The sequence below is a fragment of the Triturus cristatus genome, chromosome 6 (assembly GCF_964204655.1).
Source record: "Triturus cristatus chromosome 6, aTriCri1.1, whole genome shotgun sequence".
In the NCBI taxonomy this organism is placed as follows: Eukaryota; Metazoa; Chordata; class Amphibia; order Caudata; family Salamandridae; genus Triturus; species Triturus cristatus.
Window position 1 is genome coordinate 793699264 of NC_140589.1, and position 72089 is coordinate 793771352.

Genomic DNA, 72089 nt, shown 5'->3' on the forward strand with positions numbered 1-72089 from the left:
TTTATGTAACTGTTGGTATCTGGAGGTGGTAGACTGGGACAAAGTCACAAGTTCAGTTCGAACACAATGGAGTGGGGGCTGGATATAGGGACCAGGTTAGTCCTGCTGAAAGAGTTACCTTTTCAAATTCTGGCACGTAGTGTTCAAAACTTCAGGATTTCACAGGAGGAGCTCAGCTGATGCCAGCCTGGTTCTGAGTCAGAACCTGGGGAAGTACCTCTTGGGCATCTGAAACCCACTCCCGCAGAGGCCAGCGGACCTCAGTCAGGTCCAGTTACAGTTCCTGACAGGGCCAGTTACAGCAGGTGAGCTGGGCATTTGCTAGGAGGCGCCTGGAACCTGTTATGTCCCTATAGCTCGGAAGAGATCAGCCAACTGACCTTTCGAGTCACTCAGGTTAGCCTGGGATGAAGGGAGCATGTCCTGTCTTCCTTTTCAGAGAGCAGGACAGGCCTTGAGCAGCAGGGCAGTCCTCTGGCGAACAAGGCAGTCCTTTGTCTGTAATGCCTACTGGTCCAGGAGTATATCGATGAGTGGTGCAGGATGTACAATATTTATACCCGGTGCCACCCTTTAAAGAGGAGGAAACTTCTAGTCCACCCAACATCTGGTTCTGAGAAGTTCCTTCCTTCTGCTTTCTTTCCCTGCCCAGACTCCAAGACGTCTAGGGCAAGAAAAGGCTGATTTCAAGTTCCATTGAGTGTGCCAGAGGCAACCCTTGGAAATGTAAGTGTTGCAGGGAACAGCTCTGCTCCTCCTGTCCTGGCAGAATGGTCATCTCCCATCTACACTCAGGTGCTCTTTTTCACTGTCTGCTCCCAAAACGCATTCCTGATGGGGGAGCCATTAACAGGCCCAGGCAGCTGGAACTTCTAGAAAGCCTCACAAGGTTTAGGGCAGGGCAATGCCAACTTTCTAAAAGTCAAGAGGGGCGACAGAGTGCACACCGTAATGAATTTGTGGCATTTGAATATGCTACGAGGGAGCTGTGCGTCCGTCACTGGGGCCTACCAGGCTCCAGTTTACAAAGGATTATGTTATACAACACGTGGCTTAGGGCAGACCACGCATACGGGCTTGCACGCAAATTAAAGTAATGAAAAAAAAAGATAAAACAGAACAACAAGTGAAAATAACGGTGCGCCCCTCTTGACTTGGAATATTTCACGGACTGCCCACTAGACGAGTTGCACCCATGGATTGTAAGAAACAATTCAACAAGCATCAATGGCCATATGAGAGACATTCAAAACATCGTTCTCTAAAAGTGGATTTTACGCACAAATTTTAAGCACTTGATGGACTATGAAATTATAATCGTGTTTAATTACATGTCTTAAAGGTTGAGAGTGTGAACATGCATTTTTATTGCAATTATCAACTCACGTTTATGCATGAAATTCGTATACACATGAAATGCGGGTTATTACATAATTGACATCATTTATGACATTTATGGGAGGGCCGGGCAATTAAGTACATACTGTAATAGTTTGCAGGCATAAAGTTTGGGAGAGAGGCACACAGATGAGTCTTATTGATCACAACGGAACATGAAGGTAATTAGAAGCAGTGAATCATGGGACTTGTAGGCTGATAGAGGAAGACAGAGATCGTGATTGGTTGCATGAGGTGCAATAGGATCTGTACAGAGGGTGGAACCAAAGGGCGGGCAAAGATCACAGGTGTTTAAGTAGCAACGTGTAACTTGGGTTCAGGATTATGGAGACAGAGAAAACGTTGGAAAGTTGACGATCAGGATTGATGTTGCAGGTACGATCTTGTGCAGACTATCACTTGCTATAGGCTAACACATCAGTAGGAAGATAGTTTGTTCGTTCTTTTACAAATTCATAAATCGAAGAGTGTAGATTTAGGAGGTTAAAGTAAAAAATGAACGCAGTTGAGTATGTGGGGGAAAGGCAGAGACTTAATCTACTTAGTAGTAGCGTTTGGCTATGATATTTGCGGGAAGATGTTGATTATGGGGAGAAGTGTATAAACTTTCCAATATCGAGAGTTGTATTGAACACGCTTTAGAGGTTTCGTATACACATCTAATATAATGCTTTTAATTTACAGAGTACCCCTGACGAAGGGCCAAAAATAAAGGCCCGAAATGCATTGGGTTAACAAAGATCAATCACTTGAGAACAACTTACATACAATCCATGCTGTAAAATAAGGCCCGGATTGGCATGTTTGCAGCATTAAGGTTATAAAGAAAATGTAAGCGTCCTTCATGTGGCAAAAGAACAACATTACCGAAAAGTTATGGATGAAAAGAAAAAAATGAGAATAAAAATTATTTGTGAAATCTAATGAATTTGTGGCATTTGAATATGCAACGAGGGAGCTGTGCGTCCGTCACTGGGGCCTACCAGGCTCCAGTTTACAAAGCACTTTCTAAAAGTGGCATTTTCAAAACTGTAATATGAAAATCAAAATTAACCATTAAAGAGGATTTTAAATTAAAATTAATTTGAATCCAGACATAAAATTTCTAACTGTTCTGAATCGAAAGTTAGCACTTATTAAATGTAATAATGTAACCCAATGTTATCCTTAGGCGTATTTTACTACTAGGACATGTAAAACTTAAAAGTACATGTCCAGTCTTTCAAAAAGACTGCCCCCCTGGGCTGTTCAGGACCTACCTGAGTGAGTCTTATATATATTTAAAAGAAAGATTTGGGCCTGGCAAAAAAGGTTTACTTTGCCAGGTCGAAATGGTAGTTTAAATCTGCACACACAGGCTGCAATGTCAGGCCGGAGACATGTTTAAAGGGCTACTCAAGTGGGTGCCACAATAACTGCTGCAGGTCCACTAGTCGCATTTAATTTACAGGCCATGTGCACATGTAGTACCTCTTCACTATGGACATACAAGTAAATTAGATATGGCAATTTGGTGTGAGCCAATTCCACCATGTTTAAAGGAGAGAGCATAAGCTCTTCAGCTCTGGATAGCAGTGGTAAAGTGTGCAGAGTCCTAAAGGTCAACAAAAAACTGGGTTCAGAAAACAATAAGGTGAAGGCAAAGTGTTCAGGGAGGCCCCTCAAAAAGGGCCAATTTCAGCAATGATATTACTTTCTGATATTCAACCTGCATTAAAACATTGTTGATTACAGTATGCAGTATATTAGGGGGCTCCCGCTGATTCCACTGACATCATGTTTTATCAAAGAGGACAAGCTCTGGAGTGGGTGCTCCTAGCGTATGTTTGATTTTGAAAGGAAACACATTATGTTTAAAGTAAGGCCCTCACTCACCAACCTTGTTGGTGACATGCTTCATCATCGGGCCCCACCCAAGGCACCGAGTGCACCTTGGGTGTGCTACGACGCCTGGATACAGCAGAGCTGGTATTGTGCCGTGAGAGTGCAGTGAAAGGAAGTGAGTGAATGTTAAAAAAGCTGTCCTAAGGGTCCCTTGGATAAAAAATGACTACGTTAATGAGTGGGCCCTTGACAGTTAATAAAAACGAGAGTCAGATATTTAAGGAGATCTTAAGGTAACTCCAATATCCTAGTCGGTCAACATGTTTCAGCCATGCTCTCTTAGTGGTATGGCTTTCTTCAGGACTATGTGTAGTGCAAAGTGAGTGGTCTAAAAACGTGTTATTAATAGACCATATATGTGACACAACCGATAAGGTGTGATATGTGGTAGAGGAGAATTTCCTCTAGTGGTGCTTTCCTGTGGGGAAGGAAAAGACAAACAAACAAACAGAGAAACATTTAACATACTGGTATAGTTGTTTCAGGAGCGGAGTGTCCGTGTTCTTATGCGGTTAATGGCACAGTGAGGACGGGGTGTGGCGTAATTAGTTATAATAGACGACTGGTCATTTATGCGGTACAGAGTGGTAATCAAGATGCGCATAACATGGTGCATCGTGTAACTTAAAATCGAAAAGTGAAAAAAGCAAAGTATCTTACTCAGACAGGATCCGCAAAGTGCCCCATGAGTTCCATGTGGGGGCCCGACCTGTAGTCACACTCTATATGACAAAAATTAAAAGAGGAGACAAAAGCGATTTAAAATTTACCCGCATGCTTGGCTGTGAGAGAATGCCAGTAGCGGGGTGGAGAGGCAGTGTTACAGCATACCCCCCTTAGGATGTTTCCACTTACTTCATCAAAGTCTAGGACCCTTCTCAGTACTTGCTTCAGCCGCCATGGAGTTCCGTGGTATAATGAGTGGAGCTGGGCGGTGGTTTAAATACTCTGCTGGTTCCAACAGGTGTCAGCGAGTTCGGTTAATTGGGAACAGCTGTGACTGGTTCAATGGGTTTCAGGTGCTGGTTTAGGCTGTCTTCTGATGAGTCCACAGGAGAGAATAGGCATAGAGAAAAGACACGCCCCTGTGGGATTATAGAATACATAGAGAAAAGACACGCCCCTGTGGGAGTGTCGAGTGCTTGTGTGTGCAGAAAAAATAAAATAAAATAAAGTTTAACTCATAAAAGACCCAGAGGCACTGCTAAATTCAGCAGGTGATGTTATTCTTAATTCAAGTGTGCCTACTAAATGTGTCTTGAAAAAAATTGGAGAATGTCATGTGTTAATTTGGAACATGTCACAAAAGAGAAGAAAGATTGAGTGTAGTGTAGACATACACTTGGATTCGCACTGTAGTGTGAAAAAAGGATGTTTTTTTTATTAGGTCAAGTGGTGCTCTTGACACTAAGGTGGTTATGTAATTTCTCATTTTGGGGTCGCCTGTTTGGAAGTTAAAACAGGGAGTGTTGCTCACACTGAGGTGATTATATGATGTCCAGGATAGCCCTTTTGTAAGGCAGGAAGATTTTACGAGTGGTGCTGTGGTTCAGGTTGGATTCAGGCTATTTGAGGATATGTTGTCTTTAATCCTGTGACGTTCATGGAAAGGCTATAGACCCAACGTTGCTCCTTAAGTAGTAGGATCCTTTCATTTGAAAGGGTCTGGCTGTTGATATGTAATATTACAGTCCAGTTTAGGTCATTTGGGGTGTGGTTTGCTTGGATGAAGTAGTCTGTCAGTACATAACTTATGTTTTTTCTACACCGTATGGTGCTGCGATGTTCCACAATTCGGGTTCTGACTTTGAGACTCGTCATGCCTACATAACGTAGGCCGCATGTGCAGGTGATCAAATAGATGACATTATTGGAGTTGCAGTTAGTGTGGTGAAGCTGTAGCCACGTTTTTCCTGTCTCCAGACTCAAGTTTTTAGTTGCTTTTGTAAGGTGGCAGACACTGCAGTCACCGCAGGGGTAGTGACCTTTAATGCCGGGAACCCCCATGCATTAAGTACAGTGTTAGGTGCTGGAGTTCTGGGTATGGGTGGTCTGGTGGAGACCAGGCGATCTCGAAGGCTACCTGCTTTTTTGTCTGCCAATAGTGAGCGTTCCCATTTCATAGTGCCACTGTTTATTATGTGCCAGTTCCTGTTAAGTATCTTGGCTACTTGATTAGAGGCCACATTGTAGGTGGTGACACAGGTCAAACGTGTCATGGTGTTATCCCGTATGGTGTCCTCTAGGAGGTCGTCCCTCTGTTGGCTGCGGGCCCTCTCTTGGTGGTATTGATTATCTTCTCTGGGTACCCGCATGCTCGTAGTTTATCTGCTAGTTCAGAGGATTGCTGCTTCAAGTCTCTGGTGAGACTGCAGTTACGGCGTATCCGTAGAAATTGGCCGTATGGCAGGTTTTCTTTGAGGGGCCTCGGGTGGAAGCTACCGAACTGCAGTAAGGAATTACGTGATGTAGGTTTGTGATATGTGGTAGTCTGTAGTTTGCACTCTGTTGCCTCGATGTTTAGGTCCAGGAAGCCTATCTTGGAGTTGCTAGCACTACTTGTGAACCGTAGGAAGGGATCCCGCTGGTTAAGGCACGTCAGAAAATTGTCGAGGGTGTTGATCGGTCCTGTCCATATCATGAGGATATCGTCATTGTAGCATCGCCAAAATTGGATGTTGGTGCTGTATGGGTTGGTAGCTGCCAGGATGTGTTGTTTCTCAAACTGATATGAGTAGAGGCCATTTGTGCTGGGGGCGAAAACACTGCCCATAGACGTCCCGTTCGTCTGCAAGTAGAACTCTACTTCGAATTCAAAATAATTTTGTTTAAGTGCTAGGGTGGCGCACTTCAGAATAAATTCCCTCCGTGTCGTATGCTTCCAGGTGGTTTCATGGAGCATATTCCTGAGCATTTGTAAGGTATCGTCCTTTGGAAAGCTCGTATATAAACTCTTGATATCCAAACCTACTAGGAGTTGGAGAGTGGGGTCAAATTCAATATCCTTGATGAGGTTCAGGAGATGTTTTGTGTCCTTTATGTAGGTGTAGGACGCTTGGACCATTGGGTTTAAGAATAAAATCACAGGTGGTGGTCTTGTCTTTTTATGGATTTTAGGGACCGTATAAAAATACGGTACCTTCGCCTTCTTAGCACAGAGGTAATCAGCCTCTGAGGGGGTTTTCTTGGAGGTTACGTATGGCCTCTCTTTCTTTGGTAGTAGGATCTTCACCATACTACACGGTGTGATCCTATCCGAATATCTCCGCATGAACACCTCACCCAAGGGCGTTTTAGTGACCAATGCGCCCAGGATCTTCCTGGAGGATGCTTCCTTCAGGAAGGACTGGGCTCAAATTGCATGGCACTGCACCAGGGACTGGTTGGTGCTCATTATCAAAACCGCCAAGCGCCTCTCCGCTGCAACGATCATAGACATCCAGACCACTGAGAGCCACTTTAAGACAACAATCCCATCCTTTAAGAAAAAACTGGATGGATCAAACAAAGACCTAGCTGAATATAAGGAATATTTGACCCAGCCCAAAATCAACAAATTTCAAAAAGACCTAAAAAGATTTGCCTGCAACAAAGTGTACCCATATGAGGATGACAACTATACCATATACCACTATATTGCGATCAGGCAAGACACTTCTTCTGACACAAGTGGGGTTGACAGCTCACACTCAAGCGTCTCCACATCTGGCAGCACATACAAACAAAAAGACAGGGGTAGAGCACCTAAATGGCAGTAGCAACCCCGGGCCAATTACCAACACCCGGGCCTCAACTATGGTCCACCAGTGTTCAATCACCCCCCCACAAAATCCCATCTTTGGATGGCCACAGTTGTACCCCCCCCGGACAACAATCCTTTTTCAGACCCAACCAGAGGCCACCTTTTTTAGGACGAGGCCGCCCTGCACGAGGAAGGAGATGGAACAAACAACAGGTGCATTGGTCAGACGACGAGAGACCAGTAGGCACCCACATGAGGAGCAAAACCAAGGAACCTTTACCGGGAACGAGCAGAATGAGATAACCAGTAACAACCAAAATGCACAATCACTGGTCTTCAACCTATCCAACATCACTTTGTCCCCCACAGAGGAAGATGTCCTCAACAAAGGCATTTCCTTTGTATCAACCACATGCCTGGACAAATTCCAACTTCATGTGGAATTAGCTGAATTCTTTCGTAAACTGAAACTAAAGGCGTTTTCTGAAAAACAACCACTAATGGAATCCAATGCACAAACCAATGAGACAGGAATGAAAGTTAAATCCTCATTTTGCCCACATCCTTACTGCATCCCTGTGGAAATCACCACCTTCGAGCAGGCAGTCTATCACCAAATTGAAAATCTTGATCCACCTAAGCCCTTGAACAACCTGACTACCAAAGAAAGAGAGGCCATACGTAACCTCCAAGAAAACCCCCTCATTGTTATAAAGCCAGCTGACAAGGGTGGAGGGATAGTCATTAAGAATAAGATAAACTACACCACTGAGTGTAGGAGGCTACTAAACAACCCTCAGAACTACAATCGCCTGACAGAAGACCCCACCACCACCTTGAAGGACACTATCATCTCTCTGGTAGAAAATGCGAAGAACAACAACCAGATTTCCAAACAAGAGGCTGATTACCTCTGTGCTAAGAAGGCGAAGGTACCGTATTTTTATACGGTCTCTAAAATTCATAAAGAGACAAGGTCACCACCTGGACGCCCGATAGTATCAGGGATCAATTCCTTCCTACAAGCGCTATCTAGGTTTTGTACTTTTTTCTTAAACCCAATGGTCCAAGCGTCCTCCACCTACATAAAGGACACAAAACATCTTCTGAACCTCATCAAGGATACTGATTTTGACCCCACTGTCCGACTCCTAGTAGGTTTGGATATCGAGAGTTTATATACGAACCTTCCACAGGACGATACCTTACAAATGCTCAGGAATATGCTCTATGAAACCACCTGGGAGCATACGACACCAAGGGAATTTATGCTGCAGTGTGCCACCCTAGCACTTAAACAAATTTATTTTGAATTCGAAGGAGAGTTCTACTTGCAGATGAACGGGACGTCTATGGCAGGGTTATCGCCCCCATCGTAGCTGGCCTCTACGTATACCAGTTTTAGAAACAACACATCCTGGCAGCTACCAACCCATACAGCACCAACATCCAATTTTGGTGATGCTACATTGACGATATCCTCACGATATGGACAGGGCCGATCGAACCCTCGACTATTTCCTGACGTGGAAATGAGATCCTGTGCACACGTATGGATGGTTATCAGGTTCTGTATGTATTCAACATGAGCCAGAAGGTGTGAGAAAAATTCTTATTAATGGATAAACACTGGTCGACATCAGGCGTGTTGCGTGCAAGATTTCTTTTAATGAAAAGTTTCAATTCAATATACAAAAGAAATTAATCAGCCGACACGTGTTTCGTCACAACGTGTAGCTGTTGTGACTCATCAGGGCTAAGGAAGGAAAAGGAATAGGGAAAAATAAATGAAAATGAAAGAAAACGCAAGGTAAAGTGACCACAAAAGGATTAAAAATGAATAAATAATAATAAATGGAGCCATGGCAACAGTCAAAATGATGAAAGCCAAGAAAAAGGATGATGTCATAAAGACCGGCTCGACGTATGGTGTTGGTGAAGGAGATATAGGATTCTACGGTGTGCTAGGAAGGGGGAGCCAATTATAACAAATGGTCAAGCAAGCTCGTGGTCAACGCAAAACAGAGAGTCGAAACAAGTGAGGCAGGCAAAATGTTGCAAAACATTAGAATAACGTGTAATGACTAAGTCTTACAAGAGAGAGTGAGCGAGTGCCTATGATGCAAAACATTAAAATAACCGTGGAATGATTAAGTTTTACAAGAAAGAATTAGTGAGTGCCTATTGTAGGCAAGGTGGAAGGTAGAAGTAAAAGTAAGAGGTCGTGTAACGTGTATACTACAGACTAGTAATCCAAAGTGGAGAAGTGCGAGGGCAGTAATGATCTAAGCTAAATATAGTGAGTCATGCCAGTGAGAGGATATAGAAAGGCATGAGGAAGGATTCATAGCAAATGGCGATCAAATCATGAAAGAGAATTCATAGAGTAAACACATTAATGGTGGAAACAATCAAGGACGGAAAACAGTCATTGGAGAACACATGTTGAACTGGAAACGACCTGAAGGTCACATGGGGTCAAAACCCAACATAAACTAGAAGAGTGAAACCTTTTGAAAAAGGTAACGGTACTAAATGATGATATTCATAGTAAAAACAAAATTGCGAACTAGCGTATAAACTGAAAAAACAGGAAACATTAATGAAGTCAAAAAATGACAGTAACAGACATAAGTGCACACAATGCAACAGTAAGTAGATCGTGTCTGTCAGTGACAGGAGTTAAATGGAAAAAATGCATGGCAGGTACAGGGCACAAGTTTGTAAGCAATACAAGGTAAAATGCTAATGAGAAAAAATGAGAAAAAACATCCCGGGTAGAAAAACAATAGAGAAACGTGACAGGAGCACAGAATAAGTCGTGAATAAAAAGAAAAAGAGTAAGGGAAGTGGCAGCTACCTGTACGGAAGGTATTGAATATGTCAATAAAGACCTCAGTACGAAGTCACGCGAGGAGAAGGACCCGCTGAGCGAGATGATCACATACCCGAGACCGCTCTTCAACCGGTAAGGCCCTGCACTACACACCCCTTCCCCTTCCCTATATTTTTTTGTAGTTCTACCTGTACTGATCCACATTCCCTGTCTCTTCATGGTTACAGATCCTGCTATTATAGCTTTATCCGTGCGATCCCAGTTCCCACCGTTTCCTCAGCGGGTCCTTCTCCTCGCGTGACTTCGTACTGAGGTAACAGAGGGCAAACTACAGACTATCACATATCACAAACCTACATCACGTAATTCCTTAATGCAGTTCGGTAGCTTCCACCCGAGGCCCCTTAGAGAAAACATGCCATACAGCCAATTTCTACGGATATGCCGTAACTGCAGTCTCACCAGAGACTACAAACAGCAATCCTCTGAACTAGCGGATAAACTACGAACATGTGGGTACCCGGAGAAGATAATCAATACCACCAAGAAGAGGGCCCACAACCAACAGACGGACGCCCTCCTAGAGGACACCACACGGGACAACACCATGACACGTTTGACCTGCGTCATCACCTACAATGTGGCCTCTAATCAAGTAGCCAAGATACTTAACAAGAATTGGCACATAATAAACAGTGGCACCATGAAATGGGAACGCCCACTATTGGCATACAAAAAAGCGGGTAGCAATCGAGATCGCCTGGTCTCCACCAGACCACCTATACCCATAACTCTACTTTATGCTTGGGGGTTCCCCGTCATTAACGGTCACTACCCTTGCGGTGACTTCAGTGTCTGTCACCGTACAAAAGTAATTAAAAACTTGAGTCTGGAGACAGGAAAAACATGGCTACAGCTCCACCACACTAACTGCAACTCCAATAATGTCATCTATTTGATCACCTGCACATGCAGCCTACGTTATGTAGGCATGACGAGTCTCAAAGTCAGAACCCGAATTGTGGAACATCGCAGCACCATACGGTGTAGAAAAAACATAAGTAAACTGACAGACCACTTCATCCAAGCAAACCACACCCCAAATGACCTAAACTGGACTGTAATAGAACATATCAAGAGCCAGACCCTTTCAAATGACAGGATCCTACTACTTAAGGAGCAACGTTGGATCTATCACCTTTCCATGAACGTCACAGGGTTAAATGACAACTTACCCTGGAATAGCCTGAATCCAACCTGAACCACAACACCATGCGTAAAATCTTCCTGCCTTACAAAAGGGCTATCCTGGACATCATATAATCACCTCAGTGTGAGCAACACTCCCTGTTTTAACTTCCAAATAGGCCATCCCAAAATGAGAAATTACATAACCACCTTAGTGTCAAGAGCACCACTTGAACTAATAAAAGAAACATCCTTTTTTCACACAACAGTGCAAATCAAAGTGTATGTCTACACTACACTCAACCTTTCTTCTCTTTAGTGACATGTTCCAAATTAACACAAGACATTCTCTAATTTTTTTCAAGCCATAATTAGTAGGCACACTTGAATTGAGAATAACAACAGTGCCTCTTGGTCTTTTATGAGTTAAACTTTATTTTATTTTATTTTATTTTTTCTGCACAAACAAGCACTCAACACTCCCACAGGGGCGTGTCTTTTCTCTATGTCTCCACTCCCACAGGGGCGTGTCTTTTCTCTATGTCTATTCTCTCCTGCGGACTCATCAGAAGACAGCCTAAACCAGCACCTGAAACCCATTGAACCAGTCACAGCTGTTCCCAATTAACCGAACTCGCTGACACCTGTTGGAACCAGCAGAGTATTTAAACCACCGCCCAGCTCCACTCATTCTACCACGGAACTCCATGGCGGCTGAAGCAGGTACTGAGAAGGGTCCTAGACTTTGATGAAGTAAGTGGAAACATCCTAAGGGGGGTATGCTGTAACACTGCCTCTCCACCCCGCTGCTGGCATTCTCTCACAGCCAAGCATGCGGGTAAATTTTAAATCGCTTTTGTCTCCGCTTTTAATTTTTGTCAATTTTTGTCACATGGAGTGTGACCACATATCAGGTCCCCACATGGAACTCATGGGGCACTTTCTGGATATTGCCTGGGTAAGATACTTTGCTTTTTGTTTTTAAGTTACACGATGCACCACGTTATGCGCATCTTGATTACCACACAGTACCACATAAATTACCAGGCGTCTATTATAACTAATAATGCCACTCCCCATCCTCACTGTGCCTTTGGCCGCATAAGAGCACGGACACTCCGCTCCTGAAACAACTATACCAGTATGTTAAATGTTTCTTTGTATGTTTGTTTGTATTTTCCTTCCCCACAGGAAAGCGCCACTAGAGGAAATTCTCCTCTACTACATATCACACCTTAGCGCGTGTGTCACACATATGGTCTTTTAATAACACATTTTTAGACCACTCACTTTGCACTACACATAGGTCCTGAAGAAAACCATACCACTAAGAGAGCATGGCTGAAACATGTTGACCGACTAGGATATTGGAGTTACCTTAAGATCTCCTTAAATATCCGACTCTCGTTTTTATTAACTGCCAAGGGCCCACTCATTAAAATAGTCATTTTTTATCACAGGGACCCTTAGGACAGCTTTTTTAACATTCACTCACTTCCTTTCACTGCACTCTCACAGCACAATACCAGCTCCGCTGTATCCAGGTGTCGTAGCACTCAGTGCCTTGGGTGGGGTCCGATGATTAAGCATGTCACCAATTAGGTTGGTGAGTGAAGGCCTTACTATAAACATAATGTGTTTCCTTTCAAAAACAAACATACGCTAGGAGCACCCACTTCAGAGCTAGTTCTCTTTGATAAAACATATATACCTTGGGAAGTGAACTGGCTCCAGTACCTTTCCTCCCTATCCTTTTGATTCTTATTATTGCCACTGACATCACATGCGTAATGTTCCTCCAATTTTCAAAAGTTTAGGCTTGATCCCAAGTGGCAACATTGGCACAATCTGTTACTTCTAAATGTAGATATTGTCCCCAGTTCCACCTCCACTCAGTGTATGTGCTCCTCCACCAGCAGCATTTTTAACACTATCCCTCTAACTGTATACTCTTTTATGTCCCTTTGCTATCCTCCTGGTTCAAGCAGGCCTTCCCCAGCACCAACATTTTCTCCAGCAGAAATAGAAAATTGTTCAGTACGGCTATCACTGCACTTTGATACTCCATCCAGTTTCCACCACCGTATACACATCCTAATCATCAGCAGAAGCTCCCATCTCCTTATGCTTGCCCCTCCAGATTTGCACCTGCCAGAGTCTCTCTCAGTCAGAAAGCTTCTGAAAACTCATCTTTTCTGATTCCAATAGGTCTGGCAACTGCACTCCGTCCTAAGCGCGGAGATACACCTTTGGGGTGATTCAGCGCTATATAAACTAATAATAATAATAATAATGCTAAATAGGTAGGAAAATCATATTTTTCCCCCCACAGACTTCTGTTGCATACTTTCAGGTGCTTGTTGCCCCATGTTGCGTTCACAGTGTAGCTGGAGCCAACAGCAGTAACATTGGTGATTTCTGCACCTCTGTGAGATGTTTTCCAACGTGCAACTGCCTGGGGGAGCCAGGACTAACCAGGCTGACTGTGAACATGCCAATCTTCATTGAGCCAGCGCCCAACACTTGTTGAAGGGACAGGCTCCATTCCGCGTAGGGAAAAAGAGGCTTGCCAGGATTTGGATACTTTCAGAGCACATTTCACTTAGTAGTGGAGCTGGCTACAACTTTGCCTCTGGCCTCCATCAACTGTGCAGGGAAGAGTTCTTCCAACACCAGTTAGTCTGCAGCATGAGCTTGCCGTTTTCCAAAGCAACTTCACATTTTACCTCATTGGTCTCTGACACCAGTTCTCAGCCTGTGACCGAAAAGGCCTAATACTTGGGTCTACAGGCTAGAATATGGGAGCGATGGTCGCAGCCCAAGAAGAAGCTACCATCATGCACACCAGCAGACTCCTTCTTAGGTCGAGTCTACCAAACTGCAGAAGTTGCCTGCTGGTTGCAAAAGAAATATTGTCAGCTGACAAACATCTTACAGTGGGCTTAAATCCTGTCCATCACTTACCACTGGTTGGCTTTATTGTCATCTATTGGCCTACTTTGAATTCAATGGTTTGCTCTGTCCATCTTCTGTTATTCCCTCTTTTACAACATAGCCTCTTTACTTGTGTCCTTCCACTGATTAATTTTAGGTAGTTACTTTTTTCTTTTTGCTTTTTAGCTGAAGTACTACACAAGGGACACGTGTTTTCCAGCTGTCTCAGTTAGGTGCTTCTCGCTTCCCACTCCTTATTGCTCTCCCTTGTCTAACTACTCTTACTCGTCTTTTCCATCTGTCTGCGTTGTGTGCTTCTCTCACTCACTCACTCACTCACTCACTCTTTCACTCACTCACTCACTCACTCACTCACTCACTCCATGTTGTTCTCTCCCTCTTGTGCTTCTCCATGGTATGCCACCCTTTGCTACTTTTCTCTCTTCCACTCCCTACCCACTCATCTTTAAACCCCCACCTTCCCAGTTTATTACTTTCTTTTAGAATTTGAGCCTATGCACTAAAAATCTTTTTTTATTTACTGATCCAAGTGGCATCCACCATCTTGGATCAGTAAATAAAAAATTACAGCAAGTGCTGCGTGCGTCATTCCATTGGCACACAGATGCATTCTGACACATACATGCAGCAGTGGAATGATGCGCCTACAATTACTCCTTTTTTTTTAACAAAACAAGTACACAGTGCTGCACAGCATCGCCACAAGCAACTGGCAAGCCGGTAGGTCCCAAAGGCAAAACTATTTGCTTTGCTACTGCTTGTTTATATTAAAGCCACTGCTGTCTCTACTGACCTCACTTGACCAACAGACTAAATTCAGGAGAGGCCCAACACCTCAATAATCACAATAAAATATTTATCAAAACAATGAAGTCATAGAACCCCCACACAGTTTGCTCCTCAAATTACAGAGCTTCAAGACTTATTCTATTTGTATAAGGACTTTAGAGAGAAGTGCTCAACAGTTTAGTATTCAGCGTCTACTTCATTCCAAAGCATTGGAGGACATTGTCCCTTGAGTCCTTATCACTCCAAAATCTTGGGGTACAGGGGGAAAATCTCTCCATCCCCCACGGTTCTTACACCCATGGCAGAGGCAGAACATTTGCTGGTAGTCTAAATTATTTTTCATCACTTAAGCACTAGTTTTGATCATGTGCTTAATTTGAGCCAGGAGCTGCTAGTGAGGGCCAATTGCACTCATTTTTTAGGACGAGCACTTATTTTTCTGTTTCAGTTTTTTCCAGAGAGAAAGGGCGGGAAAGCACACAACGGTGAAAAAAGGAGGACAGAGAAAGATGGAAACAACGCCTCAAAAGGAGAGAGTAGGGATATGCATGAGTGAGATTAAAAGTCAGGAAGTAACTGGATGTGTATTATAGAGGCATGAGGTGCCTTGATAATCAGCACACTGGCATTTAATAACACCAGCTGCAGGTTTCTGAACCCAGCTTTGGGCACGGCACTCATTCATTTTAGGTCAAGCCTAGTTAATGCATGCGCTGACTGGAAGACATGCTGTATTCAGTATGTGAGGTTGAATTGTGCCCCTGCTGGCGACTGGTTTAAGTGTCCGTTGCTCGTAAAGATTGCATATCTTTTGTTTATTTTCCTTATTTATCCCACCTGCCTGTGCATTGCTCCTACCCATGAGTATTGGCCTATTACGCCTATCCTTCCTTTTAAATAATTTTTCCTTGTGTTGGTGCCCTCTTTGTTAATTTGCAGCCCTCATGTATTGTTTCAGAATGTTCTTCTTTTCGTCAGGGCTGCACTTATTTGATAAGCATGTCACACTGGGACCCATTCCTAGGGTTTGTCATACCCCGACTTCAAGGACGAAGTTTAAAACTCTGTGTACCCCTTGAAAGCATATTTGCAATCGAATCAGGGTTGGCATGCTAGTGACTGGCATATGTGCTTCATTATATGACCCATCCCTCTTAGAACAGGAAGGATAGTTTTTTTTTCCAGGTTGGCAAGGCGTGGCGCCTGTCTTTATAGCAAACTCCAGCCCTCCATCCAGTGGTGGGAACCGTTCCCTGAATGTCTCACTGAATTTATCTCTCATCTTTAACGAGCTGGTGTGACTCAAAGGATACAATTGTACTCCCTGGGCCGATATCAGGTGCACTGTTTATCAGAACATTACCTCAGCCTAAAAATACCTGCTGCATGCAGGGCTGGGCTGTCCTCGAGTGACCTTCATCCGCCCCGTGGATAGGCCGATCACAGAACTCTTGTGCAGGTGGCTCTAGGCAGAGAACAATTATCCCCTTTATTCAGTTATTTCACTGCTTAGGTTTGACTGGGAGTGCACAGGCAGGAATCTTTAGCCCACCTTCACAACAAAAATCGCCAAATACAACCTACACGTTTTAGTTTTTTCTGTCTTGTGTGACCCTCCTCTGCGGGTGTGGCCCTGATCCTTAAATTGTGGGCACCGAGGGAGTTACAACAGCACCTCCTTCTGAGACCAGGGGGCAGATTTACGTTTCCTGGCGCATCCCTGCAAATCAGCAGGGATGCGCCAGGAAAGATGTGTGACGCAAGTTTACCCTTGCGCCACCACAGATGCGCCGCATTTACAATTCGGCGCATCATGGCGCAAGGATAAACAGCTGCGTGTCGCATCTGCCGGCGTAAGGTTGGCGCAGTGCTGGAGTTGTGTCGGGGGTGCAACGCAACTCCAACACTGTTCCAACCTGGCCTATCACGCCTTACGCCTGCGTCACGCCTTACGCCTGCTTCAAGCAGGCGGAAGGTTTTGACGCAGCGGTGTAAGGAAAGTTACTGAGTGAAATCTTGTAGATTTCACTCAGGCACTTTTCCGAGGCGTTCCTGCGACGGAACACCCACATAAAACTTGACGCAGGTTTCATGTGGCACAGGGCTTTACAACGTGACGCATCTCCCTAGATGCGTCACGTTATATAGGCGCAATGTGGCGCATGGTTTACGCCGTCGTTGCATCACAGAAGTTGCGCAACAGCGGCGCAAATGTGGCGCACAGGGCTCGTAAATCTGCCCCCTGGTCTTGTGCGCTCCGCTGGTACATACAAGGAACCAGACCCTAGAGACATTTAAAACACATATTACATGCACATTGAAGCAGGCCTTATATTGGTGAAGCGCTATTCTCTAACCCAATGGCGAGCGGACTTTAAATGGCAGACTGTGGAAAACACATGAGAGACAATTAGACAGCTCAGACAGTATTTCAAGACAGATTTTTGTTTAAAGGTCAAAAACAGTATACATTGACGACATCACGAGGCCATAAGAGTGACTGCTGGGCGCTATACAATCACAATGCCAACAGTTTTGTCATCTGCACGCTGCACTACACCCCTCCTCCACCAAACAGTATATCTGTTCTTACCCCCATGCATCTCTAACCCCCCCCCCCCCCCCCCCCCAGACAAGAACGTGCGTAGGAGGGTTCCGCCCCACCCCTCTCCTTGCATAAATAGCTCTAACTTTCACACATGCGAGACCAATTGCATTGCAAATGCTTGTTTAAATTAAGTACTGTTCAGGTCAAACTGTTTAAGCACGCACACTATAAACTACAATCACTGTCTGCAACAGTCTGATAGGCAGTTCAGCAAATCCATCCTGAGAGGAGGATTTCGCTCCCATGCGAAGAGCACATGAATAAAATAAAAGAAATAAACCAGTGGACGATTTCAGTATGAAAGCAGGATATTTGACGATTCACATGCCCCTAGGCCTAGTATACAAAACATTACGTGAACAATTTTTGTACTGCAATATGCCAGCTCGTTGCCTGCCCGTGGGAAAGGGCCGGCGCCATCTTGAGTGCGGCCGCGGTTTGCTTAAGCGGTTTTGCATCACGCGGACAGATTGTGATTTGTCGAAATAAGGGCGGCTAATTTACGTTTGCATCATTGATGGAAATGAATATCAGAGTGAACAAATCAGCCGAAATTGAAAATTCAAAGGCAGAAACAGTGAGTTGCAACAATAAAACCAGCAGGGAGAGATACCTGCGAATGAGTCTGCCATTTGCCTCCAGCCTGATAGATACAGCTGCCGCTTTTGTGCTATGTTTCTATCGAGATGCCAGGCGTCATCTGATGAAAAGGAATAAGGTACAAAGAATTCTCAATGTTTTACCGCCGGCTACCTAAACTAGCGCTCAGCTTCAAAGCGTGTGATGTATTCTACCGGAGACAAAGCGCTGTAGCTCATAGGCCCTGTTGTAGGTTTCCATTACCTATGTCCCAAGACACCGGCAGCGCTTCCGGAACCTTTCTGCATTTATGAATCTTTTCGGAATTCATGTTATAAGCCAACCAGCATCTGGCATATTACCTGGAATAGAAAAATTGTAACAGTGAACATTTCTTTTTGTCAACTTTCATATGACAGTGAAGCAGAGGGATCTCAATTTCATCTTTAATATTAAATACGTGAGAGTGGAGAGGCAAACTAGATGGCAGATAGTTTGGTTTTAAGACTGTTACAATGCAATACATACACATTCCAGATATATTCTCGTTTCTGTTACTGACATTTGTACGCATATGTTGGAGTCTCAGTACAACAGACAATTCGGTGATGGGACTGACACAAGTGATGGGTTCCTTACATTTGCTGAACATTTAGAAAGCATGTTTGTATAATTGCACATCTATATTGGAGTTACATGAGGCTAATGCTATGGCATTTAGGTTCTATAAAAAAAATGTGTTGATGATTGACTGGGGTGTGATCCCGGATTCAGCAGCAACCACATGCCTTGTCAGGGAGAGGTACAAGTCAACCCTAAATTAATCTGTGCTGAACCCTCTGGTAGCTTGCAGAGAGCAGCCAAGCTTAACTTAGAGGCAATGTGTAAAGTATTTGTGCAACTCTTCAAAGAGCTGTGATGTGAGGTCCTGTGTTATCGTCAGGGATGCCGCCGACGAGGGCTTGCAATGTGAAGTCCGGCGTCGAGGTTGTTGGAGCTTCTGTCTCTGAGGCTTAAGTCAGGACGTCAGCCAACAAGCCCACACAGCGTCACTCTGGGGTCCTGGGTTCAACAAATGCAGGTTGTCATGATCAGGAAATGAGATGACTATTTCATGTATATTCCCATGGACAAGGCGAATAAACAAGGAAATGAAAACCTTGAGTTTACTGGACTTCGAGGACGATGATCCTTTGCCTTGACCTGGCTGGGCGTCTCCTGTGTTTAAGGTAGTCACACCAAGTTACCATTGCATACTGTTCTAACTCACTCTCGCAGGACAGAGAGGAGGAATGCTTTCTTTGGCATGTAGTTGTCATATGTCCTGAAACCCTGGAAGGAGAGTTGTAAGCGTGAAGCATTCAGAATCCTCATGGAGCCTAGTTGCTCGTAATTCTGCCGAGTGTATGCGGCCTCTGTGGCCCATTTGTCATATGCGGTAAGCAGCGCTGTTGAACATTAGTTTTGGATAAAATCAAAGTTTCTTCTTAGAAATATCTGTTATCATTTTCTGGTTGAGTACGACAGGAATGCATTTTTCTCTCTTGGCAGTATGTGTTGTTAACTGCATTCAGTTTCAAAAGTTAAACAATACTTTGTGCAAACAATTTACTCTTCCAAGAAAACCAAGGGGCATATCAGCAAGGCGAGGCGATAAAATGATCGCCGCTTTTGCGGCCGTTTTCGGCCGAAAAGCGGCGATAATTTTATCGCCTAATTAGCAAACTCACGCTAACGCGTGAAAACTTGCGTTAGCGTAGGAATTCCTAACACCCAGCTTTGCATCTCTAATGAGATGCAAAGTGGGCGTTCCTGACCTGACATGACAGGAGAAATGTCGCTTAATTCTCCTACCATCCAGCCCCACGCTATGAAGCATAGCGGCAAGAAAAGTAGCGATAACCCCTGTTATCGCTACTTTCCTTATGCCTGCTTCAGGACTGACTTAGCCATGATATCCTATGGAAGGTGGATATCATGGCTAAGTTTGTGAGTCCCTATCATCAAGCTAACGCCACATTGCGTGAGATTACCGCTGGGTTTCCAGCGATAATCTCATGTTAAGCAGTTAGCGTGAGGATTTTTATCGCTTTTGAGATAAGCGTTGCTAATAGCACGCTATCTCAGCGATAAAAATCCACGCTAGCCGGCGATAATTATCCTAGCGCTAAGTGCGCTTATCAATAATTATCGCCGGTTGTTGCTGATATGTCCCTAAGACTCTCTGTATTATCAAGAAGCTCGAGGAAAGTGCATTCGGCGTGTTTGGTAGTGAACACAGTTAATTGATTCAACTTCAAAAAGTAAGTCTTTTTCTTTCAAATTAACTCATTTGAGAATAAATAATATTCCACTGGAAGAATGTGAATTTTTCATGCCCTACAGTGAACTCTATTCACTGATTTCAGTTTCAAATGTGTAAAAGACTTTGCAACAAAAATTAACTACTTCAAGGAATCTAAGACTTGCTTGTTCAGAGGCTTCCTGAGTTTCTTAGTTTGTGCCAGAAGATTATATAAGAGCCTTGCGTTGCCAAAAGTTGTTTGGTTAGGCTGAACCCTAACTGGATCTGGGATGGTCAGGCGTCAGTTGGAATGTTAAACAAGACTCTGTAGGCCCTGGCCATTGTGGTATCCAAATTTTTTGTTTGAGTCTCTACCCCTCTATGCTTCGCAGCCATAAGTGATGGTAGGTAGAATTTTAGCTTGTGCTACCCGGAGAAAGGGGAGAAGCGATAGGGCCTGTTAGTTTTGTTTTTAACAGCCTTAATGTTGTTGCTATTGCCATCCCCTTCCTTACGATTGTTTCGAGTTGACTGGCAAATTGACCACCTTTGTCGATACATACCCCCTAAGAATTTGTAAGTCGGGGTGTTCTTGATTGGTGTTTTTTGCTGGTATCAAGTGCGGGGCCGTCGATTGCCATTTTTAATTGTTAGGGTGTTTGTTTTTTCAAGGCTCACTTCTAGGTGGTTTTCTGCTGCATACTCTTGTGTTTTGTCGAGTAGGCATTGCAGCATTGCATCCCCACCTGGGTATGGCTTGCCAGGACCACATCGTCGGCATATAAGATGCAGGAGATAGCTTTGCCGCCGAGTCGGGGGGCATGGGCATTGCAGGTGGTTAAAATTGATGTCATGTCTGACATGTACAGGTTGAACAGGGTTGGTGCTAGCACACAACCCTGTTTGGGCCCCTTGATAGTTGGTATGCACCTCAAAAGATGTGTGCCATTGCCTAGTTTGACCTGTACCCATGTGTCAGTGTGGAGGTGTATTAGAAGGTTCAAGAGTGCTAACGAAATGCCCCAATTCGCCAGTTTCCTACTTAGTCTTCGTAGGTCAAGATTGTCAAAGGCTGCCTTAAAATCGATGAAACAGAAATGGATTGCCTGTTTTGTTGATTTTATCTTGTCGATGAGCAGTGACATAGTTAATATGTTAGTTGAGGTAGCTGAGTCTTTGCAAAACCCAATTTGATTTGGGGGGATCATTTCCTTCTCCTTAGCCCAGTCCTGGAGATCTATCAGTAGAGTACCAGCAAAGTATTTTGCCTCAATGTCTAGTAGTGCAATCAACCAATAGTTGTTTGCAAAGGTTTTGTCACCCGACTTGTAAATCGTGGAGATTATAGAACCCTTCTAGGAGGCTGGTAGATGCCCGAACTGTCTGATGATTTAGAAGAAGTGGACCAAGATGCCTGACTAGAACTCTGGATCTTGTTTAAAAAGGGCTGGTGGAATCCAGTTTGACCCCCGGGCCCCTTCCATCCTTCCTTTCGAGATTTACTTCTTAATAGTTGTTGCGCAGATTCGATTATCCGCTTCCTCCAGGTTCGATTTGAGTGAGGCATGTTGGTTGGAAGTCTGAGTTCGACCTTGATCCAGGCGATTGCTGGTTGAAGTGGGATTCCAAAATGGTTGTCCAGGTCTCCCCTGTAATGTTTGATTATAGCCCTCCATGGTCTGGGGAAAGTGCTTTGTTGATGGTGGCCCAGAAGCGTGAGCTGTTTTTTGCTTTGGAGTCTTGAAGAAGTTTTGCCCAAAACGCATTTTCATTTGAACTGTCGATGTCCCATTTACATTTTCTGATTCTGCCTTTCTATTTACATAATAATAGGTTTAGTTTTTGGTCTCCAGGGTGGTACCTCAGTGATCTGATTAATTTGTTAGTGCATTTTTTTGAACAGTTTCAATTCAGTCTGCTGTGCACTAGGGGGTCTCCCTTCGTTCCTAGCCTCGTTAGATGGTGTGTGTCTGGCAATAGATGAAAAGGAACTTGAAAGATTGTCAGTGAAAGTTTCCCAATTGCTAATTGCATTGTCAGTGGGATCGATTTGATGCTGTAACACTATCTTTGCGCCCCGGAGAACCTACCCAAAATTTACGAGTGACAACTTGATTTGTTTTAAGTTTATTGTGCTTGCCTGGCAACTGTGTTGAGTATAAAATTATGTGGAATTATTTGGAGTGAAACTTCCTGGGATCGATGGTCGCTATCCCCTTTATCACCTAGGTGGAATCCTGTTACTTGATGGAAGAGCGGGAGGGAGACTTGGGTATAGTCTAAAGTAGAATTTGCAGTTTCCGAGTAATATGAGGCAGCAGGTAGGGAGTCTTCCTGAAATCTTCCATTCAGTGCCCTTAGATTGATGTGCTCCACATCTTACAATAATTTCCTGCCCATCAGGTTGCTCTGACATGTTCGCTTCTAGTTTGGGCTGGTATGGTCCTGTAGAGCGATTGAGCTTTTTTTTTTTTTTTTTTTTCCTCATTTACTGCCATGGTTCCAGACTACTGAGAGCCTACTGCATGGGTGGCAAGAGCTGCGGGTGCACCGTTGCACTGGCACAGTCAATACTGGAAGGGAAGTAGATGAGAGATCAAATACAAAAGCTCTACAGCTGCCATGGCCACCCTAACAGTTCAACCCATGCTAGCCAGCTGACAGAAGTTAACCAATTTTATGGTTATACATGCCGCTGCCGATGATGTGTGTGACCTGGGCGAAAGGAAGGGAGACCATTGAAAAAAAAAAAAAAAAAGCAGCAAGATAGTACAATGGCAGAATAATCATCGGAGCTGGGGAAAAAAAAAAAAAAAAAAAAGAACAACCCCAGCGAGTTCAGGGAGACCCCTCCAACAACTTCCAAAAGTTTCTCCTGTCACGATTACCGGCCCTAGCTATGTCTAGTTTAGAAATCTGGAGCAGGGATCTGTGCCACTCATAAAACGATGGTGCGGTGGGTTCTTTCCAGCGATTGCAAATTTCTCTACGAGCCACCAGCATTGCATAGAATAATAGGTTACCAGCCATAGACCGTGTAGAGTCTAGCGTTCCAAAGATTACTAGTTTCAGGTCTATTAATATCAGGCGTCCCAGCCTGGCCGAGAGTTTACTACTAATTGCGTCCCAAAATGGAGTTAAGTGAGGACACTCAAAAAACATGTGTGAGTCAGCAGCCTCCATAAGTCCACATCTCGGGCAAGCCACCGGACCTCCTGCAGCAAATTTCGAAAGCCTTTGTGGGGAATAGTAAGCCCTATGTAGTGTAAACAAGTGGTTCCTGCGCAGCCAAGCTGGTTTCAGTAATTCCCACAACAGTTTACAGGACATCAACCAGAGATCAGCAACGTTGGAGTCAGGTATCAAGGAACTCCACAGCTGTTCTGGGAGATCAAAGTCGCCATCCATTTCATCCATTATTAGAGAGTACCATAGCGAGACCTCTTTTTTTACTGGAGGCTGATCAACTAAAAGGGATTCCAGGTAGCTTCCTCCCCCTAGAACGGACTTATTAAGTCGTGTGGGTCGTGTTGTTGCTGCTTGGGCCCAACTTACTATATGTACATATTTAAATCTTGAGAGATTGGGCCCAACTTTACGAACTAAGTTCTCCCAGGGGAGCAAAGTCCCTTCCACAAAAAGATCCCCCCAGACAGCTATCCCAGATTCCCTGAGTGGTACTGCAAGTGCATCACTTAGCCAGTTTGGCGCCTCTGGAAGATCCCATAAAGGTGCTCTACTGGAGTAATACCCTATTTTAGTACAGGATTTTATTTTTGCCCAAGTTTTTGCCAGGCCCTGTAAGATCTTCAACTTCACCTTTTAAAAAAAATTGGGGTCTCCAAACTTAAACAGAAAACCTGACTGCCCAGCTCCTTCACCCTTCAACAAAGTAGCAAACAAATTACCAGTCCCAACGCCTGAAGGTGTTTTTAACAGCATACGGGAATGGGAAAGCTGAAATGCCCAGGCATAAACCTGTAAATCGGGCCCTGCCATGCCCCCCTTCTCTCTTTGACGCCTTATCTTTTTCCAAGCTATCCTTGGGTTTTTGTTGCACCAGATAAAGGAACTTATTTCACTCTGAAGTTTAGCCAACAAAGAAGGTTCAAAATAAGGAGGAATTGCATTAAACAAAAAGGAAATTTTAGGGAGAATGGACATTTTCACGAGATTAACTCTACCAATTACAGTGAGGGGAAGGTGTATCCATGCTCTCATCAGTTTACGGCATTCTTTTGCGATCCTAGCAAAGTTGGAAGACGCGATCAGAGTAATATCTTTAATGATGTTCAACCCCAAATATCGAAGACTCTTATTTGAGCCATCACTAAAACTACTCCTGGCATCGTTCCATACCAATGTTTCTGTTTTAGCTGCGTTTACCTCATAGCCAGAAACATTTCCAAATTCAACAGCCAGCCTAATAACTGCCGGGAACGCTGTGTCAATATCAGATGTCATAATCATGAGGTCATCCGCGTATAACGCAACTTTCTTCTCCCACTCCCTATATAAGAAAGGTATAATGCTGGGTTCTTCGCGTATTTTTTGAGCCAAAGGTTCAATATAGAGATCGAATAAAAGAGGGGAAAGGGGACAGCCCTGGCGGGTCCCTCTAGCAATAGGAAATGATTCAGAAAGTCCGCCGTTAACAAGTACCCGAGCTGATGGGCTATTATATAGCAACCGTACAGCCCCTCGAAAATTTCCTCCCATGCCAAACTTGGCCAAGGCCCCCGACAGGTACAACCAGTTGACCCTGTCAAAAGCCTTGGTGGCGTCGAGCGTAAGAATGGCCAACGTAGCTACATCAGAGGTAGCCATATCGATGGCCCCTATTAGGTCATATGTTAACTCGAAGAGCTGACGGCCTCCAATAAAGCCCTTTTGGTTAGGATGTACTATTGCGGGGATGACTTGACCCAACCTTTTTGCCAACAGAGAGGCAAAGATTTTGTAGTCTGCATTTAATATGGATATAGGGCGGTAGGAGCCACAATCGGCAGGGGGTTTGCCAGGTTTTAATATAAGAGTGATGGAAGCTTCATTCCAAGTTGCTGGTGGTATGGCCCCGCCTACAATGATTTGATTAAATAGCATTGTAAGAAAGGGAGATATTTCTTCTACTAAGATCTTATATACTTCTGCCGGCAGGCCATCCGGTCCAGCAGCTTTACCCCCCTTACTAGCTCGCACAGCCCCCACTACCTCTTCCCTAGTTACCTCCTTTTCCAACATTTCGCGTTGCACATCCGATAATCTTGGAAGAGAAATACCCCTTAACCAACTCTCTATGGCTGCTGACTCAATATTCTTGTCCTCCTGATAGATGTTCTGAAAGAAATTTTTAAAAGCAGTTCTGATCTCTATATCAGAGGAAACAGTGCCCTGGGCGGTTGTCACAGCATTTATAATATTACGCGCCCTATCAGACTTAGCCTTCCAGGCCAACAGTTTGCCAGCCCCTTCTCCGTATTCAAAATGCGACAATTTACTAGCTTTCCATTTTTGCAAGAATCGTTCATTTAATACGGAGGCTAAGTCTGCTTCGAGGGAAGCCAATTTCTCTTGCAGTGCCAGATAAGTATCTGTAAGATCTTTGCTAGTGGCATTAATTTCCGCTTGCACTTCAAGAAGCGCAACTTCAATGGATGATACCTCCTGCACATAAAGCCTCCTTCGATGTACAACCTTGTTTTTAATTACACCGCGAAGATAACACTTAAATGCATCCCAAAAGTACCGGGGGTCTGAAGATCCGATATTAATACGCATAAATTCAAGAGTGTCAGCTCTAATAGACAGCACGTCTTGAGGAAAAGAGAGTAAAGATCTGTCAAATGACCAATAGTTAGTGAGAGGTTTAGTTACTCCAAACAGTTCCAAGAGAACAGCAGAATGGTCTGAAAGATGCGATGGGAGGTAGGAGATATCTTTAACTGAATCAACCAAATCGTGACTGATCAAAAAATAATCAATTCTAGATCGATGGTGATACTTGTAGTTGTGAAATGAGAAACCTGGTTTTATACCTGCTCTTGCCCGCCAAATGTCGACATACCCAAATTGCTTCATGGAACTCTGCAAGAAAGCTCTGGCTTTAGAAGGAGTCAACTGCCTACTGCTCGGAATCTTATCTAGTGCTGGATCCAGCACTATATTGAAGTCCCCTGCAACAATTATCGGATCCGGAAAGTGCCAAAGATTTGAGAAGAGAGACTCTAGAGGAGCAGGATCATCCTGGTTGGGACCATAAAAGCCTGCAAGTGTTAGATTTACCCCACCAATGACCGCCAAAGTGATCGCCCATCTACCTCCCGGATCGACCTTCTGTGTTATGATTCTTGTATTAATTGATTTTTTAAACAAGACAGTGACACCCCTCGTATTTAAAGACTGGGAAGTGGATACCGAGATGTCCATCCACCTATTCCTTTTCACTAAATCGAGCATCTCCTTCTCAATTAGATGTGTCTCCTGGAGTATAATGATCTGCGCATCGATATCGCGGAGATACTGTAAAATTCTATTTGCCCTTGGTTTGGTGCGCAGACCATTAACATTCCAAGAGAGAATCCTAAGATTGCTCATAACTCAACTTCCCACCATTTACATAAGAAAAGATATAAAAGATTTTGAACCCAAGGAAAAAAGACTTAGACATCCTCCTAAGGGAGCCGAAGAGCGATTGAGCTTGTACATCCTCGTTTTTTGATGAGCCCAGGATTTGTTGGTTTAAATCCCCGGAGAGGAGAAGGTTGGAGGTGTTCTGTGAGCTTTTGATTGGCAGGTGATGGCCCACTAGGTGCCTTGATTCCTGATTTTTCTGTTTTGGATTTATGTATGTGTTGGCAATTAACACCTCCTCCTTGAAACCTTTGAGGTTTAGGACTAAATTGATAGTGTTTACTGATGGTACGGGAGGTGGAATTTCCCTTGCAGTGGCAATTTTTATTATTGAGATGCAAGTTGCTAGACTGCCTGAGAGATGTCCACATTGTGATATCCTGAGAGCTGGAGTGTGGAAGCAGATGAACCCTTGTAGTTGGCATGGGTCCGTCGTCCACGTTTACTGTAGAAGGACAATGTCAAAGGATTTGAGGTGTGTTATAAAAACTGGATTGGCTGCCTTGCTGTTTAGTTCATTGATGTTCCATGAGTATAATCTCAGAGCTTTATTGTCCTGTTGTGGCTGCCTTTTGTATTGGGTGGTTTTGTCATTGTTTAATCCTATTTATGTTTACAGTTCTAAGGATCTGCTGAGTCTCCGGGTGCATGTAAAGGAGCTGTTTTTGGCCAGTTCGAACACTGTGTATCTGCTTCATTTGGGGAGACTGACGTAGTGCTCCCCTGAGCATAGAGGATGTATTTTGTCTGCTGTTTGTGGGCTCCTGCTGCTAAGTAGAAAGTAGTGGGAGAGGGTATCCAGTCTTAAGGTATGGTGAGATACGTATGCCCCCAGTTTGAAAGATTTCACATTCGTTCAATACTTTCTTTGCTATTTGGATTGATCTACAGGTGACCTTGGTGGATTCCCTGCCCGGTGCCACATCAGCCCTTGTAAATTCTATGGAAATGAGATCAGTTGTGTTGATGTCTCTTAACCCCTTGAATGCCCATGACGAGCTGGACTCGTCATGGCACACAGTTCTCGTGTGCCCATGACGAGTCCTGCTCGTCATGAGGCATCCCCTGGGAAATCCCTCTGGTGCGGGCACCAGAGGGATTCCCTTTTGACCAAAATAGCCTCGGGAGTTGGGGAAGGGCTTCCCCAGCACCCGAGGCCCCCCCCCCCCCGGTTTCCCTAAAATGACGATCAGCGCGCACGTCGTGCTGACGTCATTTCAAGAGGCTCATTTCAGTTTCCCTTTCTACGTGCTCAGGGGGCTATCTCAGCCCCCTGAGCAAGTAGAAAGACAGGAGAGGTATCGTTGGAAAGGGGAGAATCTCCCCTTTCCAGTGGGACCCTGCTTGGGGATCGACACAGGAGGGTGATCCCCAAGCAGGGATCCACCCACTAGACACCAGAGAGGGGGGAGTGGCCCCTTGGGCAAGGGCCTTTGCTCCACCCAGTTAATTTTGGCAACATTTAGTCTTTTTGCCCCCCCTGGGAGCAGATGTGGGCAGTTGCCCCCAATCTGCCCCCTGGGGGGGCAAAAAGCCCACTAGACACCAGCGAATTTAAAAAAAAGTAAAAATAGGGGTGGGGGCTGCCCAAAACAGGCAGGCCCATGCCCCCACCCCCCCAATTATTACAGTCTTTCTGCCCCCCCAGGGGGCAGATGGGGCATTGGCCCCTAATCTGCCCCTTTTGGGGTGCAGAAAGCCCACTAAACACCAGGGATTTGTTTTTAGGTTTTTTAGGGTGGGGGCTGCCCGAAAAGGGCATACCAATGACCTCACCCACCCACAACCATTACAGCTGCAGATGGGGCATTGGCCCCTAATCTGCACCTTCGGGGGGGGGCGGAAACCCCACTAGACACCATGGATTTTTTTAGAAACTAAAAATAAGGGTGGGGGCTGCCCAAAATGGGCATGCCCATGCCCCCCCCCCAATTATTACAGTCTCTCTGCCCCCCGGGGGGCAGATGGGGCATTGGCCCCTAATCTGCCCCTTTGGGGGGGCAGAAAGCCCACTAAACACCAGGGATTTGTTTTTAGAAGTTTTTTTTAGGGTGGGGCTGCCCGGAACGGGCATGCCAATGCCCCCACCCACCCGCCACCATTACAGCCTTTCTGCCCCCCCAGAGGGGCAGAAAGCCCACTATCCACCAGGGATTTTTTTTTGCGCAATTGTTTTTAGGGTGTGGGCTGCCCAAAACGGGCATGCCCCCAGATTAGGGGCATTGGCCCCTAATCTGCCCCTTCGGGGGGGCGCAAAGTCCACTTGACGCCAGGGATTTTTTTCGCGCAATTTTATTTAGGGTGGTGGATTTTTTTTAGGGTGGTGGCTGCCCGAAATGGGCTCACCAATGCCCCCAGCCCCCGCCACCATTACAGCCTTTCTGCCCCCCTGGGGGCAGATGGGGACAGTAGCACCCACTCAGCTCCCGGGGGAGGGCAGAAAGCCCACTTGACGTGAGGGATTTTTTTTGCACATTTCTTTAGGGTGGGGGCTGCCCAAAATGGGCACCCAAATGCCCCCACCCCCTGCCACCATTACAGCCTTTCTGCCCCCCCAGAGGGGCAGAAAGCCCACTATCCACCAGGGATTTTTTTGCGCAATTGTTTTTAGGGTGTGGGCTGCCCAAAACGGGCATGCCAATGCCCCCACCCTCCCCCCCACAAAAATGACAGTCTTTCTGCCCCCCAGGAGGCAGATGGGAGCTGTAGTCCCCAATCTGGCCCTCCTGGGGGGCGCAGAAAGCCCACTAGAAACCATGGACTTTTTTCTTTTATTAGTGTAGGGGTAGGGGCTCCCCAAAATGGGCATGCCAAATTCCACCCCACCCCCAGAGAAATTCCAGTCTTTCTGCCCCCCCCCGGGAGGGCAGATGGTGGCAGTGGCCCCTGATCTGCCCCCTGGGGGGCAGAAAGCCCACTAGGCGCCATCGAGTACGCAGGCTTTTTTTATGCGTGGGGGCTGCCCAAAATGGTCATACCAATGCCCCCACCCCCACATAAAATAGCCACAGTCTTTCTGCCCCTTTAGGGACATATCAGGATGAAACCCCATTCCCCAATTCCCCCCCAGGGCGGCAGAAAGCCCACTGGGCTCCGACTTTTTTTTAGCAATGTGCCTACCTGTGGATTTTGGGCCCTGGCGCAGTTGGCACGTAGGGAAACCTAGCAAACCTGTGCATTTTTTTAAAACTAGACACCGAGGGGAATCCAGGATGGGGTGACTTGACTGGCTCTCACCAGGTTCTGTTACCCAGAATCCATTGCAAACCTAAAAGTGTGTCCAAAATAACACATTTTACTCACATTTCTGTGGTGGAAAGTTCTGGAATCTGCGTGGGTCCACAAAATTCCACCCACCCCGCGTTCCCGAAAGTCTTCAGAGAAAAATGGTACCTCACTTGCGTGGGTAGGCCTAGTGCCCGTGTCAGGCAAGGGCCCAAAACCTATTGAGGAGACATCAAAATTACCCATCACAAAACAACCTGGTTTTGCAAAGGGGGGTCCCCTGGGTTTTTGGCCCGGTGCTCGGCGGCCACGTAGGGAAACCTACCAAACCCACACATTTCTGAAAACTAGACACCCAGGGGATTCCAGGGAGGTATGGCTTGCCTGGATACCCCAAAGTTTCCTTACCCAGAATGCCCTGCAAACCTCACATTTAGCTGAAAAGATCACTTCTTTCACACATTTTTGTGTGGGAAAGTTGTGGCATCACCGGGCTGACACAAATTTCCTACCACCCAGCATTCCCCCGGGTCTCCTGATAAAAACGGCGCCTCACTTGTGTGGGAGGCCCAAGTACCCGCGACAGGCAAGGGCCCAAAACGTGTTGAGGCGACATCAAAATTGTCGATATCAAAACGACCTGGTTTTGCAAGGGGGGTCCCCTGGGTTTTTGGCCCGGTGCTCGGCGGCCACCTAGGGAAACCTACCAAACCCACACATTTCTGAAAACTAGACACCCGGGGGATTCCAAGGAGGTATGGCTTGCTTGGATCCCCTAACGTTTCCTTACCCAGAATGCCCTGCAAACCTCACATTTAGCTGAAAAAATCACTTTGTTCACTCATTTTTGTGTTGGAAAGTTGTGGCATCACCAGGCTGACACCAATTTCCTACCATCCAGCGTTACCCCAGGTCCCCTGATAAAAACGGTGCCTCACTCGTGTGGGAGGCCCAAGTACCCGCGACAGGCTGCGTAGAGTCTGTTTTTCTGATAACTGGTATGTAAGTTAAGCCTCACGGTACCTCCATAGTGGACCTGCTGGGTGCTAATTGTAATTGGTCGGCCAACCGAGTTGTGGGTCGAGGGATGTCAGTTGACTGGTTGGTTATTTCAAGTTGTGTTGTCACCTGAACCTGTTGTTTAAGCTCAAAGAGGGGGTATACTGCTGCGTGACTGAGGTTGGCCGCTTTTTTGCGGCCTTTCCTTTGTTTGGTGTTTTGAACTGAAGGACCCCCAGTTGTTGAAAGGATTACGCTTTTTGCTGCGGCTTGCGTTGCAGTTGGCTTCTCTGATGTTTCTTTTTCATGTGTGGCAGTATTTTTATTGTCCTTTGGTTCTTTATGTAAGCCCTCATGCAGGGTGGACAAGATTGAGGGTAGTGAGGATAGCTTGTCAACATGGGTCCACAACTACATGACAATTTGGTCTCATGTTGGGCACGGCAGATGAGTAAATTTAAGTTCCCCAGTTTTTTGTCAATCCCTCCTACAAAGAGAGCTAAGGTGTAAAAATAGTGTCAATTGCAGGTCCAATTTGTCAGACTGATATTGGAGGGCACCAACTGTTCTTGGCCTGGCATTTAGTAAGGTATCCCAAGTGTTGGTTGTTCGGCTTGGCAAGACCGTGATGTAGGTTGTGAGTTTGTGGTTGGGTGGCGATGTGCTGTTTGCAGCATTGCACGCTTGGTCTTGTTCTGCACATTTGCTGTGTAGACGTGGAGCTGAGTTTTTTGGAGAGTCCAGAGTATAGGAGGCAACCAAATCGGCCCTCTCCTGACACCTTAAGTATCAAGTGCTTCGTGTTCGCTCCCCAGGACTTCTAGGGCTGCATCGCATTCCTCCTTCATTGCTTCTGAGTAATCTATTGCAGCCAGATTTGTTTGCAGCTGTGACTGCCGATCTGGGGTTTGCTTTTGGAATAAGATAAAACTTGTGAATTTGTGTATTGTTCGCCAGGAGTGCAATGTTTTTTTCCCTCTTCTTTTCAGAAACATTGTGAGCGCTGGAATGAGCTTCTGCACATTCTTTGGGGCTGTATGCTTTAAGTCCCAACTGATGATGTGAGAGTAGTTGGGCTGTTTACCAGTCCTGATTAGTGCTTGCTTTGAAGGGTGAGTAGGCTGGTGAGCCCAGTCCATAGGCTGATTCCCCAGGGGGAGGGCTGGGAGGACTGAGAGAGGTTTGGGTTGAAGTATTGTTCTTTTCTTTTAATTTCCTTGTGTATTGGCCGGCATTGCTAATTGCGGCTGGGTCCGCCTGCTTCTCCCTTGGTTGTGGAGCGGCTATGAGTTGCTCAAAAGCTGGTAGTTCACTGGGTTGTGGCTCCTGAAGGCCTTGGATTTTACCACTAGTGGAAAATATGGAGGATCCTACATCCTTAAGGAAGTGGAATTTATAGTACATTTTTGGTTGGTAGAGTTACATGGTTGGCTCTGCCCTGTAGGAGCACCTACTGTCGGAGGTCCCTGATGTCTTTGCTGGGGGGCTCCCTGACACTGAACCTGGAGGGTTATGTCCACCAGATCTACAGGAGAGGTCGCCTGGTCAAGTTTTATTTTTTTATTGCCCTAGACTTCCTTTTGCGTTTGGATCCCTGTGAGGCGAGGAAGGGTTAGTCTCTATTCCTTCCTAACCTCATAGTGGTGGACTCCCTACAACCTCCTATGGGCTGTGGGCTTTGTGCCGACTTTGATGAAGCGGTTCCTAAGTTGGCCAAGTGGCCTGTGGGCTAAATAGTGATGGACTTCCTCCTGTAGGCTGTGTTCTTTGTGCTGACTTTGATGGAGGAGTTCCTGGGCTGGTCGAATAGGCCTGCAGGCTAGATGGATGCTGAGTAGATGCTCAGTGAACCAATGAGCACTGGAGGGATCTGTATAATCGGGGACTTCCTTATAGTGCCCTTCTGCGCGGTTAATAGTTCCTTGATGGCGTTATGGCCTTGTCAGCCTTGCGAGTTTGGAGCGGTGGCCCTTGAGCGGGGTAGTGTGGTGTGAGGGATGGAAGAGGGGTGGCAAGCCCAACAGGCTACCCGAGGCTCAACCCAAGGCATAACCACCGCTCCCACCACTCACCGGAATCCACTGCCACTACCACTTCTCGAGCCCCTGCTCGCTGTTTCTGTTGGTGCCTCTGCCTCTGTCTCTGCCGAGAGTGTGCTGTTCCCTCGAGGAAACTTGAGATAGCTCCTTGCTGTGCCACGCCAACCCATCTTGATGATACTGCCCTCGAGTGAGGCAGGGGGCGAATCTGGGCCTGCAGTGTATACGTCTGGTGGTCGAGGGTGAAAAGCAGAAGGCTGGTAAGGCCTTGTCCTGGGCCAAGCCGGGCACACTACAGAAGCCCACAAGCTGCACCCGACACTAGCCAGGCCACCTCCGTGGGACTCCTGATGCTCTCACTTGGCGGCAGCTGAGTACAGCTACCACGATCACTCCCAGTATGCCCCCTAGCCGTCTTGTTGCACCTTGCAGTATGAGAGGGTGGCAGGTTGGTGGGTTGGCTGCTGTGGGGGCTGTCGTGAGGTGAGGCACGAGGTGCACAGGGGGGCCGGGTCCCACCACACTACACTTCACCCGGCTGTAGGAGTATGGCTGTAGGGATGTGCTTTGTGCTCTCTCGAGTCACTGCTCAGCCCCAGCTCAGCTCAGCTGCTGCACAACACAACACCACGTTCACAGCATACACCAGCCGTCATCTGCTGAAACCATGCGCCTACTCCTCTGGTGGAATTGAGGAAGGCAAGGTCTGGTCGGCAATGTCCAATCGGTCTTGTCGGGTCGAGCTTGGGAAGTAAGAGGATGCAGAGGCGGTTGTGGTCCTCTCAGTCTCAGCGTGTTTGCGATTCGATTCCGGCGCCTGCTCCAGCTTCAACACAATCTCCACCCACAAGCAAGTGGGGGCCACCAGGCGACCGCAGACCGCACCCAAACCTAGTCGGGCTGTCTCTGCAGCCCGCCTGCAGCCGGCATCCGCACTCGCTAAGGCTACCATCAACTGAAGTTGAAAGGTGATGGTGGGTAATGGTGGTAGTGGTATTGAGTGGCCACCACCACCTCCGTGCACGAACACCCGAGTTAACAATATAAAAAACTCAATATGTTGTCTAAACTCCCTCAAAACCATCACTTATGAAGATGTTTTACCCTCATCCTTAAAAAAAAACCCTCTATGAAGAAGCTTTCTCACAGCTAATCTCTATTGTCAAAGCTTTCTTTAGTTAACCTATCGTCCCTGAAGCTCTCCTGATAGGCAAGATCTTCCAACATCTGCAGAAACGTCCACCAACCCTGATGAACTTGCCAACTACCGTCAAATCACTCATATACACCTCACCAAATCCAGGATAATGCAGCTTTTCCTGCACAACTATAAATCTGTCTTCAAAGTTGCAGCATGAAGATAGCTACTTTACAAGTCATAGATAATGACCTAACTACAGATGATGATAACCACTATCTCCATATGTTACCGGACCTCTGCCCTCAACACTTTTGACCTCACCCTCATTCACACCCTGAAATCTTGAATGGGATTCACTGGAAATGTCCTGCACCGGTTCTCCTCCTACATATCCAACTGACACAAATGTGTTCACATGGGTACCTCCAAGCCCCAGAAATCCCCAATTACCTGTGGTGTACCCCAGGGGTCTTTCTTGACTTAAGTCACCTTGAACCTATGCATGGCACCTTATAGGGCTCTGCCTATAGACTATAATTCCAAAATGTATCAATTCACAGATGATCCACAACTGCATTTAAAGGTCTTTTCTGCTCCAGAAATCCAATGCCTCTAACACTATTTACATTTCACCCAAATCTGTACTTCAGGACCAACCTGAAGCATAACCAAACCAAACAGAATTCCTGCTGTTCCCCCAAAAACAAGAACCAACTAGTACAAACCTAGGTCAATGACATGAATTTATATGGATTCATACTTAATCTATCACCCTCAACACCAATATCACATTCAAAGAACACATGTCTAAGAAAACTAAAATGGAGTGATGACAGCTTTCGTTTTTTTGTACATTCAAAACCATTCCTCCCAGAAAGCAACATTAGAACTGATGTCAAGCTCTTCTATTCACTCATCTGAACAGTAGCATTACACAGCTTCCAGGAATCTACAGAATGCCGCCGCCAGACTCGTTCTAGACATCCCCCGGCACAAACACATCAGCCAACACCTACCGAGACGCCACTGGCTCCCCGTCGAGAAAAGAGTCACCTTCAAGATCCTCACCCACGCCTACAAATGCCTACACAACAATGGGCCAAAATACCTCAACGACAGAATCAACTTCCACGTACCCAAAAGAAACCTCCCATCCACCAACCTCCCTTTGACCGAAACCCCGCGCATCCACAGAGCCAGAGCAGGCAGAAGATCCTTCACCCACATTGCGGCCAAGACCTGGAATGAGCTACCAGCAGACATCAGGCGGGTCCCCTCCCTGAACACCTTCAGAAAGACCCTCAAGACCTGGCTCTTCAGCTAAGCAGATCTGCAACCACCCCCCACCCCCCCCCCCCCCCAGCGCCTTGAGACCCTCACGGGTGAGTAGCGCACATACAATCCTCTGATTGATTGATTGATTGACACCTACCTTCCTCTAAGCCCCTTGGAAGAACATCCTACATATATCAGACTGATTCATCAAGGTCCTGAATAAATATGACAACATTATGTCCACCCGAATGCAATTTTATTAGCTGCCTTTGACAGACTAAACCATTCTTCAAAACCAACCAGCTCCACCATCTACAAAAACATCACAACTGGCACTACTGCCTATTTGGCTGACAGGATCTTCATCTCTGGTGGCTCTTAGTTCACCTACAGCCAGGCCATCAACAGACTGAAGCTAGAGTAGTGCAAACTAAACAAGGCAAAAAATCTTCTCCGTCTTTGCAGCCAAGAGCTTGAAAATATCCCTGTATTCAATCCCTGACCCAACCCTACTTGTCTGGTCTTTCCCACTTGTATACAGGTGGTGTGTTCCAGCCGGTACATGTCACCATTCTATTTATAGTTGGGGCAGACATGGGGATGGCAGAGGTGAGAAGGTGTTTGGTTCTGAACTGCTTGAGATTCCTCTATAAACTACACAACAAACTCTTTAAGACCAGATTCCTCCTTGGCCTCATCTTTGCAACAATTGTTTATTACAGCTACTTGGAGGAAGGATGGGTCACCTGTACTAACCATTTGTGATTTGTAAATCAATGACAAATTGGTTAACAACGGCAAAAAGATAAGTTGGATATGTATCAACTTACTTTTTGGTTTAAGTTTTGAAAATAGTGATGCAAACCAAATTGAATGAGTGATTACCTATTACTTATCCTCAATTAGCTTGTCTTATATTGAAATGTACTATTGGTGTGCAAATTGCAAATGTTTCCAAAAACAGGTTTTTGCACGCACAAATTAGCACAAAGTGGAAGCAGTTGGTAATTAGGTGCAAACTATAAAAGGGATAGCAACTTTATTTTTTTCACAATGGCGGTTCTGCATGTTAAGATGAAGAGGGTGAGGCTGTTTGCACCACATCAGCACTGGAGAAGGCAAATGCAGGAGCGCATTTAGAGTGATGGTGGTTTTACTTTCAGAAGTCTGAGGAAGAGATATACAAAAAGTACAGGCTCTGCAGCACTGTTAATGGATTTAATTACTGAATTTGACCCTGTGTTGTGAATGGACAAACACAGGAGTGTTTAAATACCAATCCACCTTTAGGTATTTTGGTTTGTACACCTTTTAGCCACAGGAAGCTATCAGGGGGTTATTGCCACAGCAGGAGGAATTACACAGAGTGCATGTCCATGATTGTTTTCATAATCTTTTAGATGAAATGCTGCTAAACATTCATATATATTTGTTTTCAGTTCCCCTCAAGACTTGCAGCAAACTAAATTAGTTTTATGCTGTGTGGTACATTTCCAAATGTTATAGGCTGTGTTGTTGGCACATGTCTTATGTTTCCTTTCTATCACTACTGATTTTCTGTATAGGAATCAGAAGAGCCAGCACTCCTTAAACATTCAGATAGTTTGTAATGCTGGATCTTTAATAACTGATCTTGTGGCAAAATTTACAGGATACACTCATGACTGCCATATATCATGGCACTGTGCCCTATAAAGTCAGCTTGGAAGAGAAGACGTTGGGGATGATTTTCTTTTAGGTATTTTGAATTTTCAACATTTATTTGTGTTAATCCATAATACATAGTTGTGGTTTTAATGTTATGTTACATTGGTGTTTGGAGACTGTGTTTATGCACAATGCAAGCAGATTATGACCCCATAGCTCAATACAAATACAATGAGCCAATGCCGGTAGAATATTGCCGGTAGAATATTGCCTACAATGCAACAAGGGCTGTTAGAGACTGCACAACGGGGGGCTTCAAGTGAGGTTTTCATGCCTTCACAAGAGTGGGGGAGCATTTCAATATCCACCTCCAGTGGCATAAAGGTTGTTGCAGTGGGTACTATGCTGCACAATATAGCTACAAAGATGGGACTTTCAATGCAGCCTGAGCAAGACAGATATAATGAGGAGAAAGACCACCAACCTGCAAACCCATCCAAGATGTCTCCAGAGGAGCAGATGAAAGAGAGAGAGGCTGTAACATTGCCTACAACTGTTGTTGAGGCAAGTGCATACGAATATAAATATGCAATGTATCATGAGGTAGTCGCAGTCAAAATTCACAATTTATTTTTTATTTCCGTGTTCATTCACAAAAAGTGCAAAGCCATACAAAAGTGCCTGTGTAATTGTTTTTAACAAGATTTTCAAACGTACAGTAATGTAACAAAATAATACTTCAAAATGTGCAACAAGATTGTGTGTACTAAACCTTATAACATCAGACATAGACATACTACTGTGGCTAGATAGCTTCTCATTTTCTCGATTAGGGGAAGCCTGATGCCTAAAATGTGTTTGCATAGTTTGCAGAAATTCTAGACATGATATCACCTGCCCTAAACTTTTTGCAGCATCTTTGCTACAGTGTGACATTTCTTCCAGGATATATATGGGTTCAACAACTGATTATTCCCATTGCAGCTGCCAATTTTCCCAAAAATGTTCCAAACTGCTGCATCTTAAATACATGTTGATGTCTTCTATTGTGTTGCTATGTCTCCTCAACAATTGTATCAAGTAATGAATTCATTGTTTAATTCAAATTGTCAATAACATCAATCATGGAAGATATGCCTTCATCCATGATTTGTGCTAGCATTTTAATTGCATCCAAGTGTTTTGATTGAATGTTTAACATTGATTTCTCAATTTGGACAAATTCTTATCTAGATGATGTGACAACTGTATAATCAGGTCTTGTCGGAAGCCATGGTCATAGAGGTAAGAATCTTTGCCTCGTGATTCTCGGGATATAAAAGTTTGTTCTATGTCATGTAGTTACCCGTCCATTTCTTACAGATCTAGGTGGGATTCTTCTTGTCATCAAAGTTGTTTCAGACATTGTTGGTGTAATTTTCAATGTTGGAGGTACATAATTGTTGTTATATACTTCTAATCCATCATCATCTACATTTTAATCATCATGTTCCTCTGTAATAGTGTCTTCTATCTATGTATATGAAATGCAATCTAACTTACATTAAAATGTTTTCACTTTAGCATTGCAACTGAAGAGCATATGTGTTAGGGTAAGCGTGTTAAATATATGATATACTATTTTGTTTCTCTCCAGAACCATGCTTCTAAAAATTAAAGTTATTCTACTTTGAAAAGTCCTTCACTTATTTTAGTTGTAAACTGTGCATTCATTTTTTACTCATAAAACCTGCAAGACATTGATTGGACTGCAAACCCATAATGCATTTTGTTGAATGTAATAAAGGGTAATGCATTGACATATTGAATAAGCACAAATCTAATACTTTTTTTACAGAATTAAATAACAGATATAATAAACATATTCTACATTAAAATATTTGTATTTGTATATTTTTAACAAACCTTTGACACTAACCTGTGTGCCGCTGAGGAGGTTCTGAGGTATCAATATTTGTTAGGCCAGATATTGACTCCATAGTTATGGTGCTCTTCATGGCTTCATCCATTTCTGTGGTTGGTTGCTAAGTAGAATGACCCCTCCAGGGCCAGTATCTTTCTTCCTCTGACTGGCCAGCGTTTCCTTCATGCGTGAGTAAAGGTTGTACCACTTCTTCCATACTCCACCAATGCCCCATGTAGCTATGCCCATAACATTTATCTTTGCTTGTATGTGGCTCCATATTTGCTACTTAGTGGCTTCAGGGGCAGTTATGGAGGGGTATACCAAATAGCTGGTCCTTATTTACTACACACTGCTCCATCAGTATAGCAATCTCATCATCCAAGAACTTTTGTTTTCACATTATCGGAGAGACCTGTGCCTGCCCTTCCTGACTTATCATTTTGACACAGAGATGTAGCTGAGAGTCAAACATGTCCCCACTGCCAGCTCCTGTGCTTCAAAAGGGCAGTGCAACAATGTGCTTCATGATTGTGATGTCGTCAGTGTGTGTCTGGATGTTGATCGCAATTTCTGAAACCAAATAAATGACTTCTAGCTATTTTGTATTTAAGGTAAGTGAGCCTTAAGAAAACGCAATTAGAAACATGTACCCGATAGTACCTTTAAATTACCAAATCACAAACAGTAGCTTAGCTAGATGTTGTGCATCTCATGGGGGTCCCTGCCTTTGCCACACGGGGGCTACATGCAAGAGCAGGGATGCTGGTGAGATTCTCATGACGGCCACCCTGCACAGTCAGGTATGAGTCGAGGGCAGGCTGCAAGGTAAGAGCGGAGGGGAGGGCGCTGCCCCCAAAACTCATGCCGCCTGGGGTGAATCACCCCTGTGCCCCCCTTGCTAGGCCACTGATCACAAAATGTGATTTTTAAAAAATCACAAATTACATTTCAGAAAATTCAACAATAGTACATCTGCCTGATTTACTAGTGCCCCTTCTGTGGGGACAATTGATTGGGGCAGTTTGGTTTGAGGCAGGCTGTTACAAAAATGGTTAAAGTCATTAGAATATTTGCAGTTTTTTTTAATTTGAGTTCCAAACAGCCAAAAAGCATTAGGAGGAAGATGGTCGAGAGGGGAGTGCTCTGCCTACCAGCCGGATACAGATTTCTGTGTTCAAGAGGAGTGAACTCCATCCCACAGGTTGAATTCTCCCAAATCTATAGACCTGCAGCAAATGTCTACTGTCAGTCCTTGGCACACAAGAAAGCAGCACACTTGATTACCTTTGCAATCTGTGGCCACTATTTGCATCTGATTCACTGATCCTCACCTAGGAGATGTGTACTGTGAAATTTGCCTCATCGCATCTGCTGTTTGAGGCTTTTGGCCTGTCTGAGCATGAACTCAGAGGCTTAAGGTAAAGATGTAATGGGCACAGTATTCTTTAGGGGGCAGACACCTCTCCGTTGCCTGCTAGCCAACGAGTAACATGAACAAAGCATTCTCCCATAGCAGCCTTTGAAGACCAGAGGCACAAACCAAAAACAAATTTGAATTGATAAAAAGCCTGTGTACAAAACTGATCTTTCCTGTCAGAGAAATATTGTAAAACATAAGCAATATGAAACGTGCATGCAACACGATCCAAGCAAATGGCTTTCAGCATATGTGAAAGTACAAATCTGAGTTTGGTAATGAAGCTGATAAAAAGAATAACCAAGAAAGAAAACATTTACCACGTCATAGGATGCTTCCTTTCTGCTATACAGTAAAAGAAGAAATTCAACTCAGAGTACCATGGCTTATGTCAAACAGAATACACCTACAACAAAAACAATTGCCCTAACTGATCTCTAGCAATCTGTGTATGAAGCCTGAGTACATGGAAGGGACGCTTCTGAGTCAAGCCAGCCAAATGCTAGAACAGAGGTTGTGTGAAATGGAAGGAGAGTCACATCAATGCGCTCTTACCTGCTGAAAAGTTGTCCCTTTGTCTGTCAAATCAAACACAGCGTGAGAATAGGCATGTGCTTTCCACAGGCGTTTCTTTCCTCTATGCTCAAGGTGACATTCAGAGGGCGGAAACCTACCGCCACCCCTGTCCCTCCCCTAGACTTCCAGTAGCCAGTTAGGAGGATATTGAGAGACTATGGGTTGGACAAAGGGTGGGGAGGTTAAGGGTGGGCAGAGCTGGCATAGTGCCTCTGCGCGTAGCTCCATGAAGTTTGAAAAAAACTCTGTGGAGCTATACTTCGCTCCGCTCCCTCCCCCTCCCAAATTCTTTGATAAAAGTAAGGCACTTACCTTCGTGTCTGCCACCTCCCCTGCCTGGCCGCTCTCCTTCCTGCTCCTCGCGTCCTTCTTAATTGAAAAAAACAGTACGTTGTACTTCTTGCGCGTGCGCATGCGAACTCGCAAGACGTACAACGTAGTGTTTTTTCAATAAAGAAGAACGCAAGAGGAGCAGGAAGGAGAGCAGCCAGGCAGGGGAGGTGGCAGACATGCAGGTAAGTGCCTTCTTTTATAATTTTTAAAGAATTTGGGAGGGGGAGAAAGCGGCTAACTCCGCTCCACCACGGAGGCGGAGTTTAGCCTACCTCCGCGTTCGCAACGGAGTGCGGAGTAGGCAATTCTCTACAAACTCCGCTGGTGGAGTGGAGTTACCCGCCCAGGGTTAGGGAAGGTCAAACTCATTGTCCCACCCTTGGAGCACCAGAAGCTAGTTATTTAGCTTCTGAAGGGTGGAAAAAAAGCTCCGAACCAGTGGCGTAGCAAGGGGAGGTGGTCCGCCCCGGGTGGCACGAGTTTTGGGGTCGGAGGTAGCATCCCCACGCTCTTACCAGCAGCTGGCACGGGGCGGCAGCCACAGGAATCGCCAGAACCCCCGCTCTTAAATGTGTTCGATGCAGCGACCGCCACGGTTGGCAAAGGGTCTAGCTAGGCCACTGCTCCAAACTACAAAATATAAACATGGCTCATTTAGCAATCTGTTTTGGTGCTGACTAGTGAACTCTGAGACAGGAGATGCAAGGGCAATGTCAGGGGTTGCAAAAGGGCAAGCCAGCAGGTGCTCCCTTTTGCAACCACAATTAATAATTAATTATCAGAGTTATTTTATTTCACTTTATTGGTCCTGCGAGATAGTAATGGAAAAAACAGATCTTAAGTTGCACATGTGCGATAAAGTTGTATAACTTGGTTCTTCACCACCGGTTCTACTAGTTAGTGGATCTAGATCCACTAAAACAATTTCGATAAACATAATTCTGAGTATATGATCTTCCTCTGAAATAGACCTACATTTAAATGTGATAGAAAAGCATATGAAATTCGAGGACACTGTAAGCAAAATATTACCACTCGTACATGTTTACAACTTCACAGTTTGTTCTCCCATATGGTTGGGAAAACCACTCTAATTTTCACAAGTTTTCTCATTCCTAATAAGAGCCCATTCTAGAATGTATTTCATTTGGCTGTGGTCTAAAGCCAAACAAGATGTTCTCCACATGTGTACTTTTGATTTTCCAAACTCTTTAATATTTCTTAATCTAATAAATAAACTTCTGCCTGCCAATGTGTTTCATTCCAAATTACTTTTTCAAGGTTCCATTAATACATTCATTGTATTATTTCCTATAGTGATGGTTTTCCTTTTTGATGATTACCCTGTACTATTGTTTTTTTTTAAGTGGGTGGTACTGGGTGTAAATAGGATGCATTAGTCCAATAGTCACACATGGACTCTAGGGAAGCATACACGAACTATCACTTGTATACTTGCATTTTTGTTCCAATCCGTTTTCAGCATTTTTACTGACCAGAGTTGTTTTCAAAACACAATTCAACATGTTTCCTGAGGATGAGCACCACTTCAACACCTTGTCTCTCCACCTAGACAAAATTATCCCTAATCCTCCATATACCCAACTGCTCAACACCACCCGCTCTCTCCCTTTCCCCCTACCCCACTCTCCCCTCCCCTGTCTTCCCTCCTACCAACACCATACTCCAAACACCTACTTCCCCCTCCCCCTCCCCTGTCATCTCTACAGCCAATGCCATCTCCCAACCACTGTCACCCATATATTTTCTCCCTCCAACGATCCTCCCTCTTCCTGACATCCCCACTGCACACCTCCTTTCCCAACTACTGACATTCTCCAATGACCTGTCCCCCTCAACCCCTTCTACAATAACCGACCCCTATACTCCCTCCTGGACCCCCCAACCTGAATCCCTACCCCTTCACCCTGGCTCTCCTATCGTACCACCTCCAGCCCCACCTTCACCCTCTCCTAATGCTCCATCACAACAACCGAATTTCTCGCCACCGTTAATCCCAGATGCAGTCCTACTTCAAACTCTTTGTACCCTTATATTATCTCTATCCATATCCCCTGAGTTCTCAAATCTCTTGTCCTCCATTATGCCACCACCCAAGCCTAATAGCCTTAACTCTACTCATTCCACCACCATTGACCTCACACATCTTACACACAATTGCCCCCTGTCTGCAACAAACACTATCCATTCCCTCTCACCCTCATCCTCCCCTTCAGAGATCCCCCTCTCCCCTATCACCCTGAGCCTACACAACATTGAACGCAATCTCTCTTTACTAACAATATTGATTGACAACCAGCGGACCCATACAGCCCAAGTAAGCTGTTGAGGACAGGAGGGTTATCCAGGGAATCCCACTGCTCAGCAAATAGAACAGAAGGGAATAGGCTGGGGTCATACTTTGTGGATTATAACACACATACACCATCAGACTCTTTTAGGAGCATTGAGGAGCGGTTGACGGGAGACGACCCTCCTAGCCCCTCCACTTAATTTGACCCAGGAGAGGTGGGAACTGATTTAGATCTTGGGACTGCTAGCAACAGGGAGGACCCAGTTATATAAGGCCATGTAAACCCGACCTCTTAGAACTGTCTCCTGGAATATTGCAGGCATTCGCTCGAAACTCGACGCTGAAACGTGGTTAAAGTATGTAAATACCTCTGATATTATCTGCACCCAAGAAACATGGTCTAGGGAGAATATTGAATTAAATGGCTACCGGTCTCTCAATATTGATGCAATCGCCTCACCTGCAGGAAGAGCGAAAGGAGGACTGGCGACCTTGATTTTTATCAAATATGGGTCTATCAATGTCAAGTCTGTTATTAATTTACCATGGTATGAATTGATTTTGATTTTTAATTTGTTTCAGGTCAAGACTCTTTTAATTAATTGGTATTATAATGTTTTTGACCCAAATAGATTATTACATTTTTGTAAACCTCAAGGAGGAGATTGACAAGATCGCGGGGAAGTGACAGCCCCTGTGCATCTATTGGGTGGGGGATGGGGGATTTTAATTGCACTTTATGTAGATACAGCTCAGATAAGGTATGTGGGTTAACAGACATTGAGGGACAACTACTACCACATTTTATACACACTCCGCAGGGAGATGCCCTAAATGACATTATTATTGTGAATGACTTGCTTTTCGTGGACAACCTGGTCAGTAATTCAGAAATCCAATATCCCACCTATATGGGCAGAGGTAGGGAAAGTGTTATTGACTTCATGTTAATATCCAGAAAATCTGCCTTCCTCGTAGACAGTTTTGAGGTGGAGTTAAACAATGCCAGCGACCACAATCCCCTCACTGCCTCCCTACATGTAGCTGCCAAGGAGAAGAAAGGTGACGGTCGCCCTCTTCAGTACAATTCAAATCAGAGGTGAGAATGAAGTGGAACAAGATAAACCCCCCTCAATTTGAGGAGAGCACTGTTAAGGCAAATTTAAGTTATTTCTTGAAATGCCTTGATTATGACTCCCCCCCTGAAATAGTTATACAGGGATTTCAGGGAATTTGTAGGGACATATCAAGTAACCTGACAAACCCATTTGTATCAAGGGATACTAGGGAGACCAAATGGTTCTATGCTGAGTGTACAAGGGCGCAAAGGACCTAAAGAAGGCACTATACACAAGCCTGCGAGATAAAGCCTTAATTAAGAGCGCAAGGCAGTCCTATAAGCATATAGTGGCACAGAGGAAGCAAGACTTGAGAAAGCAGGCCTGGGAGGAGCTAGAGAGAGCAAGCGCGCTCAAAGATTCTAGGAGCTTTTGGGAAATAATTAACCCCCCATTGTTCTCAAAGGACTCAAGGGGTATGGACTCACTAATTCCAGGGGATGTATGGGAATCTCATTATACCAAGATATTCAATCCGAATGGTATTATTAGTCAGGAAATAAGTCAGGAGGTCCCACTAAATCCATCGGCCGCTCACCACCTGAGCGCCTCCCTCTTAGTAAGTGAGGTAGAGGACGCCCTAAAGAAAGGGATGCACCTAAAAAACCCAGGCCTGGATGGGGTACCTCTTGATATATTTAAAAGTAATCTTCAACTTTGGGCACCTCTTCTGATGAACGTTTTTAGAGCAGCAATAATTGGCCTCATTCCAACATCATGGAAAGAGGCCATAGTAGTCCCTGTGTACAAAAAGGAAAAGAAGGAAGACCCAGCCTGTTATAGGCCTATTTCCCTAATTGACTCAACGGTCAAGGTTTTGCGGAGGGTCATCCTAGCGCGCGTTGAAACTTGGGCAGACTCCAACAGGCTAATGTCCCAAACCCAATATGGCCTTCAAAGAGGTATGGGGACAAACGAACAGTGCCTCAACTTGGCGCTGATCATGGGCAAGTATATGAAGGCAAGGAAAGGGTCAATACACATTGCCTTCATGGACTAGTCCAGCACTTTTGACACAGTTAACAGGAGCAAACTGTGGTCCATGATGGGGGAATGGGTTTTGAGGAGGCTCTGATTACACTACTGAGCAGGTTGCACGCATCCACCACCGTAGCTATAAGATTTGGCCCTGGGGGGGAAAGAACGGGGCCCACTGTATCCACAGAGGGAGTCCGTCAGGGGTGCATACTGGCCCCCTTTCTCTTCCTCCTGTACACAAACAGATTAGAATTAGCCCTAAAAGATCAGGAGCTAGACTTCCCCAGAATAGGGGGTAAGCCGATCCCGTTGTTGTCATATGCGGGCGACACAGTTTTAATGGTTTTAACTGCTAATAGCTTGCAGAAGTCCTGGAACGTTTTCACTAATTTTATGCTAGCCCTAGAATTAAAGGTTAATTTTACAAAATCCTACATTATGGTCTGCGGACCAACTTACACTAAATCGAGAAATTTTATGGTAAAGGGCAAGACAATCGACAAGGTCTCGAATTTTCACTACCTGGGGAACGTTTTTAATAACAAATTGAGCTGGGAACATCTTATTATATCCAGGGTGCAGAACACTAGCCGCGCTGTGGAAGGCCTTTTCTGCTTTGCGTGCAAGTTGAGCCATAGGCCTGAGGCGGGATTGATAACCCTATATAAATCAAATTGTTTGTGCCACATATGGGGCGGGAGTATGGGGACATAATAAAAGCTTGAAACTTCAAACTCTAGAGAACAATTTTTTAAAGAGACTGCTGATGATCCCAAAAAGCGCCCCCACAGCATTTTGTCACTCTGAGGTAGGGTTATATTCTATTGCTGATCGGATTAATATTGCCCCATTGATACTCTGGGCGAAAGTCTGGCTGTCGGAAGACTTAAAGCTCACAAGAGAAATTATCAAGGACTGCATGTTGCTGGATAATGCCGAGGCTATCACATGGCTCTGCTATGTGAAAGGGAAAGTTAATGAAATAGGCTTAGGGCATTACTATGAGAACCCTAACAGCATAAACACAAATATGAAATTGACTATAAATAATGCATATCGTGGTGAGCTTGATAATCGCCGGCAGCCAGCAAGGCTACAATCTCATATTGATCAGCCTTTTCTGTATCAACAATTTTATTTGTCTTTTACCATGAATGTGCAGTTTAGATTTCAGTTGACTAGATTTCGCCTTTGCACACTGCACTTTTTAGTGGCCTTTCCTAAACAGGCCGGATGGTGCAATAATCTCACACCTTGCCCTTGTGATAACTTATCCCAACAAAGCACCTTGAACTTTATCTTATTCTGTACACTCTATAAGGACCCAAGGGATTGGTTCTTTATTCCACTTTAAAAAGATATCAGACCATGCAATTTTCAGGAGGGTTTTAACTTTTTATTATATTTTTCCACTGAAGCAATCTGCACGGCAGTTCTAAATTTTATTAGGACAGCACTATGAATAAGGAAACAATATGAAATGTAAATACAATCTACGTCTCCTTTTTAGAATTTTGTATTTTAAATTTCTCTGATAAACTGTGGAACATTTGAGCTAAATAAGATTTTATTGTACTCTTTTTATATGGAAATCTTATGTATTTTATATGAATGTTACACTTTTATGGTTTATTTCAAACCGAGTAAAGTTATTCTTGACTTGACTAACGAATTAACTTTCTCGACTCAGAGAAGATGTTAAATCCCTCAGCTCTGGAACCTGACTCGCGCGTGCAAATTCCCCCCACCCCAACCATAAAATCCCCGCCAACTACAATCGTCCTCATTGGAATACTCCCCCACTCTGCAACCGTATGTCTAGGCTTCGCCGCACCTCGAACCACCTCTACCCATCCGACCTCTCCGACCTATGCAATTCTTACCATCCTATTACTTTAGTCAACAACCCACCTCCCCCCTACCCCAACATCCCTGTACTTCTAGGGACCAACAGAATTCCCTCCTCTCCCGCCTCCCCAGACCCCGTCCACAACTCACCACCATCCACTCCTGCCCTCCCCCAAAACAACCCCAAACCACTCGCCTGCATGCTTGTTAACTGTCGATCTGCCGTCCGACACACCACTGAAATCTCCGAATCTATCCTTAGCGAATCCATTGACATCGTGTACCTCACGGAAACCTGGCTCAATGACCACTCAACGAGCATGCTTGATCTACTCCCCCCCCCCGGATACTCTATCCTCAGTAAATACAGACCTGACAGAATAGGGTGTGGCGTGGCCATAATCTTCAAAAACGAACTTCAGCTCTCTCTTGTTAACAACTCTTGCCACTCCACCTTCGAATACCTTGAAGCTGAACTTAAAGTGCAAGACATCCACCCTATTCGTTTAAATACTATCTACCACCCTCCTGGTGATCCACACCCCTTTATTGATGAACTTTCTGACTTGATGACACAATCCTCAATATCCAACTCAAAAAATCTCTTCCTTGGAGACCTCAACCTCCACTTGAATGACACCAATGATCCCACTACCACCCTCTTCACCAACCTTCTCGAGATCAATGACCTCAAACAAATATGTCTGTCCCCCACCCACATCAAAGGAGCCATCCTGGACGCCATCATTACCAACAATGACTTTGCCTTCCTGACCAACATCATTCTCATTGACTATTCCGACCATCACCTCATATTGATCACCATTCCTATCAAGCCCCCTTCCCTCCCCACTATACAAATTAAACCTATGAAATGGACCAGAAATCTAAAATGTATCCCCCCTGATGAGCTTGAGTCCAAACTCCAAGCTCAACTGCTCCTCACTCCTCTCTCACAAAATGCAAATGACCTTACTGATCACTTTAATAAAGCTTTCACGGATGTCCTAGACCAATTGGCCCCTCCTAAACTTAAAACTCTAAGAAAAATCCCTTCCAAATCATGGCTTAACCTAGAACTTAACAACGAAAGACGCTCATTAAGACTGATGTAAAGAACCTGGAGACACTATCCCTCCCACTCAAACCTGACACTCCTCAGATCAGCTAGATCTACATACAAAAAACAAATTTTTAACAACATAGCATCCTTCTTCCGTACACAACTCGATCGGGCCAAAAACAGACCTAGAGAACTGTTCAGCATTATCCGTCACCAAACCTCCTCAGCTCCGCCTAACCCGACGGCCTCAACCGCTAGATGTGAAGAAATTGCCCTCTTCTTCTCAGAAAAAATCACCAAAATAGATCAATCCTTCCTCTGAACGCAGATCTCAACCAACCCCCTACTTACTCCTGACATCGCCTCTAAATCACACACCACACTCCTGACACCCCCTGGTCCCCCTTCATACTCACCCGCTACCTCACCTCACCCTAACCCTTCCTCACACATTCCTTCTCCTATTCCCTCCCAAAACTACACCCCACACCTTCCCACCACTATTCCTCTCGTACCCAACCACCAAAACTCATGACCAAAAAACAATGCCTCCTCGTATAATTTCCTCCCTGTAATTGAGCACGAAGTCTCATCATTGCTAAACTAAAACCATCCTCCCAATACCAAAGACCCCCTCCCTTCTAACCTTGTCCAAGACCTAAAGCACATCATTGTCCCATCCTGGACCACAATCATCAACACCTCCCTTGCTACTGGAAGTGTCCCTAGCTCCCTTCAACTTGGTCAAATCTCCCCCATTATTAAAAACGCCAATGCTGATCCTAATGACCTAAACAATCTCCGCCCATCACTAACCTCCCCCTTCTTTCTAATGCCCTCGAAAAATGTGTCTTGCTCCAATTAGATAAACACATCGAAAAATGCAACCTTTTGGAACTCTTACAATCAGGCTTCAGAAAAGGCTGCAGCACTGAAACTGCCATACTAAACATTGTTGATGACATCCACCACTCCCTTGATAATGGTGAGACATGTCTACTTATCCTCCTCGATCTCTCCGCACTGACACTGTTAACCACTCTGCCCTACTTAATGTGCTCAAAGATCGTTTCGGCCTCAATGGTACTACCCACAAATGGTTTGTCTCCTATCTTCAACATCGAACCCAGCAAATTAAAATTCAAGACTGTCTATCTAACCCCACTCCGGTCTCCCTAGGAGTCCCCCAGGGATCTATTCTCTCACCCTCTCTTTAACCTCTTTATGGAAACCCTCACCCTCATTTTAAAACAAGCTGGTATCAACTACCACCTTTATGCCAATGACACCCAACTCTACTGTAAGATTAAAACCCACGCTGACATCATACACCTTAATAACACCCTCACTAAAATCCAATCCTGGTTCCACCTGAATCATCTCAAACTCAACCCCCAAAAAAATGAAATCATTCTCTTCTCCCCTAAAAACAACCATCTCCCCATTAAAACCTGGATCTCTAACCTCAATGCCCTCAACTGCTCTCTCTCCTTGTCCAACTCAGTAAAGTCACTTGGTATCTCCATCGATAACAGTCTAAACCTCAATGTCCACATAAAAAATTCGGCTAAAGGAGCCCTCTTCACTCTCTGTCATCTCAAGAAAATCAAACCCTTTCTCCTAACTGAAGATTTGAAATTAGTAGTTCAATCCCTGGTCCTTTCGCGAATTGATTACGGCAATGCCATCCTCACCGGAATCTCCAAGGTCCACCTAGCTCCACTCAAATCTGTACTCAACCTTGCAGCCAGGCTCATCACCGACTGCAAACGGTTCGACCACATTTCCCCAGCCCTCAAAACTCTTAAATGGCTCCCCATTGAGGGCAGATCCTCCTACAAAAAGGCATGCATGACACACAAAGTCCTCCATCAAAATGCACCACCATATCTCGTCAATAAACTCTGCAAAGTGGGCAGCACATGACCTCTGAGAAGCACTAACGCTCTCCTCCTTGTCCCACCCCTGCTAAAAAAGAAATCCACACAATCCCGCTCCTTCTCCAGAAATGCCCCTTACATCTGGAATGCCCTCCCCAAAGACCTACGATGCAACCCCTCTTACACCAGCTTTAAAAAATACCTCAAAATGCACCTCCTCAATAAATATTGGGGGTCTATACCCGCACCTTAAATTCGATCTTCCATATCTTATAAGTATTTAACTCTTTACTCTGACTTTCTGTTTACATGATATGTATAATCTCAATCCGTTCTCTCTCTGATTTACCTGATGTTATTCCATGATGTTGTAATTTTGTTTTACTGTAACTATCTCAGTCATGTAAAGCGCTCTGATGTTTTGTTATTCCATGATGCTGTAATTTGGTTCTTACCATAGCTAGCTCTATCATGTAAAGCGCTCTGATGCCTCCGGGTCTAGCCAGCGCTATATAAAACCTCTAAAATAAATAAATAAATACAAATTCCAAATGTACTTTGCTCACTGTGCTTTAAAAGGCACAGTTTCCTACTGTTTATCACAAACATTTGTAAAGGTAGAATAATGCTAATACTTTAAAAAACTACTGAACAATATTTTTTTTGTTTTTTGAAATCCTACATTTTTGTACCATTTTTAAAAACAATATTTTTGTTGAGGGAACACCCCTATAAAACCTTATGACCCTTTTTATGCTGCAAGTTTTCCTAAACATCTACCCTTGGCTTCCTGCCTTGTATCAACATGGTTGTTGTGTGTGTGCTGACTGTCTGTAAGTGGTAGTGTAATAGGGAAATCAAGTGCAGATGGCACTTTTAGTTAAAATGTCCTCACAGTTTGAGAACATTAACAACCACAATCTGTCATGCCGAAGATTTCAAATACTTTGAGCTGACTTTTCCTAGCTGCCCTCTGAAATACACTTCCGAGGTCCACGCACTAATAGATTTGCTATTTATGATAGTGGAAAATACAGGTTTTTCTGATGAAGTAGCTCTTATGCTACTACATAATTGTTGAGGGCCACCTATTGGAAAGCCAATGAAGCTTCCCTGAGGCCCAAGTAAAGACCCCATGTTGCCTCCAGGCGACATTATATGTGTCAGATATTTACAAGCCCATATCGCCACCTCAAAGTCACTTTTCTGGACGTTGTGGTGGCGATAGGGGCTTCGCCTTATTCACAGGGTGCCGTTAAGCCACTTAACGTGGCTTAAAGCTGCCCTGTGAATAAGGCACCCTTACACACTATGCTTAGCGTGAAAGAGGCAAACATTGGTGTTGTCATAGATGTTCCACCGCAACACCCACTGATTTTGACACTGCCCCATATTTACAAGGGTGGCGTAAATATGGGGCAGTGCAAAACTTAAGACCATTGAAAACCTGTTCTTACCCAGTGGCAACTAGGAGAACTGTTTAATTTCTCCTGGTTTTTGTTGTTTCCATGTGTGCTGCACAACGCAGAAACAGCAAAACGCCATTCATTTTTTTATGTGCAGTAAGGGACAATCAGAAAACAATCATTAAAAAAAATAACGTTTTGAAACTTCTATGTGTGCTGCATTAACACATTTACCGTAGAACACTTAGAAATATTTCAATTTTTTGCATATTTCTAGTTGGGGGAAAATGGTGGTTTGGGTGAGTAATTGTCAGCACAGAACTAGACATAAATTACATTGCATTTTTATTACCTACATTTGATGGCCCGGTCGATATAGGCAGGGTTTCTCCAGAGACAGGACTTGTGCGACTGGCATTCTTGATGTAGGAGGAGATATTATGGAGGTTGAAATTGTTGCCAGAATTTCACATTGGAGGATATTGCAGTGCTACAGTCTAAAAGTAAGAGGATGCATTTTTCCACTCTGCATCTGCTATCTGTCTGAGTGTAGAGATAAGTTATAAGGGCATACATAAAAAACATTACCTTGGCTCTTTTTCTTAATGTTTGCAGAGTAAATCTTCATAGTGAGAGTTACAGAGATAGCCTCAAAGTTGTTCTCAAATTGGATAAAACCAGAGAAAAACATGTTTTCACATATATATAAAACATTTTATGATCATCCCCTACCCAACGGGCAGGACAAACTGAATTTAATCAATTCCACCTTTACAATGAAATAAAGAAGGTGTTTTAGCAATGGGTTCACCTGCATAACATGAGATGATTATTCTTAAAACTTTCATGTTCTACCCTATTTTGTATACTATGCTGTCTCCTATGGGATACACTTTTTTTCCTAGTTCATGGCATCCTGAATATCACACTTACACTCATATGAAAGCTCTGGCTTAGAGAATAACCAGTTTTAGGATGCTCACATAACCATAGCCCAAGCAACACCTCATGTGTTAACAATCAGCACAATATAAGCCATTCATGCCAATCTCAAATAAGACGTTTGAAAGCCCTTATTCAGGGTTTTGTTGAATTCCCAACAACACTCTTGATGAAGGAATATAATCTTGCTCTCTAACACAAAGCAAATTCCCTTTTTCCTCCTATCAATCAATCAATCAATCAATCAATCAATCAATCAGTCAATCAGGGATTTGTGAAGCGCTCTATTCACCCGTGAGGGTCTCAAGGCACTGAGTGGGGGGCGGAGAAATCTTGCAGCTATGTCTCACCCAAAGAGTCAGGTCTTGAAGCTCTTCCTGAAGGCCTGCAGAGTGGGGGATAATCTGATGCTGAGCAGGAGTTCGTTCCAGGTCTTTGCCGTGAAGTAGGAGTAGGCTCTGATAATCTGATGCTGAGCTGGAGTTCGTTCCAGGTCTTTGCAGTGATGTAGGAGTAGGCTCTTCCACCTCTTCTGGCTCTGCGGATGAGAGAGGTTTCGGCTAGGGCGAGGCCGGTGGAGCGAAGGCTTCTCTTGGGTGCGTAGAACTGACCCTTTCGTTGATGTATTGGGGTCCGGTGTTGTGGAGGGATTTGTAGACGTGGGTGAATTAGCTTGAAGGTCATCCTCTTCTCGACGGGGAGCCAGTGGAGGTCTCATAGGTGCTGGGTGATGTGGCCTTGTTGTGGGATGCCGAGGATGAGCCTGGCAGCGGTGTTCTGGATGGTCAGGAGTTTTTGGAATAGGGGCTTGTTGATTCCAGCATAAAGGGCGTTTCTGTAATCCAATCTGCTGGTTATGAGTGTGTGGGTGACTGCCTTTCTGGATTCGTGGGGATCCATTTGAAGGTCTTGCGGAGGGTGTAGAAGAACAGGGAGGAGACTGCATTGATATGTCGGGTCATGGTGAGGGAGGAGTCAAGTACGATGCTGAGTTTGTGGGCGTGGTCTGTGGGTGTGGGGGGTCACCAAGGGCAGTGGACCACAAGGTGTTGTCCCATGTGGAGGGGGTTGGTCTGAGGATGAGGACTTCTATCTTCTCTGAGTTGAGCTTCAGGCAGCTGCTGCTCATCAAGGATGCAACGTCTTTCATTCCTTCCTGGAAGCTGAGTCTGGTGGTGTAGGTTTCCTTTGTGAAGGAGAGGATGAACTGGGTGTCGTTGGCGTAGGATACTTTGCTGATTCCATGCCGTCTGACGATGGCGGCGAGGAGGGCCATGTAGATGTTGAAAAGCGTGGGGCTGAGCGAAGATCCTTGGGGTACTCTGCAGCTGATCTCTGTGGGTTCGGAGAGGAAGGGTAGGATTCTGATTCTTTGGGTGCAGCCAGTGAGGAAAGAGCCAATCCAGTCGAGGGTGGTTCCCTGTATGCCAGTGTCATGGAGTCTGATGGTGAGTGTGCGGTGGGAGATGGTGTCAAAGGCTGCAGAGAGGTCTAGTAGGATGAGAGCCGCCATGTGTCCCTGATCGAGGAGAGTACGGATGTCATTTGTGGCAGCTAGTGGGGGTGGGCTTGGTGCTGTGTTTGCTGTGGAATCCTGATTGGGAGGAGTCGAGGATGGAGTTAGCTACGATGAAGTTTGTGTGCTGGATGTTGACCATTTTCTAAGTTCAAGTCAAGTCAAGAAAGCTTTTATTCGATTTTCAAATCAAAATCATAAAAGCATACATTAAAAAGTACAATAAAGGTTATGTGCAGATAAAAACAGTTAAAAAACAATTAAAAACAATCAAAGACAGTCAAAACAGTCAACCCAGTTGAAGATATTGTCAATATAATTGTCATGAATGAATCATAAAATGCATTTTAGGGTGATTGCATTGAATTCCGAAACTTGATGGCCAGTTTTAGGAAGCTAGTTACGTCAGAGATGATAAGTTCGTTTTCTAGCTGTAATAACCTAATCATAGCTGGTCTACAAGTGCGGATACCCCAGGCCTTTAAAATTGGTTTCAGGAAAGCCCCCCTAGGCAGCTGATAAAATTTGCAGAATAAAACACAGTGGATATTTGATTGAGCAGAGATATCATCACAGGGACATGGTGAAATTTCATTTGACCAAATATTACAGACAGGGAAAGTAATCATACGAAAAAAATTACCAAATCTGAGACGGGTCAGTAACATTCGAGCATAACAATTTGGCTGGATCGACAAGTACCCTTGAAGGCCTTCATATACAGTTATTTGTTGGAAATCAGTGACTGTGTTTTTAATTTTTTCCAGATTCCATCTGTTATTCGTTAGATGGTTGAGAGCCAGCTCTCTTAACGACTTTCTGGACACCATTTCCATACTTGATGGCCTCGCAAAAAACTCAGGGTGTCCAAGGTCCATTAACATATTCTTTACGTAAGTGAGCCATTTAATATTGCTTATTCCATCAAGTTTGAGACAATCTGTAATTAAATCTCTGTTTAGTGAGGTCTCAGGGGTAACACAAATTTTATGCCACAGTAATATAGGCGCAATTTCTGAAATGTACAATAGACCCAGCTCAATATGTATGAAATATGTTGCTGTTGATTTGGGAACCCCTAATAAATAGCGTAGAAACTGATTTTCGTTTTTTTGTATCAGTTGTGGGTTTTCAATGCCCCAAAGGCCAGCTCCGTAAATGGCAGTGGAGATACATTTTGCTTTGTAAATTGCAATCAACTCTTTCACAGGTCTTCCACCTAATTTGGCCGCAAAATTTTTCAGGGCGCCTATTGCTCGGGTGAAGGCTAGATGTCTGGCATTAATAGCTGCGTGCCAATTTCCCTTCCTATCAAAATTTATTCCAAGGTAGGAAAATTGATCTGTGGTCTCGATCCTCTTGTCATTCAAAAAGATTGGACAAGGCGCTTTCTTTGTTCCGGGACCACAGGCCATGGTGTATGTTTTTGTGGTATTCATTTTTAGCCCTCTTTCTCTCATGTATTTTGCAAATTTCTGGACAGCCCTCTGGAGGCCAATCCTGGTTCGGGACATGAAAGCAGCATCATCAGCATAAAGGAATAGTGGTGCCGAGATTCCCAGGATCGTTGGGTAGTCGTACTGTGACTCCTTTAAATGTTGACCGATGGAGTTTATGTATAGGGTGAAGAGAAGGGGCGCTAAGATGCACCCCTGTCGCACCCCTCTCTTGATAGGAAATTTGTCAGAGCACTCGCCCTTGTTTCCAAAATGTACCCTGGCACCTGCATCCCTATACAATGCTTTTATAAATTGGAGAATGTTAAAATCTATGCCCATTTCAGATAATGTGGACCATAGTATCTCGTGGTTCACACAATCGAAAGCGGAGCTCAGGTCCACGAAAGTAACAAAAAGATTTCCCTTTTTTGCCTGAGTGTATTTAGATAAAACTAAGGCTAAATTTAGGCTCTGTTCTATGGTGCCTTTGCCTGAACTAAATCCTTACTGTAAGTTTGATACTACGTTATTTTCTTCTGCCCAAAGTTGTATCCTGTTTAAAATTGCCCAGGCAGCTACCTTCATTAATGCATCTAAAAGTGATATTGGCCGGTAGCAGATGGGGTCATTTCTGTCTCCTTTTTTAAAAATTGGGACGACTATAGCTTCGGACCAGGACGATAAAAACCCATGTCGGTTAGAGTGGTTTAAAACATTTGTTAACAGGGGAGCCCAAAGATCAATCTCAGCTTTGTAGACGTCTATCGGGACTCCGTCCGGGCCCGGTGCTTTGTCTGAGGGGCTGTCTTTGATTGCGTTGGTGACCTCCTGGCAAGTAAAAATTATATCTAGCGGAAATATGTTCAATAAAGTTGTAGAATGTTGAGTACCTGTCCCATCAATCGTGGGGTTACCATGATCAAGATTATTGACTTTATCATATAAATGTTTAAAATGGTTTACCCAGGTTTCCCCGTTAATAGCTGTGTCTACGATGTCTGTCTGTTTGTTCTGTAAGTAAGGTGCGTTTACCGCTTTCCAAAAAGCTGTATTATCCTTGGATTTAGAGGCTTCGAGAAGGGCCGACCAGGCCTCTTTCCTTAATGCTTGTTTCCTCGTTTTTACAGCCGAGTAATACAGTTTTCTGGCTTTACGAATCTCCACAGGGCATTTTGTTGTTGCGTGCAGTGCCCTTTTGAGAGCTTTGAGTGCTTTAGTGCAACTTTTATCAAACCAACCATAGCTATTATTAGTATTAGGTCGGTACTCTCTAGTTAACAGTTTTTTGAGTTCGAATTGTATTTTTAGGAACGAGGTCATAATTTGTGATTACTCCTCTGTTTCTGTCAGACAGGCAAGCATGTCCACTTGAGAAATTTCAATTAAGTTGTGTAGGAAATCTTCAGGATTTACCCAGTCCCATTTTATACAATAACCATTTTTTGTAGCTAGGTTAATGGTGGGTTGATACGTAAAGTTGTCTACTGAGGTCTGATGACTCCCTTTAATTTTTAAATTAAAAGAAATTGGGTAGTGATCGCTGAAAATGACATCATGTGTTTCCCATGCGAGAACTAACCCTGCGTTTATTGAGGATATAAGGGTAAAATCAATTATTGAGCTGCATCCCCGCCCATGAAAAGTTGGCTGGAAAGGAATATTTGGAATGCATAACTCATTAATATAAGATAAGTTAAAATGAAAAAGCATATTGTTAAGAATATTTCCCAATTTCGAATGGATGAAGTGGGTTGGATTATGGTCCTTGTGTTCGCCAAGGCCGCAAATGCCCTTGGAACCGTGTGGACAAACAGTACAATTAAAATCACCCAACCAAATCAGAGCCATCTCGTCTTCTTTCGGGGTCTTAATAATGTTAACACTATGCATAAGTTTATCGATCTCGCTTTCTAAACTATTTGTTGGAATGTTGTTATAAAAGTTTATAAGGGTCAGAAATTTTACATGACCCCAACTAATTATTAAAATCTGGTAATGCTCAGTAATTAAATGTCTTATGATTTTTATGCCCTGCTTGATGGAAACATATATAGACAAACCTCCTTTGTTTCTCCCCTGTGGGCTTATTAATGCGGGTGCGTGAAAGGTCTGGTATCCAGGTATATGCAATTCATCTGCAGCCCACGTTTCCTGAAGACAGATGATGCTATAACTGGTGGCTATATCTAGCCACGGTTGATGGGACACTTTGTTTAAAAGGCCTGCAACATTCCATGATATAATACTTTGGGCAGCCAATGTCCTCCTAGACAGTGAGTCATTTATAGTTCTATCTCTAAGTGTGACAATTGGGGGGGAAGGAGAGATGGAGTTGATTAGACAATCAGATTGGGAGGGAAAGTCCGTGTATAATTTATCGGGATCAATGTGATCCTGGTCGTTGGCTACCTCTTGGGTTATAATTCCCTCATCGCAATATTTGTGGGCATCCCTGCCTGAACATACAGTTCTAGAATGAGTGTTGGGTACCACAGTAGTAATTCTGTGGGAGTAAACTTCCAGGTTGTTTTTCATCTGTCAATCCAGGTCATCTAGGTCTGTTAATGCCTCAAAATGGTTGGTTAGAGGAACAGACCATAATGGGTACTGGAGAGTATTATGTGTGTGCTGCTGTTGGTAGGGATAAGGCCTGTCTAGATGGGGTGGAAAAGAAAGGGAATCCATCCAGCGACTGATTGTTCTAGAACGTTGAATTGGTGGGACATGTCTAATATTTCTAGGTATCTCGCAGGTGGATCTGTTGTTACAGGGCGTAAAGAGAGATTGGGGGTAGAAGTAACTCAAGTCGCGAGTTGATATTCCTGCCCCTCCTCTCTCAAGATACCAATCTGCTATGTGAGTAACTACCCTTCGATCTTTAAAATTTATAATTAGAATGTCACCCTCTATGTCTTTGGGTCTACACCCTACCCAGGCCAGTCTTCTCACAAATAGGATCTCACCATTAATATTAGGGGGCAAAGGTCTGTTCTTGCTTAACCAATAGATTGCTTTATTTTTGAGTTCTATGAACCCCTCCTTCTTTCCCGGTGTCAGTTCTGGTACTCCTGTAAGTATAATAACATATGGTGCCGCCTCAGGTGGCAGGTCGATATGCTGATCCATTCCTTTCATCGGCCTATTTGAGGAAGGTGCCCTGATGGTATTAGTATTATTGCATCCTAGTGTGTTAGAGGGGGCTAATTTACTCCCCGCGCCTGTTGTGATAGGCGCGCTTACGGCGTTAACCGGGGGCAGTAAGTTAACTTTAGATGGCAATAAAACATCCCCTATAGTAGTAGAGTTAGAGGATTTCTGGCCTCCAGTAATTTGAGAAGTGGCCAAATCCTTCAGTAGCTTACTGTTCGATGAGGATTCAAATGCTAGCGAATCTAATTGTTCGCTTAATCTCTTAATTCTCTCGGAGAGAGGCAATAGTAGAGATTTAACCAGCTGTTCTATTTTCTCTAATAGTCCCTGGGTCGAATCAGACACAAATGGTGTTTGGGTATTTTTTTCTTGTAAAGGACTTAAGTGTAGTCTAGGTGTTTTAGTGCGACTGCCTTTACTGCCCTCTCCACCCCGCTTTCTCTTTAATGTAGCCCCAAGTCTTGAAGTTTTATGTAAATTACTATTTTTCTTAGTCCTCAGTTTGGGTTTAGATGACATGTTTGGTGGGACCCCTTCCAAGATAGAGTCTAGAGAAGGGTCCAAATTGGGAGTGGTGATAGATCCCCTTGAAAGTTCCGCTGTCAGCGACTGATCTTGTAGGAGTAGGGGAAAGCCCGGGTCACTGATAGAAATATTTTCAGTGGGTTGTAATGTGGGAGAAAGCACTGTTTGAGTGGAGCCCAAGGATGAGCGTTTATTAGAGTGTAGGCCCGAAGACAGGCGGCGTTCAATGTCAGCTATCTCATGGTCTATCTTCGAAACAGCTTTGGACAGAAAGTGGTCTAAAGTCCCTTTACGATTGCCTCCCGCCAATGGATTCTTGCCTTTAATTGCGCGTGCGTACGGCGTTTCAGACATTTTGGCCACACAGCTAGTGGGAAGACAGTAGTATGGTGTTGCTATAGGGTATTCGGAATAGTTAATATGTCTGAGTCACAGAGATGAGAGTCTTACTTCTAGTCTTGATGATGTAGACCAAGAGATGTGGCCCGGCCCGGCCTCCTCTGGCCCCGGACGGCCACAGACGGCCCGTCCTTTGCCCGGGCTTAGCCCGCGCGCGGTCCCGCGACGCGGGGGACGGAGTCAGTTTTGTAGCGCCTTCGGGTGCGAAAATGTGGCGCTTCCGGGGTGCAAAGGATCCTGGGTGGTGTAGTCCCAACGCTCTCCCCCCACACGGCGGTCGCGTTGTCCAGCGACGGCGGGAGGGAGAAACAGAGGCCAACAAGAGAGGCTGCCCCAAGAACCACAGGGGCACAGCAGGTAAGCACAGAGACGCAGGCGATTGTGTCCAAATCGTGCCAACAACCCCCGCTCTGCCGAGGACCGAGTCAGTTTTGTAGCGCCTTCGGGCGCGAAAATGCGGCACTTCCGGGGTGCAAAGGATCCTGGGTGGTGTAGTCCCAACGCTCTCCCCCCACATGGCGGTCGCGTTGTCCAGCGACGGCGGGAGGGAGAAACAGAGGCCAACAAGAGAGGCTGCCCCAAGAACCACAGGGGCAGAGCAGGTAAGCACAGAGACGCAGGCGATTGTGTCCAAATCGTGCCAAAGTTACTTTAGCTGCAAAGGGGAGGAGAGAGATAGGTCGGTAGCTTTTTAGGTCTGTCGGGTCAGCGGAGGGCTTCATGAGGAGGGGCTTGAATTCTGTATGTTTCCAGTCACCAGGAAAAGTGCTGGTTTCGAAGGTGGAGTTGATTGGTGTGTCGTAGTTTGGGTGCTATGACGGCTCTGCAGAAGATGTCTGGCGGGCAGGGGTCCATGGGGGCTCATGAGTCAATGCTCTTCATGGTTGTGGTGGTGTCTTCTGTAGTGACCAGGGTCCAGGCTCAGATGGTAGGCTGGCTGGCGTTGCTGGAGGTAGGTGTGGTTTTGGTGTCTAGTATCTGTTCGTTGAAGTTGCCGTAGAGGGACTTGATATTGAGATGGAAGTAGGACCTGAGTTAGTAGCACAGGTCCCTGGAGGGCCTGACATCTGAGGCTTCGCTGGGTGGTTTGGTGAATTCCTGTATGATGCTCAAGAGCTCCTTCGGGTTGCTGTAGTTGGCTAGGATCTTGTCCTGAATGAAGTTCCTTTTGGTGGATCTGATTCATTGGCGGTATTCTGTCATGGCGTACTTGTAGCGGTACGTGCTTCCGGGGTTTTGCTGTTTCTCCATACTTTCTCAAGACATCTGCAGGTGCATCTGAATTCTCAGAGGATGGTGGTGAACCAGGAGGCTTTCGGGGGGCACTGTCTGTGGAGTTCCAGAGGGGGAGAGCTTGTTGAGCACAGCCGGTGATGCATCTGTGGATTTTGTTGGCTGCAGAGCTGACGTCGGTTGTGGTGGGAGGGGAGTGTGGTTGAGGGAGGAGTTGAGGTGCTTTACGGTGGCCTTGCTCCAATTCCTGCAAGAGGTGCGTGGTGTAGGTTTGTGTGTGGTGGGTTCAGAGAAGAAGAAAGTGGTGGTCCATCCAGAGGGGTTGCATAGTGTGGCTGAAGTGGATGTTGTTCCTTCCTGCAAAGATGGGGTCGAGGGTGTGTCCTGCCTTGTGGGTGGGGGTGGTGAAGAGATGCTCCAGTCCGATGTTGGCAAGGTTGTCCAGGAGAGCAGTATAGTTGGGGTCGCTGAGGTTGCAGAGTGGTAAGTTCAGGTCTCTGAGCAGTATGTAGTCTCTGGCGATGGCGTGGGGTGCGAGGAGGTCAGTGATGGTTGCAGTGAATGCGGCTCATGGTCTGGGAGATCTGTAGGCAAGGGTGCTGCTTAGGGTAATTCCAGGGTTGATCTGGATCTGGCAATGGAGATGTTCCATGGGGAAAGAGGAGTCATTCGTGCTGGATGTGGTGAGTCGGAGGGAGTTCTTGTGAGTGATGGCGAGTCCTCCTCTTGGGTGGTTGAGACGGTCCTTCATCTGGATCTTATATCCATTGGGGATGGTGGGAGCGATGCCGGGCGGAGGTGCCATTGGTCCAGGTTTCTGTGAGGAAGGTGACGTCTGGCGACAGGGTGCCGAGAAGGTCCCAGATTTCTACTGCGTGTCTGTGCAGGGAGCATACGTTGAGGAGGATGCAGCTCAGGGGTTTGGGTGCACTGGGGTCCGGTGGGTGTGCAGTAGCCGTGGGGTCCGGACGTGGTTCAAGGTGAGGCAGCAGTGTCGGCAGGAGAACTGGCCATGGGTGGTGTTTGGCGTCAACAGCTGGCATTTGTTTCTTTCAGGGTTGAGTGCGTAGGGGGCAGCTGACTTGTAGCAGAGGGAGGTCAGTGTCCCTGGTGCTAGTTGCAGTCAAGTCCCAGACGGGCACAGATGGACTTGCCTTTGGCATGCCAACAGCATGCCTGCTGCGCGCGGCTGCGCAGCAGCCACCATTAGGTAGGGGACGGGGAGGGAGCGCAGTTGGGAGGCGGGAGTGGGAACCGGCAGGGGTGAGGGGCTGCAGGGGCAGCAGCTGCAGTAAAATGGAGAAAAGGGCACAATACAAGACAGAAATGGACACAACAGGCACAAATAGACAAAAAAGGCACAAATGGGGCAGAAAAGCAGGGGAAAGACAGACAGAGGCAGACAGACAAGGTTAGCACAGCAGACCAGCAGAAGAGTTAGGCTCACCCACTGGACCACCAGGGATGAGGCACAGGCAGGAGCCTGCTGGTGGAGGAGTGCCTTGAACACCTAGCTGAGACCAGAGAGGTGCTGGGGGCAGCGGTGCAACGACAGAGCTACGTGAAGGGAGAGCAGATTTCCCTGACCAGGAGGTCAGAGGTCTGGTTCCTAGTTATAGATGTATTCATTTATATGTGTTTTACAAAAAATTCCAGTCAATATATTTTAATTACAAGAAAGTTGTTTTTTTACATTATTGATGGGTGATACAAATATTTGGTTATATACTTAATTTTCCTGTTTTAAGCCTTTTTAATCATTATAATACATAGGTGTATGATTGTGTTCATCTGTTTCCCAAACAAATAAAGATTGGTTATTATTTGTTTTGATTCTTTGTTTTGTGTTAGATTTTAAATCACCCTGTCCTTTTTTTCTAAGTAAGGGAGACTCTCTTGTGTTTTTGAGGAATATAATCATGCACCATTGTTTCAAAATATTATTAAAATGAACATCCTTGCAACACACTCTTTGGGCAGAACCCTAGCATATTCATGTACAGAGCCCGGGAATCTAACCATAGATAACAAAACACAGCCACACCAACAACACTATCATGCACTTCAGTAGCATCCACTGTAGAGCAACTCCAATAAATCTAGCATGAGCACACCAACCCTGTAAGAACTCCTAGCATCACAGGACAAAGCAAAGGAGAGCTGGCCACTCGATGCAGAAAAAAAATCCTTTGGCACAGCCAACATTGAACATGACAAAGATCCAACAAGATCACACACAGTTTACCTTCACATTAATCTACACAAACCACGTATGACCTAAATATAGAACATAATCAATACTAACCTCCCACAATGAAACACCAAGTCACATTAGACATCATGTACTGCTGGTTTGGCCTTTTCACTGTGAATCTACTACATTGCTATGGAAGTGATCATTAGCAGAGTACAAATGAGAACTATACAGAAAATGTATATCTGTACATTGCTCACAATATCACCTGGATATCATTTTAACTGTGAATTACTGAAACCTATGTATTATGTAAAGATTGAAAACATTTGCATGTTAAATCTTTTAACTGCTAGGTGTTGTATGAATTTAGAAAGGATACATATTTACAGTGAAAAAATAAATTGTACCCTTCCTTTCCCATTTCTAGGCTATAGCACTTTGAAAATCAGATAGTACATTCTTTTCCTAAAACCTCTGACATAAATGGGAAGTGTGGATAGTATGATTATATGATTAAATACTTACTGATTAATATGGATTTTTTTATACCACGAATGTTCCGACTTCACATAAACATAGGTATATGTTTGTTCATGATGCTTACTATAAACATGTTGCGTTGATATTCAGGGATTTTTCTCCAGTTTCTTGAATAATGAGTAGTGGAAATGGTTAGGGAAGATCTGGGCCGTCAAGAATACTGTGTTTTTAGCTCTAAATTGTGTATTTATTTAATCTGCATATAGGTAGTATTGGTTGTAAATACCTCTAGATACGTATTTACCTCGCATTTATTGCTATGTACATTTCTTGTGATAAAGTATTGTTTTTTGGTTTTAAGGAAATATTTTCCAAAATAACCATATTTTTAACTTTCACTGGGAAAGGGTACCCAGTGCTATTTATGAATCGCCACAGTCCAATTGTAGGGAGACTGCCACATCCAGAATTATTATTTATTTTATGTATGTATTGTAGTTTTTAAATGTGTCAGAGCCCAGGGCATCATGTGACAGAGGGGCATAGTTACAAGGAGTTAGCGCCGGCACCAAGTTCTTACTTTGACGCAGCGGGGGCGCAATCAGGGCACCACACCGCTCCATATTTACGAATGTATGCATTGGGCGAAGCGTCGGTTTAGAGAGAGGCCTGTGTCACATCATACCTGCACCAGGTATAAGGTATGTAAGATAGGCGTTCCCATATTAAAAGCTACGTAGAACTGATGCAGTGAAATTTACAACTTTTTACTGCATCACTCTATGACTTGACTGCATCAAAATCCCTACGCCTTCTCAAACCAGGTGTAAAGATTGATGCAGGGCTTTTAACAGGGGTCTCGCTTCTGTGTTCTGACGCATTGCTGGACTTGCGTCAGTCTTATGACCACTCCAAAATGCATCAGAATTTCTGTCACATCCATGAATCCTTGCATCAACTGTATTATAAATACAGCTCTTCCATGGCATGGCATTGTTCTGAAATTTGCGTCAGCACAAAAAATCTGATGCATCGATGTTGATGCATCAGTTCTTGTAAATATGCCCCAGCGTGTTTTATAACACAATACAGTGAAGCACAGTAGAGGTGGAGATATAGCAACATTTTCAGCAGGATTACTGTTTAGTAATAAGTGAGAGTGAGATAATCAATAGGCCTGGGCAAAAATTACGTTCCGTTCGCGGAAATTGCGATAATTTGACATTTTTGCGTTCCGCGGAGAGCGCGAAAATGTCAAAAATTCCGGTTTCCGCAGCTTGGCGATAATTTGTTTCTTGCTCGCGCTGTAAAATGATAAATTCTCGCGCGCGCGCGATCGCCTTACCTGAATCCCTGCGTTCGCTGACAAGTTTTCTTGATCCGGTCGCGTTCTCCATGAGATGTTGTATTGTTTTTAGCCATTTTCGCTGTCTCGCGACAGTTCGCGCCCGCAGTGACGTCATGCGTCGCGCGATCACGTCTTTCTTCTCGCGATCATGCACCGCGAGAACAACTCAAAACAAGATGGCCGCGCCCGCAAGCAACCACATGGGTAAGTTGGCGACCCGCAACCATGCAGAAAATCTCGCGAACGTGCCGGAAAAAAACTTCCGCATCTTCGCGATATTTCTGCTTGTTTGCGATAATTTTAAACATTCTCGCGATAATTTGCGAAGGTTAATTCCGCAAATTCCGCCCACCCCTAATAATCAACAAATACTTTTGAATAAATATATTGAATTGATGCATGTAGCTCTTTAAAGGTCCCTCTTGGAGGCAAAGATTGACAGGGCCTGTCTAATGTAGGATGGAGAGTAATGAGTGAGAAACTCAGCAACATAGAGGTAATGAGCTGTGGTTGACCTTGAAGAACAAGGTCATGAATTTATATTCATGTTTATGGCTGAGAGGGTACAGGACCATTAGTACCAGTGACAGGACATAGGACGGCTTCATTTATGGCTGATGAGGAGATATATTCTGCTGTTTATGTTTACATCATGAGAATCTCCATTATGATATGCGGCTGGTATCTAGTTGTATGGCAGTGTCAGAAATAAGACGTTGCACACCAATAAGCTGAGTCTAGGAGCTGAGCCTATCTCACTAAGGCAGTGGTCTTCAAACTTTTTAATGCAGCGTCACCCCATATTAAAAAAATATTTGGGCCCTCCTCCGAATTGTTTACAATGATTCTATTAAATTTGCAATGTTTAAATATGTCTCGACTTACTTAAACAATACAGTTATGTTAAACCTTGTAAAAATGCAATCAAATACATGATTGCCAAACATACTATTCTGGTTAGCTAGGCCTTACTAACATGTGAAGGTATCCACAGTGTGATTATCCGAAATGGGGGCGGGGAGGTTTGAAGGATATTTGGAGCCTCTTCCCTTTTGACACGTACTCCCAGCCAGATATAAATGACAAAGGATATTAGTAATGGCCCATTACAGAGTGGCTTACTGCCGATCCTTTGTTTTCTGCTGAAATCAAAACACTGCTATCAGGATGAGGCTTGTTTAACCAGAGCCTGGTGCCCCCCGGGTCATTTATGGCCCTCCTGGGGGGCCACCACCCAGTATGAAGGGCCTGGCACTAAGGCCTCGATTGACTAATCTTTCACACAACGCAGCAAGGCATATTGGTGAACGGGATAGAGCTGAACGTAGCCAGGGCTGTCTGCTCGCCCCTTGTGCACTTGTGGCTACCTAGTGCCATAGCGCAAGGATGCCTGCATTGTGGGAAGGATTGCTTTTCTGCAAGAAAGGATACCTTCCTGCACAAAAGCAATCTTTAGAGGCATATTCCCCTTTGTATCTGCAGAAATGTAGTACACCTGCAAAGAGAAAGCAACAAGAAATAAAGATATTTTTCATTATTTAACAAGTCTCAGGTAGGCATTCCATTTTTACACTTCTTTGTAAATATGGTTTTACATCAAAATAACACAGGTGGATGCATGGTGATGCCCATGCACTACCCCTGTAATGCCTACCTGATGCAAGGTAATGCAGGGCAGTGCTATGTGCTGTGTTGAGTTAATGTTTTGAATAAGGCACGCAAAGCACACAAATCGGGCTTTGTAAATCCCAAAATAGATTTAGTGTCAAGGTTGTACCAAAAAGTGATGCAATCCTGATGCAAAATCGTAGTAAATCTGGGCCTTAGGATTTGATTGCAGATGCAGTAAATATTGCACTTGATTTAACCTGAGACTGAGGTGTTTAGATTAATCAAATGTGATAATTTTCACTTACTCAGAGGTTAGCCCATAAAAATGGGATACAGGATGCAGATTTGTGTGCTTTCTGCATCAAAACCCTCATGATCAAGTGTTTATTTGGCATTTTTAACTTGTTAAATTCTGTCAGGATTCACTTTACAAAAATGTAAAGAGTTTGTGAACTTTATGGCACCCAGTAATTACTGGGTGAGAGATGTACACTGGGATCACAATTGATTAGGACACATGTATCATGCCATTTAAGGGTTGGTAAGGAACCAATTCGCAAAATCAGAGCCTTTCCAACTGCAAAATGTCATTTTTAAATTCACCAAAGCAAAATAGTGATTCAGTAAGATGTTACCAAATCAAACCGAATCGCTAATTGGCTTTGGGAATAAGGAACAATTTGTTATTTGCAAGGGACATGTGAAGGGCGTCCCTTCCAGATACCGAATCTTTAAGGTATGTGTAAATGATTTGCGACTGAAAACTGATTGCAAAAACTAGATTTGACCACCCTCAATGGAGGTGGTAAGGCATTCACAAATGGGAAAGGGCCCCCAGGGGACACCTTCCCCTTTGTGAATGGTTTCCAAATTTTTTTTATGAGCAGTCAGTGGTCCATGAAACCACGGCTTCTTTATCAAAAAAGGTTTGTATAATTTTTTTATTTTTTTCAAATGCATTCTGTTTTCTTTAAGGAAAAGGGGCTGAATTAAAAAAATAAAATGCTTTATTTAACCCTTATGGTGCGAAGGACAGCTCCAGGCCGTCCTGCGCACCGAAACTTGTGTTCTGAGGATGGCTCCAGATCGTACTTGCACCCGAGGCAGAAAATCCCTCTGGTACGAACATCAGAGGTATTTCAATTTATTTGAATCAGCCTCAGGAGCTGGGGAAGAGCTTCACCAAACACCAAAGGCTGTTTTTGAAATGACGATCAGTGCGCATGGCGCGCTGACACTATTACAGAGAAAACAAAAATGAAATGAGCCAATCGGCTCATTTCACTTTCACTGCATCCATGCTCGGTAGGATATCTCAGCACCCCCAGCATTGGTTCAGATAGGAGGGGTATAATTGGAAAGTAGAGAATCTCCCCTTTCCAATGGTACCTTTCACTAGTGGATCCTTTATTGGGGATAGCCGCAGGAGGGCGATTACCAAGCAGTGATACACCCACTAGTTCACCAGGGACTATTTTTTGAGGGGAGGAGCTGCCCCCTTGCAAGGGACTAGTGTTTCCCCACCCCCACCCCCAAAATGTTTCTCTGCCACCCAGGGGATGGATTATTGGTTGCTACCTCCAATATGTCCCCCGGGGGGGGCAGAAAGCCATCTAGACACCAGGGATTATTTTCTTTTTTCTAAATGAGTGGGGGCAGCCTCCCAGGCATCGGGCTGACCCTCATTCAGTCCCAAAAAAATCAGCAGTCTTTTTTGTATTTTCCCCCAATCTGCCCCCGGCAGAAAGCCCATTAGACCACCAGGGAGTGAATTATTAGGGTGGGAGCAACCCCTCGCAATGGGCTAATGCTCCCCCCTAGTCCCAGGCAGAAATGTCTTTCTGTCCCTTCTGGGCAGATTGTAAGTTCGTACTTCCAATCTGCTCCAGGGCAGGCAGAAAGCCCACTACACAGGTAGGGAAGATCACCTAGGCATTGGGCCTAACCCTACCCCTCAAATGATCTGCAACAGCCTTTCATCCCCCAGGGGCACATAAGAGGTCTTTAACTCCAATCTGACCTGGTGGGAGGGTCAGCAAGCCCACTAGACACCAGAGAGTTATTTAATGCTACAAGGTGTGGGGATGGCCTGCCCACATATCAGGCCTAGTCTTCACCTCCAATATTACCGCAGCAGTCTTTCTGCCTCCCTGGGGAGTAAAGCATGCCCATCTTTTTGGCAAGAAGGTAATTTTTGATTTAGATGATCTTTTTTTTTTTAAATGTTCTTATGGGCAGCAGTGTTGGGCTAAGGCCCAATATCGTCCAACTTGTATGCTAAATGGCCACATTTTTCAGGCTCGGGCAGGGCCGGACTGGGATTTCCCTGGTGGGCTGCCAGGGAGGGGGCCAGTTTTGTGCCCCTGGGTGTCCGTTTTTGTTACCGGGGGCTGGCAATTTCAGCCCCTGGTAACAAAATCGTCCGACATCGGCCCTGGCAAACAGCTTGGCTGCACCCCCATTCTTTCCCCAGGGGGGCTGGCCGAGCAGTTTACCAGGGCCGGTTTCTGTTCCCAGTCCGGCCCTGGGCTCAGGTCAGCTGCTACCTGGGGGCACCTACCAAACCCAGACATTTCTGAAAACTAGACACACAGGGGAGTCCAGGATGGTATGCCTCGCATGGATCCCATAACGTTTTGTTACCGAAAATGCCCTGAAAACCTAAAAATTTGCCAAAAATTGCTCATTTTCCTTTACAAATCTGTGATGTTAACTTCCAGAATCAGCAGGAATCCATAAAATTTCTATGACCCAGTGTTCCCCCACTTGTCTTGATAAACATGTTATCCCACACATCTCACTCATCCTGGATTCCCATAGGTGTCTAGGTTTTAAAGATGGACAGGTTTGCTAGGTTTCCCTAGGTGCTGGCTGAGCTACGTCCCAAAACTCACACCTATCTCCTGTGCAAAAAAACAGGTGGGGTTTAGGCTGTTTCCTGTCTCAGGCACAAGTGAGGTGCCATTTTTGTCAGAAGACATGTGGGAGCATAGAATAGTAGGATATTTATTATTACCACTTGTATTGCACTGCATTTGTGTCTTCCAAATGTGAGCCAGTGTGTAGGAAAGAAGACATTCTGAAAAATACTCTCTAAATCTTATGCTAGTATGGGTGCCCACACATAAAGAAATGTACAAATAACCACTGTTCCTAAACTCCATATCTTGTGTCCATTTCAGAAATACATAGGTTACCTTGATACCTATTTTCACTCTACATATTTAACCATATCATTTGGTCTATACTCAGTACACAATGAAAAACCATTGTATGGAGCAGCTCAGTTGTTGGTTCTGGTAACCTTAGTTTCTTGGAGACTCTACATACCCTATAAATCCCCACAACCAAAACGGTCTGGTGAACGTAATGTGACATTGCTTTTGTAAATCACCCATTGTGGCAAAACGTTATAGAGGAAAACATTGTTACAAATGGCTGTTTTTTCTTACTCATTTTCAATAATTCTTTATTTCAACAGTTAGTTTCTTTGGGAAAACCTTGAGGGATCTGCACATATGACCCTTTGCAGACTTTGGAATTGTATCCACTTGTCCAGAAATGTATAGCTCTCCTGGCTCACACATGAGTTACACACTGATTTGCACCACAAACTGGAAGTAGGCTAAAAATGGGGTTCCTCTTTGAAAAATGACAAAACTCTGGAAAAATATTAGGATTTTTGATTCAGCTCTGCATTTTCCTGAAAGCTGGGAAGATGGTGAACTTAGCACATCGAATCGTTTGTTAGTGCCCTTTTTATAAAAAAAACTTTCAAAGCACTCTTTCCCTATTTTTCACAAATAAGGCTAAATTGAGTTATATTTTGGCTATTTTCGCAGTCCCCTCCTGGGGACTCCACAAACCCTGGATACCTTTGGAATCTCCAGGTTGCTGGAAAAAGGACGCAAATTTGGAGTGGATACCTTATGTGGAAAAAAAGTTATGGCGGTCTAAGCGCAAACTATCCCAAATAGCCAATAAAGACTCAGCACTGGGGTGGAGGGGTATCGAAGGCCTAGCAGCGAAAGGGTTTAAAACATTCACAGTCATTGTTGTCTGCTGAACCAAGCAGGCCACCGTGCATGTGAAGGCAGTTAATCATACAGAAACACAACGTACCTGATGCATATTAATTAGGTAGGTCGAATTGCAACCCACTACTATTCTGTATTTTGAGAACTGACCTATTAGTACATAAGTTGGTTTGCAAAATACAGTTGCATTCAGTAAACATTGGTGTGCCTTTACCTAATCCGTTTTGGTACATTCCTGTTAAGGAATCGCAAATTTGAAATCATTAAATGTCGTAATTTACGATCCCTTAATAGGAATCTTTGTACAGGGGGATCAGATTTTCAGAAAAAACTAGAAAGTTGCCCCTTAGTTTATCATGTTGAACACTTTTTCTTGTTTCAAGCCTTATATTTACCTTCAGTTCCACTTCACCTTTTCTGAAAATGTTTCTAAATCATTCTCGGCTTGTGGCATACCTGCATCTATACCTGCTGTACCCTTATTGGAAACATCTAAAGACTGATTTATTTCCTTGTTAATTTGTTTTTCTATTTTCTGTCTTTTGGCCCCCAACAGGTCTGAACCAGTATGCACTTTTGTAACTCATTTGATCTGTAGAGGATTACAATGTCATTGAAAAAGCTCAAAATATTGAAAAATTGTCAACAAAGCTACCTCACAGGCTTAGGTCTATCATGCATGATGGCAGTCGAAAATGATTCTTCATACACTTATTAACTAAAAGTGAATTACACCATATGTATGTGTAAGACTAGCACGAGCATTAATTGTTTAAAATTGGTCAGAGAAGGAGTGAAAGTGATCCATTAGCAATTCTTTTATCTAATAATGGAGTACTTGGAAAGTTAGAAAAAGTCTATTTAAGTTGCTCAATACACAATTATGTGTCAGTAGATGGTGTGTGGTACCTTCTCATTAGAAAGCTTAAAAAATTACCTTGACAAAGTAATGAAGACAGTGTAGCTGTGTGTTATGTACCAAATAGCCACTAAACTCTTTATTTGATGGACCATTACGTTACCATCTGGTGAACCAACCCTTAATGTTCCCACTGTTGTTAACCAGAGTACCAATGATTCGAGAAATAATATCTCCTTTCACATAATGTTGTGAAATTGTAACTCTAGTGCATTTTAGTAAAAAATATGTAAAA